The sequence below is a fragment of the Rhinopithecus bieti genome, unplaced genomic scaffold (assembly GCF_001698545.2).
Source record: "Rhinopithecus bieti isolate Rb0 unplaced genomic scaffold, ASM169854v2 scaffold_35001, whole genome shotgun sequence".
Lineage (NCBI taxonomy): Eukaryota > Metazoa > Chordata > Mammalia > Primates > Cercopithecidae > Rhinopithecus > Rhinopithecus bieti.
In genome coordinates, this window is record NW_016815023.1 from 326894 (window position 1) to 378013 (window position 51120).

The 51120-nt window shown below is 34.5% G+C and overlaps 1 long non-coding RNA gene across 1 annotated transcript; it reads right to left on the reverse strand.

Moving 5' to 3' along the window:
• Positions 1 to 9035: 9035 nt before the first annotated feature.
• Positions 9036 to 30661, reverse strand: LOC108515789 (uncharacterized). Its single transcript, XR_001881623.1, has 3 exons — positions 30601 to 30661; positions 10135 to 10265; positions 9036 to 9138 (listed from the first exon to the last, which is right to left on the reverse strand). It is a non-coding gene; the product is annotated as an uncharacterized LOC108515789 (long non-coding RNA).
• Positions 30662 to 51120: the final 20459 nt, after the last annotated feature.

The window sequence follows — 51120 nt, forward strand, 5'->3', positions numbered from 1 at the left end:
GGCCAGGTGAGGGATATATTCTTCTGGTGTGCCCGTTTGCTTAAAGCGCGGTATTGGGGTGGGAGTTACCCGATTTTCCAGGTGTTGTGTGTCTCAGTTCCCCTGGCTAGGAAAAGGGATTCCCTTCCCCCTTGCGCTTCCCAGGTGAGGTGATGCTTCGCCCTGCTTCAGCTCTCGCTGCTCAGGCTGCAGCAGCTGACCGCACCAATTGTCCGGCACTCCCTAGTGAGATGACCCCAGTACCTCAGTTGAAAATGCTGAAATCACCGGTCTTCTGTGTCGCTTGCGCTGGGAGTTGGAGACTGGAGCTGTTCCTATTTGGCCATCTTGCTCCGCCCCCCTACAATATGTATTTTAAACTGTGCTTGTGAAAATTACTCATTATTTTGTGAGTAGTTTCATTTTATTTATTCTCAATGAAGTTTAGCATTATCTGTTATGCTACTGATAAACATCTAGGTTTTTTCCAGTTTGAGACTATTACACATGTTTTCTATATAAATTTTACTATGCATATCTTTTGATTATCATATATGTATATATGCAGTTCTTTGGGGGAATATATTTAGAAATAGAATATCTGGTCATAGGGTTTCCATATGTACTGTTACAGCAGTTACTGCCAAAGTGTTTTCCAAAGAGTTGCACAATTTGCAGTCTCACTGGTGGTATGTAATGTTCCAATTTTTCCACAACCTTACCAGCAATTCACTTCATTATAGCCAAAGTAGTGTCTGTGAAGTTGTATTGCATTGCATTTTAATTTGTATATCTCTGATAACTAACAAAGTTCAGTCCTCCTCAAATGTTTATGGATGGTGTGGGCATCTTGTTTTGTGAAAATGTCTCAAGTTTTTTGTCCAATGCTCTTTTTATTTGGTAATCTACTCTTTTCTTAAATGTTTGTAAGAAGTTTGTATATATTCTTGATATGTATCTAGAATGGTTTGAGTCCTTTGAAAGTTATTGTTTTGCAGCTTTTTCTCAATTCTGTAACTTGCCTTTTCATACTTTTAATCTCTTTTGATTAAAATAAATTATTGATTTTAATGTAGTCGAATGTATTAATGATTTCCTTTATGTTTAGTAAATTTTGTTCTGTTTGGAAAAAACCTTTGCTTATCCACACAGTCATTTTTCTTTCTATGCTTTCTTTCAAATGTTTCATTGTACATATTATATTGTTTGTAAAAAAAATTAGAGATTTGCATTTTCTTTAGTTTTATTGCTTTATTGTACTATTTACTACCTGGGTGAATGTGAACTAAATGTCAGTATAGCAGATAACCTTGTTTTATTCCTGATGTGTAAGTGTTCAATAATTTATAATTGAATATTTCTATAGGTTTTCTATAATCAATATTTGTCAGATTAAGATAAAATTAAGACATTATCAAATTATCACAAACATTGTATCTTAAAACAACACAAGTTTGTTATCTTATATTAATAGTTCTAGAGATCAGAAGTCCAAAATGAGTTTTATGGGCTCAAATCAAGATGTCAGCAGAGCTGTATCCTTTCTGGAGGCTCTAGGAAAGAATCATTTGACTTTCCTATTCCAGTTTCTAGAGGCTGCCTGCATTCTTTAGCTGATGGCTCTCTTTTTATCTTCCAAGCCAGAAATTACATTTATCTTCACACCTCTGTCTCTAACTTTTTACTCTTCTGCTTTCTTCTTTCCCTTACAAGAGACCCTGTGATTACATTATGTTCACCCACAAAATCCAGGATAGTCTCTCTATCCCCAAATCTTTAATGAAGTCACATCTTTAGTATCTTTTGCCATGTAAGATAACACATTCATAGGTTTTAGAGAATAGGATATGGACATCTTGGGGAAGCCTCATTGTTCTGCTTATTACCATAACTTTTCACTGTTTTTTATATTACTTTTGCTGTATTATTTATCTTTCATCTTTTTTATCACTTCTCAACTACCATTCAGATATTCTCTATCAGCCTGCCTTCTAGTCCCCTAATGTAAATTCTGCTAAATTCTTAATAACGGGTATTGCATTTTTCATCTATATAATTTTTATTTGATTCTCTAATGCATTCATTTTTATTGAAATTCTTTAATAATTTATTTTATTCCCTTTTTTGAAAATATAAATTATACTCCTTCTAAAGTCCTGGTTGGCTAATTCCAAAATGAGGGTCAATTATGTGTCTGGTTCTATTGTCTGTTTTTTCTCTTGTTCAGTTATATAGTCATGTTTCTTATATACTTAGTATCTATTTTTTACTAAATACTGGAACTGGTATATTTAAAAACTGAAGAGGGTCCAGATAAATAATAATATTTCTTTTCATGTAGAATACATCCATTTCTCCTCTAGGCAGATGTATTAAAGTGGTATGCCATCTAACATTCTCAGTGACACTATGGTAGGTAATATTATTACTAGCCATTCATAGATGAAGGCATTGAGGTTTCCATTTGCAGTGATTGACCTACTCCCGCCCGGGCCTGTAGAGATACTTTCTTTGATTAGGTTTACTTGCATCTTATTCAATTTATAATACATTTATATTCCATTTTCTCTTGCAATGTATAGGGACATTTATAAGTACTCAGGAATGCTAAAAAACAAACAAACAAACAAACAGTTGTACATAAGTTATAAGGAATATTCATGTTTGAGTCCAGCTCATCATCTGAGTCCCTTCCAACTTTTCAGCCTGCTTCTCTGCAATAAAACAGCAGTATTAAAACCAATACTACTATTAATTTTTTAAAAAATTTCTCTTTTTTCTCTAAAGTATATTTTTCTGCCAATTTAAAATCTGTTCCTACTCAGCATTATGCTTCATCTTACCTCAGGCCACTATTCTGTAGTATCCAAAAACTAGCTCTGTAAGAAGGTGTCTAAGAAAAGAATTATTATGTCATACTTAACTTGGCAATTTTCTTTCCTCTTTGCTTCCACTTCAGTGTGGGTTGTGCTGGGTGAGAGTGGGAAAAGAAAATGATAAGAGAGATAAAAGTTGAGAAAATACTCAGATTAATCTGTCAATCTACCTTGCCACAAGAAAACAACTTGTCTAGAACAGTATTATGCAGAGAAACTAAAGTTGTACCCATCCAGTCTCTTTCTCAAACCTGTAAGGCTTTTCTTGACCACTAGGGCTTCCCTTTCAAAAAAAATAAGTGTCTTTTGATTTGCATTTCTCTGATGGCTAGTGATGATGAGCATTTTTTCATGTGTCTGTTGGCCGCAAAACCACAATGAGATACCATCTCACACCAGGTAGAATGGCAATCATTAAAAAGTCAGGAAACAACAGGTGCTGGAAAGAATGTGGAGAAATAGGAACACTTTTGCACAGTTGGTGGGACTGTAAACTAGTTCAACCATTGTGGAAGACAGTGTGGCGATTCCTCAAGGATCTACAACTAGAAATACCATTTAACCCAGCCATCCCATTACTGGGTATATACCCAAAAGATTATAAATCATGCTGCTATAAGGACACACGCACACGTATGTTTACTGTGGCACTATTCACAATAGCAAAGACTTGGAACCAACCCAAATGTCCATCAGTGACAGACTGGATTAAGAAAATGTGGCACATATACACCATGGAATACTATGCAGCCATAAAAAGGGATGAGTTCATGTCCTTTGTTGAGACATGGATGAAGCTGGAAACCATCATTCTCAGCAAACTATCACAAGAACAGAAAACCAAACACTGCGTGTTCTCACTCATAGGTGGGAATTGAACAATGAGATCACTTGGACACAGGAAGGGGAACATGACACACTGGGGCCTGTTGTGGGGTGGGGGCGGGGGGCAGTGGGGATAGCATTAGGAGATATACCTAATGTAAATGATGAGTTAATGGGTGCAGCACACCAACATGGCACATGTATACATATGGAATAAAACTGCACATTGTGCACATGTACCCTAGAACATAAAGTATAATAATAATAAAAAAAAGTATCTCTCTGTATTCTCAAAGAACCTAAGGCCGCCTTTACCCTAGCATTCACTACACTCTGAAGTCATGTCTTGGAATTCACGAGGAATTGGTTTTAAGACTCCTCAGGCACACCAAAATCTGCAGATGCTCANAGGAAGGGGAACATGACACACTGGGGCCTGTTGTGGGGTGGGGCGGGGGGCAGTGGGGATAGCATTAGGAGATATACCTAATGTAAATGATGAGTTAATGGGTGCAGCACACCAACATGGCACATGTATACATATGGAATAAAACTGCACATTGTGCACATGTACCCTAGAACATAAAGTATAATAATAATAAAAAAAAGTATCTCTCTGTATTCTCAAAGAACCTAAGGCCGCCTTTACCCTAGCATTCACTACACTCTGAAGTCATGTCTTGGAATTCACGAGGAATTGGTTTTAAGACTCCTCAGGCACACCAAAATCTGCAGATGCTCAAGTTTTTTATATAAAATAGTATATTATTTGCATATATCTACACATATCCTCTGGTATACTTTAAAACATCCCTAAATTACTTATAATACCTAATGCAATGTAAATGCTATGCAAATAGTTGTTATACTGTATTTTCTGTTTGTATTATTTCTTATTGTTTTGTTCCCCCAATATTTTCAATCCATGGTTGATTGAATTCTTAGACGCAGAACCCACAGACACAGGGGCCAACCATATTTAATATCTGAATGTTTTTGTTTCCCTCTTGTATACCGTTAGTCCTAGATGCCAAAGGCTACAGCTTAATTATCTACATACTATCATGACTCTATTCTTCCCTTCACAGTAAATTTATTAAATGAGAAGTTGGCACTTACTCTGCACTTTCTCATGGCTCATTCACTCCTTAGCTCAATGTAAACTACCCATGCTGTCTCATAACAACACTAGTCCTCTTGATAACAACACTAGTTATTATTTTATACTGTGTCAAAAATAGCCCATATTACAAGATCCCACAGGAAAACCTTAGGCCCTATTATGCAGCGTCTCTAGAATAAATAACTGCTAATCGCTCTTTTTTGAAATTCTTTTTTTCTCTGTTTCTATAACACTTACCTCTTTTGATTCAATTCCTATGCTTCTGGTCATTACTTTTCAGTATTCTCTATATACTGTAATTTCTCTACTGTGCTATTATGTGCCTCTATTCATTTACATTCCTCACTTCATTTTGCCCACTTCACTTTAAGATAGCATCTGTTAGAGCCATCTGCTCCTAAGGAGAATTAACAGGTTACAACGGTCTACTGCATGGCCAATTGATCCACTGACTTCACTGATGACGTATTTCTTTATCTCATCTCTACATAACAGGTGTGGTTATCTTGCCCAGAAAAACAAGAAACAAAAATGGAAAAAACAACCTATGGTTGATGAGGAAAATTGACTTCCTGGCAAAGTGCTATCAGGAAACCCATTTGTCTGCAAAAGGAAACAACTCTATCTGCATGGCAAAGATGTCTGCCATAACCACAGGAAAAGAGTCAAGGGAATATCCATGTATGGGTTCTGCAATGCTACAGAAGAACATTTCCTTTTGCTCTTTTATTTTTACCTATATCTAGTTTATACATTATAAAATTGGTTCCATGACTAAAATGAGTCACATCTAAATTCTACTACAAACGAGTCCATTCTTGCACATCTTCTAATACCAATTATAACATTTGGTGGAAGTCCAAATAGGCAAATGTGTTTTTTCTTTCCAGTAACCTCTTGTGCCACAATGAATTTAAAGAGCATTTATCTTCTGAAATCTCCTAAAGTTCCTCAAGGTAGGAAAAAAAAGATTTTACTTTTATTCCAGAAAGGAAACCCCAAAAGTACTGAGAGTATAAGATATGAAAAGGACCATCAGAAGAATCAGGATGAATTCCTTAATTCCTGCGAGTGCGCCATTTAGCAAATTGGCTGAAATCTGGGAATAATTATTTGCATTATGTTTGATGTGGCTAAAACTTATACTTCTTAATATTCTTGAAAAACATAAAGGATTTCTTTTTTTATTTTATTTTTATTTTTTATTATACTTTAAGTTCTAGGGTACATGTGCATAACGTGCAGGTTTGTTATTCAATCCACATACATCCTCTTGTAGTTCCCATAATTCTCACGTGTTGTGGGAAGGATCTGTTGGGGGATGACTGAATCATAGGGGCAGGTCTTTCCCATCCTGTTCTCGTGACAATGAACGGGTATCACGAGATCTGATGCTTTTAAAAACGGGAATTTCCCGCACGAGCTCTCTCTTTGCCTGCTGCCACCCACATAAGATGTGGCTTGCCTCTCCTTGCCTTCCAAAATGATTGTGAGGGCTCCCCAGCCGTGTGGAACTGTAAGTCCAATCAACAAACCTTTTTCTTTTATAAGTTGCCCCGTCTTGGGTATGTCTTTATCAGCAGTGTAAAAACGGACTAATATATATCTTCTCATTCTAAAATCATGTGAGTATTCCATTCTCTGTAAATATTCTGACCATTCAGAATTCAGTTTGTGGTTTATTTTCTTTCGTAAGAGATAGAAATATTTTAAGAGCATAGAATAGAGTCTGTCTATGTTTAATGTGGAATCTCTCCAGGACACATGGAAATAGTGATGTGAACTCTTAGGAAGGTGTTAGAAGGAAAGCAACCTTCTCAGTTGCTTCATATGGACAATTACATAGAATATGAAGGAGGGAGTCTGGTGACATAGTAGGCAGCTGGGAGGTGCTAAGAGAGCAGAGCAGGAGGAATGAATCGGAATTGACCTTCCCCAAGCCATCCTTACCGAGAACACATCCCTTCATAGTCAGCGTGGCTGTCTGCTCAAAAGGACAGATCACAACTTCCTGCAAACAGTCCTAACACAACATAGTGATGGACTAGACAGTTTGGGACTACAACTTGAAACTGAAATAAGTTGATGTGATTTTCCTTTTAAAAAATGGCAATGAGTTGCACTTCTAGATCAAAGGTGTAATACCCAGTTTTCATAGAAACAGTTATATTTTATCAACTTGAAATTCTGAACCTCTAAATATTAAACATATTAATTGCATGTAAATTACCAAAAACTGGCTGACTTAATACAACACATATTTATTCTGTCACATTTCTGGAGGCAGGAATTGTGAATCAAGGTGTCAGCAGTGCCATGCTTCCTCTGTGGGCGCTAGGGAAGAAGAGTGCTTTGGCTCTTCCTAGCTTCTGGTGCTTGCTGGTGGTTTTTGGCATTTCTTGGCTTGCCCTTGCATCTCTCTGATCTGCCTGCCTTCTTACCTCCTTCCTCCCTGTGTTACTTGGTGTCCTTTCCTCTTTGCACCAGTCACTGAATGTAGAGCTCATCCTAATCTAGTATGGCCTCTTATTAACTAATTACAGTTGCAAAGACCCTGTTTTCAAATAAGACCACATTCTAAGATTCCCAGTGAATATGAATTTAGGGTTGGGGGGGAGGAATTTTACACATGTATAAACAGGTTTTCCTTTTCAGAAGAATTCATATTTGACTAAGTTTGCATTTTATTCTGCATTGTAATACATTGGGGAGCAGAAGGTTCTTATCAAAAAGTTATTTGAAAGAGATGCAAGGTCTCATATGTGATAATAACATACTTCTCATTGTCTTCTCATCCAGTCTCAGTCATATCTCAATATTATGGATTTGATCAGTAAAAGTGAAAGCTATAGCTCCATTGACATCCACTGTGCCTATCATTTCACTCTGTGGGCGGATTGCTATGAATAGGAAGTTCTACCTTGTACTCAGTCACCAATTTTCCAAATTGCAGCCATCTTCATGGGTTATCATCTATGCCTAGACCACAGCAATCAACCTGGGATTTCCTTTTCACCACCATTGTAGAGAGTCTCTCTCATTTTCCTGTGTTTAAACATCTGTTTCCTGTTCCCATCCCATCTTTCTATTCAACCTTATTGGTTAAGTTGCTCATTTTTGTAGAACACATCCTCTTGTACCTTCTAAAGAAAGGTGAATAAGAAATTAAATTTTCTTTTTCTTGTAAGTCTGAAATATAATTCATGGTATCTGTGCAAAAAATAGATTCGTTAGTTGGAAACAATTTTCTTTCAGATATTTGAAGTCATCACACATTGTTTCTTGCTTCCAGCATGTTTGTTGACAAATCCCAAGATTTCAAGTAGTTGTCTAATTTTGTAACACTTTCTACTCTGTCTTTGTCTTTTTGCTTAAATCTCTGAGAGAGCTCCCAGACTTTATATCCTAACATCTTCACAGGACTCTTTTTCCCACTATGCATATATTTTAGTTTTTATTATGTTCTCTGATAATTTCCTTTGTGTCATTTTGTTTTAGTTTTATAAATGCAATAGCCTCTATTACCACTCTTAGGATATTAATATCAAGTTCATTTTTTCTTTCTTCATCTTTGTTTTCTCCAAGATGCTGGTTTTTTCCTATTGGTTTATTTTGGTTTCTATCTTTCTCATTAAAGATTTTTCCCCAAGATGTTTGGTAATCTATTTACTTGCTTATAATTAAGATGGAATGGAGAGCTCAAAAGCAGATAAAAGCTCTGAGCATCCAAGTGGGGACTAGCAAACTTGAACTCTACTGCAGAAAGATATGGCCAGTTTTCAGGAAAACCAGGATGTCAGTATCATCAGTATCTTTGTTTTCTTCTCTTATGGGAAGGCAAATTTTCCAGAGACAGATCTTCTAGTCTCCTGCTATAGAATAGAAGTCTGGTTTCCCATGTTCTAGAAGTCAAGCGGAAGTAAGGGACAAAAATATCAGTATTTATATGTAAGTGATCTATTCATTCTCTTTATGATACTGTTTGTTTGCCCTCAACAGTCCGGTCCAGGCACAGTTTCACCTTCACCTAGCACCCAAATCTCCAGAGCACTGACAGAGTAATTGAAGGGTGATCAAATGATATGCAAGAGATTATCCAGGAATCTTTTTTAACATCCTTAAATCTTCTTTAACAGCAAATTACTTCACTCTCGGTTCCATAACTGCTAGTTCCTGAGGTTTTTGAAAATTTTACAGTTCAATTTTGGTTCTTTCACAGTTTTTTCTATTTCTAGGTTAGTGTTTGCTAAGTGGGTAGTCCTTGCCCATCTGCTTTCTAACACCCAAAATGCTGTTGCAGTGGTTTTTCTCTTCTGTCTTTGTGGGTCTATGTCTCTGAAAAAAAATATGATAGCTTTAGTGAAGTTTGGATGGATCAATTATTAGTTGTTCATATTAATCTGTCATCTTTATACAATATTATTGTATAAAGGATTTTAAAATTATTATATATAAATGAATAAAAATAAAGTAATTGACTACCCAGAAAGGTAGGATCTCTGTCTCTTGAACAAATTAATACAAAATGTAAGCTAAAATCTACAAACAATGTGAGATCGTTAGCTGATTTTTTCATTCCCCCAGAGGAAAACAGGGATCTGAAATACTAGAGGCAAAGATACAAGTCTATTGGTAATCAGCACCACTTCCAATAAATCTACCATAATTCTACAGGTAAGAATGTTGGCTAGGCGTGGGGGCTCACGCCTGTAATCCCAGCATGTTGGGAGGCTGAGGTGGGCTCATCACCTGAGGTCAGGAGTTCGAGACCAGCCTGACTAATATGATGAAACCCTGTCTCTACTAAAAATATAAAAATTATCCAGGCATAGTGGTGGGCACCTATAATCCCAGCTACTTGGGAGGCTGAGACAGGAGAATTGCTTGAACCCAGGAAGCAGAGGTTACGGTGAGCTGCAATTGCACCATTGCACTCCAACCTGGGCAACAAGAGCAAAACTCCGTCTCAAAAAAAAAAAAAAAAAAAAAAAAAAAAAAAAAAAAAAAAAAAACCCAAAAAAAAAAAAAAAAAAATATAAAAAAAAAAAAAAAGTACAGGAACAAAGAAAAAAGAATGACTATTACAGAGAAAATCAAAATGTATCATTTTTATTAAAATGAGACAACAATCATAAGTGACTACTGACATCATAAAAAAGAAACAACCAGATATCACGTACCTTCTGATGTAGGTGGACTATGTCATAGTTTGGGCAAAATATTGAATGTAAATCGAATCAAGATCTAAATATGACTATCAATCTACAGGAAGTAGAGGGATTATATCAGATTAACTGACATGTTGGGGTAGAATCGGAAAATAAAACTTACATTGGGAAATGACAGCAGTGCACTCTAAGAACTTTCTGCAGTAATGGGATTGGTCTTTTTCTTCATTCTTCAGTAGAGTAGCCACTAGCCACATGGGGCTATGAAACACTTGGAATATGCAAATGTGCCAGCTGTAACATTGTAAATCGTACATAATTCAATTTTGTATTCTTTTTACTATTAATTGATTGAAATTTAATAGCTAACTATGGCTAGGAGCAACTACATTGGACCATATCAAACATTTACTCAATACCTAAATAGCAAACAAATAAAGAGATATAGAAGGGGATTCTATAGAAATGACTTAAAATGTATCCATCAATTGCAAAGTATAAATATTTGAATTCAAATTTAAAGAAATTATACAAAATTGTTACAAGATATTCAGGGGAATATGAGTACTCATATTTGATGATACTAAGGAATTACTGTTACTTTACATATGATAAAAATGTTATGGTTTTGTTTCAAATAGTTTCTATATGAAATATCTATGTAAACTATTCCCACAAGAAATTATTTGATGACTTTGATTTGGTTCAGCATAATCCAGAATTGGGTGGACAGATGAAACAAGGAACAGATGAAACAAGATTGGCCATAAATTTGTTGTTGAAGTTGGTTATGTGGAAATACATCATATTTCTTTACTCTTAAATATTCTTGAAATTTTCTAATACTTAATGTTTATAATACTATGTCCCAATTGCAGTCATTCTGACTCTAATGTACAACTAGGGTTGAGATAACTGGGGAAGAGCAAACAATGTAGAGTCAATATTTTAAGTGTAGTTTTAAGTTGGGAATAGAAATAGTTAAGAGACATTGCATAAATTGATAGATGAGTCTTCTTTACCCTTCAGGAAATTCTACTACAAAATTATTTCAAACTCATTTGAGGTTTTAGGATGATGATAATTTTAAATAATCAATTTTTCAACTTCAGAATTTTGGTACATGCATAAAGGGAGGCAAATGTAAGTTGTAGAAGCAATCAATAAAAATAGATACATCCTTTTAAGGTATCCTTACCATGCCCCATGTGAAGCTAACAAGGCTCTACCTCCAGAGAGATGAAAACCTCGGCACGTACTCACTGTAAGTCTTCAGAAATGAAATCAAATATGAGCAAAGACCATAAATAAAGATATTTATTAATCATTAAAGTCATTTGAGAAACCAGGAGGTTTTCAGTATGTTTTAGTTAAATAATCAGGATCAGCTAATGCAGACAGAATTAATAAAATTATTTTTTCTCTTTCCCATTGATTCAATCATTTATTTTCCTCTGAATGTGGAACATTTTTTTCTACTTGGAAGTTTAACAAGAAGCCATTCTTAAAAATAATTCTTCAACAAAGTCTCGGGGGCCATAAGTATTTGCATCTGTATCATTGCAGGCTTTGCAATGACTGCAAAAGATCCACTTTTCTGATCAATCTCTTTTAATTGTCATATCAATTAAAACCATTTTATTTATTCAAAAGTTGCAATGATTACATTCATAACGTAGTGTTCCTACTGGCATAAAGAGGAGGAATTTATTATGCACTGTGCCTGCCAATTTAAATATATTTTCTTACTTAAATCTCTTCTCAACTTCATTATTATTATTTCTATGGGATGGATCACAAAGTCAAGAGATCGAGATTATCCTGGCCAACATGGTGAAACCCCATCTCTACTAAAAATACAAAAATTAGCTGAGCATGGTGGTGGGCACCTGCAGTCCCAGCTACTCGGGAGGCTGAGGTAGAATCACTTGAACCCGGGAGGCGGAGGTTGCAGTAAGCCGAGATCACGCCACTGCACTCCAGCCTGGCAACAGAGTGAGACTCTGTCTCAAAAGAAAAGAAACAAAAAACAACAACAACAAAAATAAGTAGGTTCAGAGGGGTTAACTCAGTTGCTCAAGTTTATACAGTGAGGGAACAGACTTTAAAACTAGTTTGACTTTAATTCAAAATTATTTTCATGATACCATATTATCTTCTACTCTGCTTTTATCTAGCTTTTACATGTACACAAGAAAGGGAGAGGAACGGAAGGAAAAGGAGAGAAGTTGAGAGAGAGAGAGAGAAATTGCCAGTCACACATTCTGTTGGGAAGATGGTTTAAAGTGTTATCTAAAATAGAATGTCAATTAGAATGAAAAATTCAGGAAATATGAATGTATTTGTTTCCTGAGGCAGCCATAACAAATTACTACAATCTTGGTAACTTAAAATAACAAAAAATGTATTACCTCACAGAAGCTCTGGCAGCAGCCGGCTCCATACCCCTCTGCACCCACCCCTCCGGCCTCTGTCCGCATGCTTGGCTTTGCCCTTGGAGTCATTTTGTCTCTAGAAGGGTAGCATATATTCTCAATCAATGATCCCTATCAGCTCACTTCCTACCTATAGAATCTCAAAAGCCGAACACCCATTCTTCATTTCATTCTGTCTCTGTCCTCTTTTGTCCAAGCTGGCAGCGTTTCTGCTAAAACAGTAGTCTCAGACATCTTGTCTGTCTCCCATGTAAGCCATGGGTGTACATACTATGAGACAAGAGCATTCTCCACACATTCTTCCTAGAAAATTCCAGCCCTATTATTGGCTTTTGTTGAGAGGGTTGATTGGATCCAGGAGTCATACACACAATTCCTTCAGCAAAAGTTATCCAGACACGTACTCCAAGCTTTCTCCAGAGAATGCTTTCCTAACAGTAAACAGCCTAGTTTAGCATACTTTAAAATCTGCACAAGTTAGAAACCCATCCAAAGAATCCAGTGCCAATTCTACTTTGATTAACAGTTCTTTCCTGAGTTTATCTCTTTCTTCTCACATTTTGCTATATATGCAATAAGGAGAAACCAAGGCACATAATTAACACTAAAAAAGTTGTCAGAATCAAAATGGAGTCATTTATGCAAATCCCTAACAAAAATAGAGCTGGGAGGCCATAAAGGAAAGGCTCTCATGCACATATGCCTGTGATAAAATATTACAAGGATTCTCTGAAAAACACAGTTTTTTACAATGGCCACTACAACCTTACACGAAGAATACTTCTGCGAGGACATCTGCCCAGCAACTGTCTGTTCAGCCTTTGAACTGATGCATGTTCAGCCTTTAATCCCCATAACCAAGAACAAATATTTCAAATTAACTTATGTAACTCTATTTATTCTGTCTTTAAAAACCCTTGCCTTGCTTTGCCTCTGTGGGTACACCTGTGGCCCTTTATGGTTCTCTATGGCAATTATCTTCCCAGATTTAATCTCTTATCTATTCTTGAGTAAATTCATTTTTTAAGAGCCACTCTTTCTGTTGTTATTTTAGGTTGACAACACCTTATTTGCAAATTTGCTCAATTAAATACCCACTCCACTGCTTACAAGTTCTGTTTACCACCCAACAGTAGAAAACAATTCAACCAAGTTGTCTTCCTATTTATAACAAGAGACTTTTTTTCTCCAGTCTTCAATATTATGCTATTCATGTCCTTATGAGATCTCACCAGAAACACCTTTAATGTCTATATTTCTACCAAGAATCTCTTCAAGAAAATCTAGGCTTTTTTCTTTAATGCACCACAAAATTCTCCCAGCCCCTAACTATTATCTAATTCCAGAGCCACTTCCCAGTATAACAATTTGTATTAGTTTCCTAGGAATGCCATAAGAAAACTATTAATAACGCAAACTTAGTGGACTGGAACAACAGAAAATTACATAGAGAAAAAATATATATAAAAAATATTTTATGTATATATAAAACATTACTACAGAATCTATATTCTGACACATATACATGTATACACACACACACCACACACACACATATACGGCTCTGGCTCTTCTGGCTTCTGTTGGTTGTCAGCAATCTTTGACATGCCTTAGCTAATAAGGGCATTATTACAATCTTTACCTCTGCCTTTACATCACCTTTTTCTTTCTTTTTCTTTTTTGTCTCTAAGACTGTCCCCAACTTATGATAGTTCAACTTATTATTTTACTTTATGATCACGTGAAAGTGATACATGTTCAATAGAAACCATACTTTGAGTATTAAAGTTTGATTCAAATTTTTTATAACTTTTTAATAAAATAGGTTTGTGTTAGATGATTTTGTCCAAGTGTGGTCTAAGGTAAGGTAAGGTAAGATAAGGTGTTATCAGCACATTTAAGGTTGTCTAGGCCAAGCCATGATGTCCCATAGGTTAGGTGTATTAAATGCAATTTTTGACTTACGATTTTTCAAAGGTTTGATGGGGACGTAACCCAATCATAAGTTTAGGAGTAACTGTGTGATACACCTATGATTCACTTTTGTAAAGACACCAGTGATTGGGTTTTGGGTTCACCCAGGTAATCCAAGATGATCTTAAGACCATTAAGTTAATTGCACCTGCAAAGACCTTTTGTCCAAAAAAGGTTACATTCAGAGTTACCAAGAGTTACAATTTGAACATATATTTTTGGGAGCTATCATTCAACCTACTAGAGTAAGACTATATGTACATGTAAGTGCATGTGTGCATGTGTATATATATATACATATGAATACATATGTATTATTGCAGAAAAGTATGTAGGTACATAGATCTGATTAAAATTTTGAAAGATTGAAAAGTGTGGAACCAAATTTGTTTCATTAATGATGCTAAAATTAAGCTTATATGTAATATTACATATTCAAATCATACTTTCACAGCTGATGAAAACATTGCATTCAATCAAACAAATTTCATAGAAATAAACAAATATTCACCCAGAATTGTTGGGGAAATACAGATACAGACATGAAATACAGATATACAGAATACAGAATGAATTATAAATCTACATTTTTGTTTATTTATGGTTGAGGGTGAATACACAAGCTAGCATACATTTTTTAAGTCCATCTTGTTTTCGGTTGTCTGGGTATCTAATATTTCACACTTGGCCTCATTCTACCATGTAGTTGAAGACTTCTAGACAGCTACTCTGTAATACGGCTGCTCTTCTGCAGATAGGATTTACCCATAGTGTTGAATCTGCAAGAATTATACTCCATGTGTCTATATCAGGGTTTTTAATGCTCTCAGGACAAGTTATCAATTGTTTAAAACCCAGATCACCATTGAATCCACTTCTTTGCTAGGAATAACTATATTATAATAGCAGTATCATTTTGTATAATGTTTTGAAAGAAAATAATTATTGCTCCATATAGGAAACTTCCATTACTGAAAACAATATGGAATATACTTTATTTTCTTAGCTGCTGGTATAAAATTTCTCATTGTGCAGACCTATCTTTTTTGAGATAATAGAATATCCCTGATGAAGCCTAAGTTCCACAGTGCCTGACTGTATTTGGACTGCTGTTTTGGTTAGAAAGAGTGTAGAGGAACTTCTCATTCACACCTGAGGAAGGAACATATTTGTTCCTAAGAGGTAGTAGAGAAATAAAACATTGGAGGTAAAGCATCAAAGACAGAAATAAAGAACACTATCAAGAAAGCAAAAAGACAATCCACAGAATGGGGGAAAGTACTTGCAAACCATGTACCTCATAAGGGTCTAGTGTCTAGAATATATAAAGAGCACTTACAGCTCAACAACAAAAAGACAACTCAGTTTAAAAAGGGCCAAGGACTTGTAGAAATGTTTCTCTAAGTATAGAAATGGCCAATAAACTTAACATTATTCACTGTTTGAGAAATGCAAATCAAAAGCAAATTGAAATCTCACATCATGGATGATATCTACTAGGATAATTTTAATTAAAAATGAACAAACAAAAAGTGGAAAATAAGTGTGTTATCAAGAATGTGGAGAAATTGGAGCCCTTGTACATTGCTGATGTGAATATAAAATTGTGCAATTGTCCTTGATAAGTTAAATATAGAATTACTATATGATCTAGAAGTTCAGCTCCTGAGTATATATCCAAAAGATTTGAAATCAGGAGTACAAACAAAACTTGTTCACAAATATTCATAGCAGCACTATTCATAATTGCCAAAAGATGGAAAAAAACAAATATTTATTGCTGAATGCATAAAATGTAGTACATACATACAATGGAATATGGTTCAGCAATAAACAGAAATAAAGTACTGATACATGCTACAGCACAGATGGACTTTGAAAATAAGCAAAGTGAAAGAAGCATGATATAGAAGGTTAAATATTGTATGATGCCATTATGAAATCATGAGTAGGCAATTTCATAGAGACATAAAACAGATTATACTTGGTATTGGGTTCCTTTTTGTGGTGATGAAAATATTCCAGAATTAGATAGTAGTAATGACTGCACAGCACTGTGAATGTACTAAATGCCACTCGTGGCAAATTTTATGATGTGTATTTTATCACCATAAAAATGAAAAAAATAAACATGAAAATACTTGAGAAAAAGGAAGAACAGAAAGAAACCTAGGAAATTGTTAGGTGAGCCATGCAATACCTTCTTCTTTCCACCATGACCGTATACTTTGGTCTTTTCTAAAAACTAATTAAATAAGTGAATGGATTCCTTTGGGAAATTGGTGTCAAAACTGAGTTAACATTATGCCCCCATCATCAGCCTGTGTAGGTGGGGGCAGCAAATGTGTGATATACAGATTTAATTTAAAAATTATTGAACATCTCTTTATCGCTATTCTAAAACTTGGGAGCTGTACAGCAATGTAGCAAGATTACTGTCAGAACCTATCCCCATAAAAATAATGCTCAATGTTCTCCCTCGTCCTTCCCCCTGTGACGCTGTGGAGGAAACCTTAAATATTAAATTTGAACTCAATTGAACATGGACATAAACAATGATCACCAAGTCCCAGAACAGTTTGTGTGAGCCCCTTGAGGCGTTCATCCAGTGCTGTTTTGGAGAAATCTCTATTTCAATCTATTCCTATACGCTAGTTATTGGAAAACAATAGACAATCGCAAAAACAAGTTGACCTTTTTGTGTTCCTTGAGCCCAGTCATGAAGGGCCCTCGCGACTGGGCCTCATGCCATGCAACATTTTACAAAATAAGTTAGGGTCCCAGACTGTGGCGAACCTTCATGAGACCTCTCCTCATCTGTGCATGGATGGGTGGCCAACTCTGGAGCCCAGGCTGTTGCTTCCCAGTCTGGTGGTGAATCTTCCAGAGTCTGGTGAGTGTAAATATATACCTTTTCCCTTCTCCTTTTCCCATTGCAATTTCATTATCATTTGCTTTTTATATCATTTGCTTATTAAATCAATTTGCTTATTATATTACTTTGCTTATTATATCATTTGCTTAATGTATCCCATTGCCATTTATGTAGGATAAAGCTTGTTTACCCTTAAAGGTATTGTGTGTGTGCCTTTTCTTCTCCCCTCGCATGTTTCCTGCACAGAACAGACATATACAGGTATAGCCCTATCAAAAACTCAGGGACTTTCCCTGACCGGTTTCAGGTATTTCATGACATCAAAAAACTCACCATCTTGTCAACCCTACCAAACTTTATAAACTATGTGTTGGTTTGGTAGTGTTGCCACATTAGTGCTCTTCTCCTGTTTTTGGTTACCAGATTTGTTCCCTGTGTCTAAATTACTGTCTTCCAATTTTTCTAGGAAGCACCTCTCACCATCTTTTGTTAAAACTACTTACCCTTTCCTCTGAAACGAAGCACAGACAGCCCTGAATCTGAAACCCAGGTCTTTGGCCAAAAACTTGTTTCCTACTGCCAAATATTCCTAATACCTCCTGCCTCATTGAATTGCTAACTACTGTCTGCTTTTAATTTCTCTGCTACCTGGCTCCCCTCTTCTGTCTGCCAGGACACTGTTATTTCATGCTGGTCCACCCTCAAAACCTGTGATTGTTGGGGCCATGATTTATTACTATGATTATTTTAATAGTAACAGACATATTGATGACTAACATTTATTTTGTAGTATGTACAAGGAAGCATAGTAAACACTTTAAATATCTGATTTCCTTTTCCCATCAGACAGGCAACTAAGGCTTATTACATAGATTATAGAAATTTCCCAGGGTCACCCAGCTTGTAAATTAATGAGCTAGAACTTGAACTTGGGTTGTTCTGGCCCCAAAGATGGTGATTTTCAATTACTATAACATAGTTAGGTCTAGGGCTCATCACTGCACTACAGCCACTGTTACATTAAAGCAGTGTTCCTACAAAAGCCCAGCTGGTGGGAAGGCGTGAGTCTTATTTGGATGATGGGCTCCAGACCATGGCTGACTGGGGATAGATGTCTGAATTTTGACTTAACTAAACTGTCACAAAGACCCCAAAGGGGTTTCAAGGAGTGTGCATTATGAAGCATGGTGTGGACTATTGGAACATGATGTGAAAGAATTGTTGACACTCATAAAAAGTTCCATTGAGTACATTGTTTTTGATACAGGTGAAAATGGAAGATAACTATTTACTTGACATCCCTCTTAAGGTGTTTGTCCTACGTCTCAAGCAAGTTCTCAAAATACATAGAATTGGGATACCTACAGAGTGCCTTTGTTATAAAGGCATTTGAGATATAAGATCCATATATATTGACAATTCTTATTGGCAAGTATATTTTGAAACTATGAAGAGCTTTGCCAAACAGTATACACAAACAATTGTGCTATTTTATTTTTTTCTAATGCATGTTATCTATTTCAACTTGTTGTAAATGTTTCTAACATTTGGGAATTTTTTTTTTAAACTTCGTCTTTCATTCCATCCTATTACACTCAGGTAATCTGCCAAGTTCCTAGAGTACTGAAAATTCAAATAAAGCTACTCATAGCCTCAAAATAAAATACATTTCTCTCAAGAATTATTTGATTATAGAAGGATTTTCCTATAGGTGTCTCTGTAGAATAATTCATTATTTGGTAATACCGCAAAGGCTGCACAGATCTGGAAGAAAGTATTAGATGAATTGTGGTCACATTTGATTAGATTTGGACCTGAGGGAATAATTCCATACATCAAGGTAACAGGAGAATGAGCTCATCTGCGGTGCTTTGTCCCTGATGAATTTCACTCTCTACTAAACATGAATAGTTAATTTTTAAGGAGGATACAAGAAGCACATGCATACCACATTTAGAGGTGAAACTATTTAATCTCATACTTTGCTATAAAATGTATTTTAGGTCTAATCACTAGAAACCAGAAAATAGCTTTTGCTGTTACAGTGAGTCAGTAATTTATGTGACTCTGACAAGTTAAAATTGCCTAGCTTGCACATCTAAAGGGAAATTTAAAAATTAGTAACAGGAAATGATATATTCTTGTCAGGGAAAAATAAATAATATAACTCTAACTTACATGTGAAGTATTTATGATGATCTTGGGATTTTTTCTTGTTTATATATTTTTTTTTCTTATTTGGATTTTCAAAGGAATTTATTAGCTGTTTTGCTATTTTTCTATGCTTAAAATTTTCCAAGGATATTCATTTAAGATTCTATCTTTTACTGTAGTAGGAACAGCAAGCAATGAGTTTAAGGAAGAGACTCTGGAAAGAAATATTTATTTTATGTTAAGCATTTTGTTAAACTATAGATTAATTTTATCTCATTACACACTTACTTTTCAGGGTAGATGTAACAGGATTTCAAAGTAGAAATCCTCTTGTCTCAAATTTAACTGACACTCTGATGTCAAAGAGCAGACAATAGGTCTGAACCAAGTGGTTTGACCACACCTATGCAGAACTGGCAAAGAAGGTGCCTGTTGTTCTGATTTGCATGTCTCACCTCAACATCCACATCAATAATATTTAAGTGGTTAGAGAGGGAAAGAGAGTGAAAGTATTTGAATTTCTTTGGATAGTGGTGGTATTCATGTGAGATGAGTGATAAATATTTATTCCACATTTTAAGCCATCAAAAGGGTATTTTAAGACTCGGGGAACTTGACTTTGTACCTTATGAGATATTGAGACAGATGCCAGACTGTTATCTATGAAGGTCCAAATATATGAGTTTGTGGTTATGGTTATCAGTTGCTACAAGAGCATGGAGAGTTAAGTTGGGAAGTAGCTGCCCTTCCGCTTGTCAAATGTTAGTGTTTGGGGGGAACTAGTTGTGTATATTTTGATGGGAGCTAGCAAGAACTTAGTTTGGATGACACCAAACAGGGCTGTGTAACAGACGATGGGACCCCAATACAGAGGATCTTCTTCCAAATGCTCACTTATTCACTCATTCATTCAACAAATATTTATTGAACATCTTCTACATGCCAGGCATCATTCCAGGTACAGGAGATGTAGTAATGAATAACGGGTAATTTTTGCCTTCTAAAATCTTATATTCTATTGAAAAGGACAGAAAATAAGGAAATATGTAAAACTGTGAAAAGTACTTTGGCCAAAAATAAACCATTGAGTAGGGGAAGAAAGGTCTAGTAGAAGGTGGTTAACAAGGGCCTGAATTCAGGAGGAATCTGAAGTGACCAGCCACCTCAGAAAAGATGCGTTGGCTGCATCACAGGGAGTCTACCTGGACATTTACAGGGAGTTGGGGGTGAACTCAGAGAAACCAAAAATATCCAAGGTGAGAGTCAACTTTCAACCATCTGCCAAGCCTAGAAAAGACAAATATCATTTCACAATGGGACATTTCCTCATATCTCTCCTCTCGCCTTACCCATCCAAATACTGGAGAAGCCAGGGGTGAACTAATGGGTGGTGATATGGTTTGGCTGTGTCCCCACCCAAATCTCACCTGGAACTGCACTAACCCCAACATGTCAAGGGCACGGCCAGGTGGAGATAATTGAATCATGGGGGCAGTTTCCCCCATACTGTTCTCACGGTAGTGAATAAGTCTCATGAGAGCTGATGGTTTTACAAATGGGAGTTCCCCTGCACAAACTCTCTTGGCTGTCACCATGTAAGATATGCCTTTGCTTCTTGTTTGCCTCCCACCAGGATTGTGAGGCCTCCCCAGCCATGTAAAACTGTGAGTCCATTAAACCTCTTTCCTTTATAAATTACCCAGTCTCAAGTATGTCTTCATTAGCAGTATGAGAACAGGATAATACAGGTGGAAAGGTGGGAGACTGGGGGATCAGAAGGAGAGGAGGATTAGCAGGAAAAGGGGGAATAGGGAAGTAGACCACACTGGCCTTTCCCACTTCTGTTTCAACCCTGCAGAACACTCAAGGTGTGGGAGGGGAATGTTGGAACCTCAAATGAAAGTTGGAATTTTGATTGTTCAATTGCACTCACATTGTAATGAAATGAGAGTGAGCTTGCTTCTGACTAGAACATACGGAGGACATTTTTTAAAATCTAAGAGCAACTGGAAAAGTCATGGGACTTCTGTGAGAGTCCATGTTAGAAGTAACTAACAACTAATGCACCAAGGTCGTTTGAAAGGAAGTGGGAGGAAAATAAAATTGCTTAATGATCAATTCCTATTAAGTTCTACTCTCTCAACTTAACTGTGGCAGTCAGCGTTACTAGAGGAGTAATGAAGCTTAGAGAGTGAATTAACCTATTCAAGTCCATACAACTAAGAAATGATGGAGCCCGAAGGCAAACATAGGAAAATCGAAGCTCTAATTGACTTGTGTGGAAGAAGTACTCTGGCCCCAATGCCTTGAAGCAGAAGAGCATTCAAGAATAAGACTTTCTTTATGAAGGATTCTTTTCCCTTCAAGTCCTTTAAGGGCCATACAGATTGAGGTTCAACACACGTTCTGTATTGAAAAGGGAAACATTTCTTCACTGAATGTATAGTCTTGCATGTGGTAGCATCATTCCCCCACTTCCCTAGATAGGATTGGCCGATAGTGTCTTCCACTGCTTCTTTGTCCCATATGCCCAACCTAATCCTCACTCATTAGAAATGCAGGGTGTAAGTCTGAACTGGCATTAACATTGACATAGATTTACAATGCACTTTCATCCAACTGGTTATTTGATCTCACAATAATCCTAAGAAGAATAAGTATTGTTATGATTACTTTGTCATAATAATAAAAAATAAAACTGAAGTTAAAAGAGGATAAAAACTGAATCTAAAGAGTGAATTGCCCAGGGTCATAATACTACTAACTATTAGAAACAGACCTTGAGCATTACTCTTCTAGTTCACAGTTAAATGTTCTTAAGGGAAACTTAAGAAGATTAAAGAGAGCACTGTTACTGTAATAGATAAAATACTGTGTCTGAACCAGATATGCTAAATATTTTCAGTTTTGCTACTTTTAAATTTAATATTTGCTATACTTTAGTCTTTTTTAGCTATACAAATTCCCTCTGGCACTCTACTGAGAACAGTTGTTTGTTTGAAGGTTTTATTTCAATTTTTTTTCTGTCCTCGTGCTTCCCTAATTTCTAAGTCAGAAAAAAGCTAAACGTTTCTCTCATTAACTTGTATAGCCTACTCCCAGTGTTTCATGTGTAGTAAGAAAATTCACTTGTGTACTATTGCTTCCTAAAGAAAAACTGCTAAGGCTTTACTAAAGGTGATTCTAACAGGTGATAATATTCTAACAGGTGATAAATATTGAAAATTCTAACAGGGGATAAATATTGAAAGAACTTAGCCAGTGGATCCAAAAGATGAATTGCAAACAAACAAGTTGAAATTTTTGTTTTTATTAATGTACACACATTTGAGATGTGTTAATAGATGTAATATGCATTAATTAAATCTTCACCAAGTTATAATCAATAAAAGGAACTTTAAGATTGTAATATTGAAATATCATAAGAATCTTTACCTATAAATGTGCAATCATTTATTAAATAACTTTTTCATTTAACATATACTTAATGTCTCCACCTATTGACCTACTATTGTTTCTGTTTTGGAGTTGCTACTATATAGTATGCAAAAAACTGAAAATCTATCTTTTTATAGAATTGAAAATAGAAATAGACTACTGAAATGACCAAGTTACAATGATTACACAGTGTATATATACTCCCTTATGCATAAAAAATATTACAGTGCATATGTCCTTCAAGGGCAAATGTATTATTAGGCCATTCATCAGTTGACTAGAACTTAGGGTGTTTGATAATGACAGTGCTTACTTTTTGAAAAAAAAAATAAGTTGCATATTACTAAAGTTGAGGTTAATATTTTACAAGGAACTTCACAATTTTTTCACTATGAATTATCATCAGTGTTATAAACATAAAAGAACTCTCTCCAATGAAATGCTCAGATTAAATGAGGACTAGATGACATGCTTTTCCATTACTTATCTTTATATTCTATTTGTAGCTATATATACAGATATCCTTGAAATTAGAAATACAGCCAAAGTGTTTTCTTCCTAATAAAATCTCATTTTAAATGAATATTAATATGACCAACATTTTATTTTAAACTTTTATTACAGATATTTTAAACATCTGCCAATTCAGAGAGAATAGTATAAAGGGCATTCATATTTCCATTAAACAGATTCAACAAATGGCCAATATTGTTTTATCTATTCCTCCCACTTTGTAATTATTTTGAGACAAACACAAAACATATTAAAACTTATTCTCAGCAAACTATCACACAGGACAGAAAACCAAACACCACATGTTCTTCACCATAGGTGGGGAGTGAACAATGAGAACTTTGGGATACAGGAAGGGGAAACATCACACACTGGGCCTGTTGTGGGTGGGGGTTGGGGGAAGGGGTAAGCATTAGGGGGATATATCCTAATATAAAAGACGAGTTAAATGGGTACAGCACACCAGCACGGCGCATGTATACATATGTAACAAACCTGCACATTGTGCACATGTACCCTAGAACTTAAAGTATAATAAAAAAGAAAAAAAAAGTATTCTCTACTTTGTTATATCTTTAAGAGATACTCTTTTAAAGAACATAACCACAATAGCCCTATAATCCTAAATAATAGTAATTGCTATATACCATCGAATATTTAGTTTATATTCAAATGTCTACACTTTGGTTCCATTTATTTTACTTAATATGTCTACATATTGTTTCTTCTGTAGCTTTCTTCTCTCACTTTCATTATTCTATTTATTTATTGAAGAACCCGGACTATTTTTCTTAAAACATTTTCTAAAGATTAGATTTTGCTAATTGCATTCCTGTTTGTCTCTGTACTTCCCACAAAATGACAGAGTAACCGATTAGGATTTTGTCAAAAATGAATATAGCTGACTTTTATTTCTTTTTTTGCAGCATATCTGAAGGCATCTAACAAGTGATTGCTTTTCTTTTTGAGACTGATCAATAGGTTCAGGTGTTGCCACCTCCACTCATTCATTAAAAAGTTTCCTGGCAGGGGTGGTGGTTCATGCCTGTAATGCCAGCAATTTGGGAGGCCAAGATGGGTGAATCACCTGAGGACAGGATTTTGAGACCAGCTGGCTAACATGGTGAAACTCCGTTTCTACTAAAACAATACAAAAATTAGCTGGGCATGGTGGCACGCCCCTGTAGTCCCAGCTACTTGGGAGGCTGAGGCAGAGGTTGCAATGAGCAGAGATCGTGCCATTGCACTGCAGCCTGGGTGACAGAGTGAGACTCCATCTCCAAAAAAAAAAAGTTTCCCATCTGCTTTTCACTCACTAGTGTCAGCAGACATTGATATTACAAAGATTCAGTAATTACAGAGATCCAAAAATCTCTATTGTAAAGTGGTAGAATTCCAATTCAATTGTTCCTTGTACATTTATCAGCTGCGTGTTTTTCTATAGAGGCAAACACTTATTCATCTACTATTTGGTTAACTTGAGGTGCAGATTTTATAATAAATGGAAGATAAATGCTTGTTTGTTCATTTTATTTACTGAGTTTTAGAATTATGAAGTGTCTCCATAGATGATCCACATTTGCACAATGAAAAATGAGTTCTTTTAGTTGATTTTAATATACACAATATGTTGCATCACATTATTCTTATTATTCTTTTGTTGCTCATGAAATAGAAGGACCTTACAATTTGGTTTTAGAGTTTTTTTATACACACGTTAGTAGTCTTGAATACCTATCTCGCTTTCTTTTACAATAAGAAACCCTAGGATCTTTTAGCCTATTTTTTCCTAGACCTGGAATCAGAGATTTCTCCAAGAAACCTGGCTTGTTGTAGTGGGAAATGGAATTTAAAGGCTACAATCCATACTTTATTGAGTTAATCGTTGACTAATGTGTTTTTAAATCAGAATGCCAGATCTCCATTGGTCAGGAAAATATTTTAAGGCTCATATAGGTTTTCTGTACTTGAATTTTATATGTCTCTTATAAATATAATATATATTTTCATTGTTGTTGATTTGTTTATTGTCTCTCAGTCTGATAATATCTTAATATCCTCAGTGGAAATTACAGTCCTACTAGTTGTCTTCTACCATATTTGGATTTTATCATTTTATTGCTTTACATTTGTTTTACTTTCTTACTTTCTACAGTTGTCTGTATGATGATATAGATACATTTTGCATTCTGTTTCTATTTATAATTGCTTTTCATGAATGATGTTTAACATGTATATTTGAAGTCCAAAGTTGGTCAACATCTCTACCCTTCTACTGAACAATAAAAGGACATTAAAAAAAAAAAACAGTTCTCTCTCATTATCTATGCTATTTTCCCCCAAGCATTCCAGAATTTTAGTTCTTTTTGTATTTCTATAACAACACAATTTGAATATTACTATTATAATTCATGCATGTATATTTAGATTTACCGATGTTTACTAAATTTTGTGGACCATGCCCTCTTCCATCTCAGATCATTCTTTAAATTTTTGTTTTTTTACTTTCCTTGAATGGATTATTTAGACATTTTTTTGTTAGGTAATGACTAGGTCCCTAATCATTTTTAAAGTGGAAGACAAAATTTTACCTCCAACTTCTTGCTTGTGGTCATTTTCTCTATGACTGTGGGCAGGATCTATTAGACAGCCAAATAGAAACCTCTGAAGCTTGAGAGACTACTTGCCCAGTGGGAAATAAGGTCATTTTTCCCTACCCTTTTCCCAGTCTCCTGTTATAACCACCACCAGCCTAACCTCCAACTATGCTCTCAGGTTCTTTTTTTAGTAAAAAGTAGAAGTTTAATCGAGATGGCCATATTATCCAATTCTATGTTACTGAAGACTTAATAAGGTATATCAAAGTATATATGCATGGCATTTAAGAAGTCAGTTTAGAGATATTTCCCAGCAAAACATCATTTGAAGACAAAAAAGGACTTATAACATAAATTGGAATATATATATTCTATTTAAAAGTAGATATTTGATTAAAGCTAATGTGAGGCTTATTTTTGTCTTTGAACTCAGCAAACTGGTTTATTTCATTCTATTAATGTTTACTTTGACCTCTGGCTAAATAGACTTTGTGTCTTTTTTTTTTTTAAGTGCTTTCCTCCTAATATGGCTATTCACTGGTTTTATATTTATATCTTATTTTTCCTTGGAGAGTAATGGTTAGTAGTCATAAAATATCTTAAGTCCAGTTTAGTCCGGAGGCATCCCAGAATCTTTCTAACATAAACTCATACCTCCTTTTTAACATCTCTGCTATCCTCTGATCACATCTCCCCACACAAAATATTTTTCTCCCTAAACAGACACTTACACACACAGCTACCATGTATAACATTCTAGAATAACCATACTCTTCTCTAGTTATGACAGTTGGAATATATCACATAAATGAATTTCTTCAGTAATGTTAAAATGTATTTATTCCCAGAACTTTCCAATATATTAATTTCTAATGGTAGGAATTTAAAAAATAGAAGTACATATACAAAGGTAAATATACAAAAACTGTAAATTCCTAAGAATATGTTGGATCAATGTAGCAATAAGGATGTATAAACTAATAATTAGAAAATAGCATGTATTCTGTTCTAAGACCCAACTGAGTGAAAAAATAGTTAGATGCGAAAATACCAACTTTAATGGCTATTTATCTGCACCTGATGTATAAGCATTATTATATTTACATTCACTCAACAAACATATTGGCTCCTAAGTGTTATATTCTCTGTGCTACAATCACTTGCAAATCATAAGGTACCTTACAGTTAGCAAAATATTTTGATATGGTTTGGCTCTGTGTCCCCACACAAATCTCACCTTAAATTGTAGTTCCCACAATCCCCATGTGTCATGGAAGGGACCTGGTGGGAGGTAATTGAATTGGGAGGGCAGTTACCCTCATGCTGTTCTCACAATAGTGAGTGAGTTCTCATGAGATCTGATGGTTTTACAAGGGGCTTTTCCCTCTTTTGCTTGGCGCTTCTTTCTGCCATCATGTGAACAAGGATGTGTTTGCTTCCCCATCCACAACAATTGTAAGTTTCCTGAGGCCTCAGCAACCATGTGGAACTGTGAGTCAATTAAACTTCTCTCCTTTGTAAATTGCCCAGTCTCAGGCAGTTCTTCATAGCAGCATGAGAATGGACTAATACATACTTCATACAAAAATAAACTATTTTAGAAGAAAAATTATCCATGTGAAAGACAATATGATATAAATTACTAGTGAATTAATACAGTAAGGGATACAATAGCATTATAATTTCTAAGGGTGAAGGTCTATGACAATAGCCGTGGTTTTCCACAGTACCAAGGCTTGGGGCATGTGCACAAGTTAAAGATGATGTGTTTCTCCACGTGGCAGTTGGCCTTTCTGCTAAGAAAAATTCCCCTTATGAAATTAACTATTAAACATTGGTGTCATTGACACTGTAACTCGGTATATTAAAATATCCCAAATGATTAACAAGATTAAAAACTCCAGAGATAATATCTACTGAAATGACATTAACAAAATATGTGTTGTCCACATGCAAAGTGCATTTAAATTTTTTCAGTTCTATAGATTGACTCTTATAACTCAAATATTAAAACCTTCTATAATTCAAAGAGATTTTAATATAGTACAAATACATCGAATACAATAGTATAAAAATATGCTTTTTTATAATCACTGTGAAAGACTTGGTAATGCAGTGGCAAGAGAAGGTGCATACACTGATTTTATAATCAAATGACTATTTTCCTAAGACAATTGAGATTTTGAAATAATTATAAACTGTCAGCAATGGCAGAAACCCTAATTTCTTCTATGAAAAATTAAATTCAAATTCAATATATTATAAAACACTTCTCTTGGTATGTTCTTCATCATTCATTAAAATACAGAGAACTATCACTATGATTTTAAAGTGTCTGATAAATCAGAACCATTAATCTAAATAAATAATTTATCATTAATTACAAAGGTAAAATTTGACAACTCACAGAAATGCTATTATACTCTAGGTGGCATCTTAAATAAGGGACCATATCTTTGATAGTGTTGAAAATCAAATCTAAAAATGCAGTGGGATGGGATAAGAATGCTACACAAAGATAAAAAATAAACTGCTGGATATTGTGGTAGTATAGTATTTACTACTTATGCTTTCCTGAAATTTCTTGGTTTATAACTAATGACAAGGAGAAGAGAACATAGATTCATATTCATTATTGGGAAAGAAACAAGTATCCCTATTATATGGAAACATGACTATATGGCTCCAAAAAATTGGTTATTTGGCCAATTTAGTTAACAACTAAATATTTCAATGAAAAAGGAATCATTATTTGTGAGAATATGGTATTAAATAGGCGAAGAAATGTAGTTGGGTGACGATTATGGTCTTTGTATTTGTACTTGGATGGCTGTAGCACTAGGTCACTGGAGCTTCAGTGCCTGGTCTTTCTTCTTTAGCTCTTTTTGCCATACTGTAGCTTGGTACCAAGGGTTTCCTTTTTTTCTTTTGATCCTGGCAGACTTTTAGAATATTTTGAGTTATGTTTTATTTGAGTTATACATTTTGTTTATCCGCTTGTAGCAGGAAAGAGATCTCTATTAGTATATTCTTCTATGGTGAAGAAACAGTAGATCTTAACTCACTTTGTCAGTGAGTTAAGTTAATTGTCAGCTTGTCTTAGCCTAGGTTCTGCCAAGAAAATAAAGGCGATCTATTTGAGGAAGTGATTCCAAGAAAAAGGAAGTGATCACAAGAAAAGGGAAGAGATCACAAGAAAGGTGAAGAGTGAAACGAGGAGAGAAGAAAGTCCAAGGGTGAGTAACCAAGTCACCCAGCCTTATGGGCAGTTAGGACCTGACCCTGCTAGGAATCTTGTGAAGAGCCCTGTGAAGAGCTAGTTCCCCCTCAAAATTATCCACCCAAAAGGAGAAAGAGGAGAGACTTTGGATATCCACCTGTTTCTATACCATATTTGGCAAGGGTGGCTTCATGGGGTGTTCATTCCCTTGCACTTCTAGGCTTATGCCTGGGTCAGATTGAGCAGCTCCTTGCAGGCAAACCACACAGTGGTAGCAGGGAAGCCCTGAGTAGAAAGCAAGGATATCTGATGCAGCTGTGGTGATGTAGTGGCAAGTCGCATCTGCTTGCAACAGCTGGTCTCAAGAATTGTGGTAACAAAGGGAGGCTAAGAGGATGGGAGGCATGGTGCAAGAGAGGTTTATGTATTACTTCTCGAAGGAAAAATATCTTACTGCAGTTTAATTTTCTTTGAAATGAGTGAAATCCTTTTTTTGTTAAACTACATTTTGTTAAAGAACAGAAAATCACAAAACAGTGAATGCAGACATATTATCCTCCAACTTCTCTTACCTGATCAACTTTTCAAAGCAAAAACATAGATATTTCCTTCACCAGTGAGACCCTTTGAATGCTTTTACTTCTCTGGAGCTCTTCCCTAACCATTATCTGCTCCAACGATTTTGCTTATCCAGTTATGCTTTTAATTGTAGACTGTATATTTTTTAAAACTATGCCTTTTCTCCAAGAATCCTAATTAAATACTATATTGACACTGTCAAATAATCTACCCTTATCCTTTATTATCAGTTTATATTTAACTGTGTAGAAAATTATATATGTGATGCATGTGAATGTGTGTGTATGTGTGTGTTTTAGACTTCCTGTTAGCCATTTAATTGGCTACTTGAGGAAAAGATTAGCAGGTAAGTAAACTATTGCTTAAAAAATTCATGAATATAAAAATGCCCAGGTAAATTTTGAGGATCTGCAATTAAATTGGAGAAGACAGAGCTGCTCTGCTAGGTCTTACAAATTATATGGAATGAAGTCCATAGTGTTGATCACTCATGGATTTATCAAAACGAATTCAATTTAATTCTCAAATATCATTGCTGCAATGTTAAATTTACAACTAATGTATGAAGTAAGAACATCATGCATGCATCATGTCTAAGAGCTATTTATTCCTGAGTTAAATAACAAATACAAATGGATGTTATCATTTTCAAAAGAAAAGCCATTAGTCTTTGCTAAACACCATTGTATGTACTTTTGCAAACAGCATTCTTTATAGTAAAAGCTAAAATTATGTTACTCTCTTTGAATCATTTAGTACAAAAAAATTAAGCCAAGCAAAGTCTTTATTACATAGACATTTAAATCTCACAGAGATATGAAAAGTAATTTAATGAATTACTCACTTTCATTGTAGTGTGTTCTGATCACCTCCTATTCACTCCATTGTTAATGAGGGAATCCCCTGCAATAAACAGTACAAGATGGCCAAATGGATGACACCTATCATTGGCTCAATGAAACTGACAACAGTTTATTAGTCATATATACTCACAAACTAGGACATCCCATGCCATGCAAGGCTACATGGGGTTTTTACTTGGTAATAAAGTGAACAGGGATATTGGAGACAGGCTTTATAGTAATAGGAGGGTGAGGTGTCTGCCTTCTGGTTCCTGCAGAAGAATGTGATTGGTTTGTTACAGTAATTCCCCAGAATGGCAGTTAGGTTGAGAGCCAGGTGGAGTGCAACTGATCTGGCATAATAGAGGAACGAGCCAGGTAGGCGTGCTTTCTTTAAGAGAGTCAGGACGTGTATCTGGCAAGAGCAGGGAAGCTTGTAAGATTTACAGGTCTTGTGAGTCCCAAAAACGTCAAAGCAGCACTTGAAATTTTAGACCTTACCATGCAATGTGTTTAACATCATTTTATTTTGTTTTTTGTTTGTTTGTTTTTTATTATTATACTTTAAGTTCTAGGGTACATGTGCATAACGTGCAGGTTTGTTACATATGTATACTTGTGCCATGTTGGTGTGCTGCACCCATCAACTCGTCAGCACCCATCAATTCATCATTTATATCATGTATAACTCCCCAATGCAATCCCTCCCCCCTCCCCCCTCCCCATGATAGGCCCCAGTGTGTGATGTTCCCCTTCCCGAGTCCAAGTGATCTCATTGTTCAGTTCCCACCTATGAGTGAGAACATGCGGTGTTTGGTTTTCTGTTCTTGTGATAGTTTGCTGAGAATGATGGTTTCCAGCTGCATCCATGTCCCTACAAAGGACGCAAACTCATCCTTTTTTATGGCTGCATAGTATTCCATGGTGTATATGTGCCACATTTTCTTAATCCAGTCTGTCACTGATGGACATTTGGGTTGATTCCAAGTCTTTGCTATTGTGAATAGTGCCGCAATAAACATACGTGTGCATGTGTCTTTATAGCAGCATGATTTATAATTCTTTGGATATATACCCAGTAATGGGATGGCTGAGTCATATGGTACTTCTAGTTCTAGATCCTTGAGGAATCGCCATACTGTTTTCCATAATGGTTGAACATTTTAAAGGGATTGGCCTTTCAATATGGGGTCACTGAAACCAGATGTTTAAAAGATAGACTTACAATAGCCATATTTTTATTGACTACAATGATTCTTAATGGGAAATATTTAAGCTTAATATAATAGGTAGTTATAAAATGAAATTCAAATGTTAGCTGCTGTGGTACCAAGATACTAAAATATAGATTTATATTTGGATTTACAAACACAAAGGCTACTATGGGGAACTTCAGCTGTTGATACAATAGTAAATCCTCTAATCACACTATACAGTATTTTCCTCAATTTTTGTTCACTCTAATAAAGCTATCTTGCTTTCTACCTGCCTACCTCCAGGAATCATGATATTAAAAAAAAAGAGAAAGCAAAACGTAATGAAAAAGAGGTAATACGTATAGTAGATGCAATTATTTATCTTTGCTAATTGTAATCACAAAAGTCACTTGGAAAATGAATTCAAAATTATATATAAGAAGAACCTTATTAAAATTATGCGAAATCTTAGTATCCAGAGAGAATGACATGAGTATATTTAGCAGAACATTACATTTGTTCTAGTTTTTGCTGTAATAAAAATATGAACACTTTAATATCCTTGTTGATATGTCCACATAAGTTAAAATATATATTACTGTTTTAAAATAAATAGATATGTTTAGCTGTGTATAGATATATTAAAATGAGGAATTTTACTTAAATATAATAAAATAACATATCCCAACTTCTGTGATGTGTTCATATAAAAGTGGCCAAAGATAACATGGAACTAAGGTTAAACTCAAGTAACAGAATTAGTTCCACTAACTTTTGCTTTATTTTTCTGCTGAGATGATCTTTTAGAAAGATTCATGAAGCTTTACTAAAGCTCAGACTAGAAGCAGTGTGGAAGAGGTAAAGTTAAGTGAAACAGATTTATATGATGAAATCTGATTTATAGAGCTCAAACCTGCCATCCAAGCAGAAAATGTAAATGCTCTATGTTGGAAATGGGAGAATATTTTAATTCCGAATTCCCTGAAGGCATTAATTTTTCACTTTTATTATTCTTTGGATTAACATTCAGATTTGAGTTGTTCCCATTTGCTTTGATATACTCAAAACATTGTCAAATAAATAAATGTATTACATATGGTGACATATTGTTGGTGATATATTATATATTTATTATACTTGTTTTCTAATCATCTTTCACAAGCTTTAAATTTTATCATATTCTCTATGTAGCAATAAAGCCATTTCCATTGCAAACTTATAACAGTTACGGATAGCAACCTTCAGGGGATACATTTCTGAGAAATTTATTTCCCCTCATATTGCTTAGCCACCCAAGGAATGGATTTGTTTCCGTGACAGATAAGGACTACACCGATCATTTTTAAAATGGTCTTGGGGCACCACAAATCAATAACAGAAAAAGAAAATGCAAGATAATATTTCTTTTCATTAGGTTGATAGATGGCATTCCAGAATTATGCATCGAAATTGTCTCTTTAAGAGTTATTAAATAACCCTAAGCATACATCTTGGCTATGTGGGTTCTGTTTTACATTGAATAATCAAGGCCCAATTCTATTTGGTGACAATGTGGTTAATTTACAGAAACATAATAAGATTATATCAAATCTAAAATACAGAAGGCATAATACTACAAGGCATAATATTCTACAATGAAATCTAAAACGGTCACATGATGATATAACTTTAAATTAATTTTTAGTAGAAGATACTTCTGCAACATCAGTGCATTCCATAGGAATGTTTGTTGTTGTTTTGTTTTGTTTTTTAAACTCTCACTTGAACAATATGTACTAATAACGGTGTTCTACAAAATTGTCATAGAAAAGGACATACATTCCATAGCCTATATTAAATTCAGATATGTTGAATTTCTTACAAAGATATTCCTTTAAAAGTAATTTGAGACAAACTGAAATGGTAACATTCTAAAAAGGTATTTTCCTATGATTGCTGTCGTTTTTCTCTGAGTGTTATAAATGCCTAAATCACATATTATAAATGGAAAAAATGTTTCCTTTAGATAAATTCCCTAAACATTTCTTTAGAAAACTGATTTTAAGGTTTTACTTATATGAAAGTTGTTTGTATCCTTTTAGCATTCAGATATCAAACTGAAATATATTTTGAAGTGCTAGTTTTGCAAAAATTACCAATTGCTTTGTTGAAAAGTGCAAAATTTATGTAATTAAGAAAAAATTTCCCATTTGATGTAAAGCTCCATTTGATTGTCTGAATTCTTCATCCTTCATTAAGTACACATCATCTATATACCAGAGAATTGAAAATGTTTATTAATTCGAGTTCTATGGATAATTAATGGACATATTCCAGGATCCTCAATAAGTCAAGGGAAAAATAAATGAAGTGGATAGGTGAAAGTAAATATCAGCAGTTCCTTCCCTAACTGATCTTACCTTAGAATTTAAGGGGCCAGATGATTCTTTTAACAGATGGGGGACAATCTTCTGAGATAACCCATGTCTCTTTAAATATTTACTTTTCTTCATCATCAGGTGTGACAAATCTAAGTGAATGACTTAAAAATTTCATTTAAGAATAAGTATATTATGCCTCACAAATTGTAGTTTAATCAAATATAAAGTATTGTATTTAGCCATTACACATCAATGAGAATGACTAAAATAAAAAGGTTGAAAACATCAAAAATCACTCATGGCTTTGTTGAGAAGTGCAATTTAAGTAATTAAGTGAAGAAAAAAATTCCTATTTGATGTAAAACTCCATTTGATTGCCTGAATTTTTCACCCTTCATTAGGTACACATCATATATATATACCAGAGTCTTGAAAATGTCTATTAATTTGAGTTCTATGGATAATTAATGGACTGAAAAATGTACAGATTCAATCCATTCCTTATCAAAATCCAACTTTTAGTTTTGCAAAGATGAAAAATATTATCTTAATATCCTTAAGGAATTGCAAAGGAACTCAGATACCCAAAAGAATCTTTAAAAACAAGAACAAAATTCGAGGACTTACACTTCCTGATTTTAAAACGTATCATAAAGCTACAGTAACAAAAACAATAAGATACTAAGTCATATAGGTTAGAGAATAAAATTGAGAGTCCAATAACATACCCATCATAATCTATGGTCAATTGATTTTTGACATGACACCAAAACTATTCAATGGGGAAAAATAGCCTTTTCAACAAATTCTGGGAATACTGGATACCCACATATAAAATTATTAAGTTGGACACCTATGTTATGTCATTCACAAAAATTGACACAAAATGGATAAAAGCCCTAAATACGAGTCAAAACTATACAACATTTTAGTAAAAATAAATACTGATCAATTTTCATAGCCTTGAATATTGCAATACACACTGAGATACGGCACCAAATACACAACCACCAAAATAAAAATAAATTGAACTTCATTCAAGTTAAAAATTTTTGTATCTCAAAAGACACTATAAAGAAACCAAGTGAAAAAAACCTCACAAAATAGGAGAATATTTTTGCAAATGTTATATCTGATAAGGATGTAGTATTTAGGATATACAGAGAATACTTACAGTTCAACAACACAAAGACAAAGAAGCCAATTTAAAAGCCAACAAATTACTTCAGTCCTCGTTTCTTCAAAGAAGATAGACAAATAGCCATGGACAACAAAATGCTTAATATCAGTAGTTACTAGGGAAATGAAAATTTTAAAAAATGAGATATCACTTCACACACAGTGTAACTTTTCAAAAAGTGTTGGTGAGAATGTGGAGAAATTGGAGTTCTCATACATTGCTGATGGGAATGTAAAATAAGTAGAACTGCTTTGGAAAATAGTCTGGCATTTCCTCCAAAACTTAAATATAAAATTACCATATGACCTAGACATTTTACTGTTAACCACTACCCAGGAGAATTGAAAATATGTGTTCCAAAAAAAATTAAATATAAGTGTTCGTAGAAGCATTATTCGCAGTAGCCCTAAAGTGGAAACAGTCCAAATGTCCCTCAACTGATAAGTGGATAAAAAATGTGGTATATCGATACAATGGAATATTATTTAATCATAAAAAGGAATGAAGTACTGATACAGCCATGATGTGGACAAATCTGGAAAACATTATGCTAAGTGAAAGAAACCAGATACAAAGGTCACATATTTTATTATGCCTATTATATAAAAATCCATAATAAGCAAATTCATAGAGANCCATTTGATGTAAAGCTCCATTTGATTGTCTGAATTCTTCATCCTTCATTAAGTACACATCATCTATATACCAGAGAATTGAAAATGTTTATTAATTCGAGTTCTATGGATAATTAATGGACATATTCCAGGATCCTCAATAAGTCAAGGGAAAATAAATGAAGTGGATAGGTGAAAGTAAATATCAGCAGTTCCTTCCCTAACTGATCTTACCTTAGAATTTAAGGGGCCAGATGATTCTTTTAACAGATGGGGACAATCTTCTGAGATAACCCATGTCTCTTTAAATATTTACTTTTCTTCATCATCAGGTGTGACAAATCTAAGTGAATGACTTAAAATTTCATTTAAGAATAAGTATATTATGCCTCACAAATTGTAGTTTAATCAAATATAAAGTATTGTATTTAGCCATTACACATCAATGAGAATGACTAAAATAAAAGGTTGAAAACATCAAAATCACTCATGGCTTTGTTGAGAAGTGCAATTTAAGTAATTAAGTGAAGAAAAAAATTCCTATTTGATGTAAAACTCCATTTGATTGCCTGAATTTTCACCCTTCATTAGGTACACATCATATATATATACCAGAGTCTTGAAAATGTCTATTAATTTGAGTTCTATGGATAATTAATGGACTGAAAATGTACAGATTCAATCCATTCCTTATCAAAATCCAACTTTTAGTTTTGCAAAGATGAAAATATTATCTTAATATCCTTAAGGAATTGCAAAGGAACTCAGATACCCAAAAGAATCTTTAAAACAAGAACAAAATTCGAGGACTTACACTTCCTGATTTTAAAACGTATCATAAAGCTACAGTAACAAAACAATAAGATACTAAGTCATATAGGTTAGAGAATAAAATTGAGAGTCCAATAACATACCCATCATAATCTATGGTCAATTGATTTTGACATGACACCAAAACTATTCAATGGGGAAAATAGCCTTTTCAACAAATTCTGGGAATACTGGATACCCACATATAAAATTATTAAGTTGGACACCTATGTTATGTCATTCACAAAATTGACACAAAATGGATAAAAGCCCTAAATACGAGTCAAAACTATACAACATTTTAGTAAAATAAATACTGATCAATTTTCATAGCCTTGAATATTGCAATACACACTGAGATACGGCACCAAATACACAACCACCAAAATAAAATAAATTGAACTTCATTCAAGTTAAAATTTTGTATCTCAAAAGACACTATAAAGAAACCAAGTGAAAAAAACCTCACAAAATAGGAGAATATTTTGCAAATGTTATATCTGATAAGGATGTAGTATTTAGGATATACAGAGAATACTTACAGTTCAACAACACAAAGACAAAGAAGCCAATTTAAAAGCCAACAAATTACTTCAGTCCTCGTTTCTTCAAAGAAGATAGACAAATAGCCATGGACAACAAAATGCTTAATATCAGTAGTTACTAGGGAAATGAAAATTTTTAAAATGAGATATCACTTCACACACAGTGTAACTTTTCAAAAGTGTTGGTGAGAATGTGGAGAAATTGGAGTTCTCATACATTGCTGATGGGAATGTAAAATAAGTAGAACTGCTTTGGAAAATAGTCTGGCATTTCCTCCAAAACTTAAATATAAAATTACCATATGACCTAGACATTTTACTGTTAACCACTACCCAGGAGAATTGAAAATATGTGTTCCAAAAAAAATTAAATATAAGTGTTCGTAGAAGCATTATTCGCAGTAGCCCTAAAGTGGAAACAGTCCAAATGTCCCTCAACTGATAAGTGGATAAAAAATGTGGTATATCGATACAATGGAATATTATTTAATCATAAAAGGAATGAAGTACTGATACAGCCATGATGTGGACAAATCTGGAAAACATTATGCTAAGTGAAAGAAACCAGATACAAAGGTCACATATTTTATTATGCCTATTATATAAAAATCCATAATAAGCAAATTCATAGAGATAGAAAGTAGATTAGTGGTTTCCAGAGGCTGTGATTAGGCGGGAATGGGAAATGACTGCTTAACTGGTGTAAGGTTTCTTTTTGAGGAGATGGAAATATTCTGGGATGAGAGAGTGGTGATGGTTGCACAACACTGTGAATGTACTAAGCCACTGAAATCTATTTTTAAATGGTTAAAATGGTAAATTTTATGTTATAAAAATTTTACTTCAGTAAAAGAATATAAAGAGGGAAAGAGTGATATAACAGCATGGGTGGACCAAAACACATGATATTGTATAAAGGAGGCTTGGCCTTTATGCAATAAAGAGTACACATTACATAATCCATTCATATGAAGTTCTAGAGTAGGTAAAACAAACCTATAGTGAAGAACAACTTATATGAAGCAATAGAGAATTTTCTAGGCTGCTGAATTTTTTCTTTATCTTGAGGAAGGTGTGGATTACACAGTTTATGCATTTGTCAACATCTGAACAGTGTGATTAAAAATTATACATTCTATTGACAATCAGTTCTGTTATAACACTTATTTTGAAAACATAAATTTGTTCCAATTAATCAGAATGGAATTTTGTGTTTGCTTGTGCAGGATTTGGCCTGTGGAAAAAAAAATAGCTGCATGCCAAAAATTTCACCAAGCTTAAATGAGATAAATAATGCACAAACATACATTTCAAACATCTAGCAACTATTTTAGTTCACTGTGTGTGTTGTAAGACATTCCAATGCTCATTTAGTGTTACAACTTTCTGTCCAGTTTTAAATAACCCACTGTACTGGATTGAATAGTGTCCCTTCAAAATTGATGCCCACTCAGAACCTATAAATATGAACGTATTTGGAAATAGGGTCTTTGCCAATGCAATCAAGTTAAAGTGAGGTCATACTAGATTAGGGTGAGTCTTAAAATCAATGTCACTGTTGTCCTCATAAAAGGGAGATTTGGACCCAAAGACACAGAGTCACAAGGGAGAAGACCATGTGAAGAAAGAGGCAGACATTATAGTGATGCGTCTACAAGTCAAGAAACACCAAGGATTACCAGCAAGCATCAGAAGCTAGACAAAACAGGGAAGAACTCTTCCCAAGAAATTTCAGAAGAAGCAACAACTGTCAACACCTTGAATTCAGACTTCTAACCTCCCAAAGTATGACAGAATAAATTTCTGTTGTTTTAAACCTCCCAGTTGGTATTAATTTGTCATAGCAACCCTAGGAAACTAATATACCCACCTTCCACCACTTCACAATAACTTGTAAGCTAAACCCTTCAGAAGTACACTTCCACAAGCAAATGCCTGGTCTTTTAAAAACTTAAAGCATCATATATATTATAGCATTTATTTTTATCATGTCCATTTAATACATGTAAAACTTTGCTACCATTTATCTAAGTTCATGTCATTTTTTATGTCACTGATATATTCCCCTCAACCCACTTTTCCCATAAGCACTGTGTTTTGTTGGGCAATTTTCCATAGCACAGTAATTTGGGGAGCACATATATAACATTATAGCAGAACTGACAGTGTATAAATGTTACCTCAATAAAAAATAAGTATACAATTCTTTAGGTATCATTTAGAGCTCTAAATTTATGTAATAAAAATGCCTGAAATCCATAATCTATGTTTCAAAAGTTAAAAAAAGATTATTTTAACACCTGTATTGATTTATCATTTCTACACCATGAAATTCACCCATTGTAACTGTTCAATTCAGTGAATTTTTTTAAATGTATAGTTTAGCAACTATCACTATACTCCAATTCTCAAACATCATAATCACTCTGAAAGCTTGCTTATGTATCTTTGCTTTTTCTTGACATTTCATATAAACAGAATCATAAAATATATAGTATTTTGTGCCTGGCTTCTTTATCCTAATGTTTTTGAGGTTCATCCCTATATCGCACGTATCAGTAAATCTGTTCCTTTTTATCCCTTGTATGGAAATACAAAGTTTGCTCATCCATTTGCTGGTTAGTCAACATTTGCACTCTTTCCAGTGTTGGAATACATTATGAATAATGTTTCATGCTTCAAACATTAATTGGCAAGTCTTTGTGTGAGCATATGATTCAATTTCCTTTCTGTAAACATAGAAATGGAATTATTGGGTCACATGTAGGTATATGTTTCACTTTTAGGAAATTGCCAAATTGTTTCCCAAAATGACTCTGACATTTTACATTCCCATAAACAATGTATAATCTTTTTAGTCTTTCTATATCCTTGTAAACGCTTAGTAGTTTCTTCTTTTGATTAAAGCCATTATAACGAGTGTCTCATGGTATCTGATTGTGGTTTCAATTTTCATAATTATAATTTCCCTAATGACTAATCAAAATGAGCATATTTAGTAACATAGCTATTAACCATTTGTATATCTTCATGGGTTATTTGCCTCTTAATATCTTTAGTCCCTTTTTAAAAAATCGTTTGTTTATTTTCTTATCGTTTCATTGTAAGTATTCTTTATATATGCTGGATATTCTGGATACAAGCCCTTCGTCAGATATATATTGAAAATATTTTCTCCTAGTCTTGAATAGCAAAAGATTTTAAGTTTTAATGTTGATGAAGTTCAAGTTATCAATATTTCTTTTTGTGGATATTTTGGCTACATATGTGTAGGAACTCCTTGCCGAACCAAAGTTTTCAGAAGTTCTGTGGTACTAGATTGTATATGTAAGTCTATGCTCTATTGATCTATTTTGAGTTAGTTTGTGTTATGGTGTGAGGTAAGGGTCTAAATATTCGCAAGTCCTGTGTGTGTGTATATATATGTATATATATGTGTATATGTATATATATACACATATGTATATGTGTATATATGTGTATATATATATACACACACACACAGAAATGCAATTGTTCCAGAACTATTTGTTGAAAATGTATTGTTTTCCAAATTTTAAATTTTGAGACACTTTTTAAACTACCACACACATTGGAGTGCAGTGGCACCAGCACAGCTCGTTGCAGTCTCCGTCTCCTAGGCTCAAATGATCTTTCCTCCTTAGCCTCCTGAGTAGCTTGGTCTACAGGTCCATGCCACCACACGTGACTAATTTTTTAATTTTTTTGTAAAGACAGTCTTGCTATGTTGCCCAGGTTGGTCTTGACCTCCTGGGCTCAACCAATCCTCCAGTCTCAGTCTTAAAGGCTTGAGCCACTATAATCACCATGATCTGTCTTGACTCATTTCTTAAAAATCAGTTGACATAAATATAAGGATTTCTGAACATTTAATTCTATTCTATTTATCAATATCAGAGGAAAGTAAACTGGCCAGATAGGTAACATTTTAGGCTTTTGTGGGCCATGTGATCTCAATTACAACTACTCAAATCTGTCATTGCAGTGTAAAGCAGCCATAGATAAAATGTAAATAAACGGGCATAACTGGGTTCCAATATGATTTTCATTATTTAAAAAAAAAAAGAAGAAGTCAGACATATTTGGCCCACAGGTATTAGTTTGTTGACCCACAGTCTATCTGATTCTTCTTATACCAATATCCCACTGTCTTGAATGCTTTAGCTTAGGTTTAAAATTGGGTAATGTAAGCCTCAAATTTTGTTCTTCTTTTTGAAAGCTGCTTTGGCTATTCCAGCTCTTTGAATATCTATATAAATTTTCTAATCATCTCAATTTCTGCTGAAAAGCTTACCAAGACTTTGATAGGAATTGCTTAGAATCCATTGGTAACTGGGACGTATTGTCATTAAAACATACCAATGAATATGCATAACAATCAATGAAAATGCTTTGCCTTTCCTTTTAGTTAGATCTTCTTTTATTACTCTCAAGCGATTTATAGTTTTCAGTATGAAAGTCTGGAACCTCTTCTGTTGCATTTATTTTTTTTATTTTTTATTTTTTTTTATTATACTTTAAGTTCTAGGGTACATGTGCATAACGTGCAGGTTTGTTACATATGTATACTTATGCCATGTTGGTGTGCTGCACCCATCAACTCGTCAGCACCCATCAATTCATCATTTATATCATGTATAACTCCCCAATGCAATCCCTCCCTCCTCCCCCCTCCCCATGATAGGCCCCAGTGTGTGATGTTCCCCTTCCCGAGTCCAAGTGATCTCATTGTTCAGTTCCCACCTATGAGTGAGAACATGCGGTGTTTGGTTTTCTCTTCTTGTGATAGTTTGCTAAGAATGATGGTTTCCAGCTGCATCCATGTCCCTACAAAGGACGCAAACTCATCCTTTTTTATGGCTGCATAGTATTCCATGGTGTATATGTGCCACATTTTCTTAATCCAGTCTGTCACAGATGGACATTTGGGTTGATTCCAAGTCTTTGCTATTGTGAATAGTGCCGCAATAAACATACGTGTGCATGTGTCTTTGTAGTAGAATAATTTATAATCCTTTGGGTATATACCCAGTAGTGGGATGGCTGGGTCATATGGTACATCTATTTATTAATCAGCATATTATTCTTTTTGGTGCTATCGTAAATGGGATGGCTTAATTTCATTTTCTGAAAATACATTGCTGGTATATAGAAACACAATGATTTTATAAATTGATCTTGTGCCCTACAAATATGCTAAACTTGTTTATTAATTTTAATGTTGGATTTCTTCTGAAATCCAAATGTACATGCAAAAATATGCCATCGATGAATCAAGATAGTTTTATCTCTTCATTTGTCCACTTGGATGCATTTATGCCTTCTTCTGCCCTTGTGTCCCATATAATGTTAAATAAAAATGGTATAAATGTACATTCTTGCCTTGGTCCTCATCTTATAGAAAAAAAAATCAGTCTTTAACATAGCATATGCAACATTAGGTGCTAGATTTTGCCAGAAACCTTTCCACACCTTTTGAATGACCGTGTAGTACTCATCCTTCACTCTATTAACATGGAATATTTTGTTAATTGTTTTATGTTAAACTCACTTTGCATTCTTGAGATCAGTTCTACTTGGTCATAATGTATAATTATTTATATATTTTGCAGGACTAGGCTCGCAAACAGTACTTTGTTAGGAAATAATTTCCTCAATTTTCTTGGTCATTCTAGTTAAAGGTTTACCAATATTAATATTTCAAAGAACCAAGTTTTAGCTTCATTGATATTGCTCTTTTCATTTTCTATTTCATTGATTTCTACTCTGATCTTTTATTTTTAATATTCTGAAATACTTTTTAAATTTTGAGACACGTTTTAAACTATCGCACATGTTGGAATGCAGTGGCACGAGCACGGCTCATTGCAGTCTCCATCTCCCAGGCTCAAGTGATCTTTCCTCTTTATCCTCCTGAGTAGCTTGGTCTACAGGTATATGCCACCACACGTGACTAATTTTTTAATTTTTTTGTAAAGACAATCTTGCTATCTTGCTCTGGTTGGTCTTGACCTCCTGGCCTCAACCAATCCTCCAGTCTCAGTCTTAAAGACTTGAGCCACCATAATCAGCCTCTGCTCTGATCTTTATTACCGTTTTTTCTGGGGGCTTTTCTTAAATTTCATATGGTAGAAACAGAGAATTGATTTCAGATATGTCCTTGTTGCTTATATTTCCATTAAAGCTATAAATTTCTGTAAGCACTGTCAGCTATCTCCCTCATATGTTTAGATGTGTTATTTTTATTCCATTCAAAATATTTTCAAATTTTTCTTGTGACTTCTTCTTTGACCCATGAGTTATTTATAAGTCTGCAGTTTAATTTTCAAGTTTGTGTGCATTTGATTAATTAAAATCTGAGTCAGCTCTACTCTCTACACCTTCTTTCTTACTTCCTAAAAACTCTGGCAATCTAGATTCCGTCTCTTCAATTCAACTAAAATTCCTCTCAACAAGATGAACAAAGATCTCCTGTTTTCCAATCTCATATACATTAGTTCATCTTCATGTTGCTGGATAATTTGGAAACTTTTTAGGGCATTGGCTTTCTTCTTTTCATGAGTCTTCCAATATCAAAACAGCCAGTTTAATAACACTGCCATCTCATAGATTTCCTCATCTCTTCAGTTGCTTCTCATGATTATCACTTGTGGCACATTTTTCTTTGCCTATCATTTAAATGAGGATGTTCTTCATGCTGCTAATTTGCTAATTGTTAGTGCAAATTAGTGGCTTTCTGCCTAGGAAGGTAAATTAGAGAAGCTAACTTGAGCATAGTCCTAACATAGGCTTTTACTGTGGTTCAAGAGAAGTGCTGTGAAAAGCATTTGTATAAGTATTCTTCACCCTAATTCCAATTTATTCAGTGACATTGAACATACTACTTGTTTTTAGTTATGCAGACAGACACACACACACACACACACACACACACACACACACACATATATATATATGCTTTTTACTTCACTGAAATGCTAGAACATTTCCAAGCTGTTTGCAAATCATTTTTTAAAGCTTCTGAGGATGTTATATAAACTCCAATAAATGAAAATGTTATTGAAGCCACAGCTCAAGAAATTTTTAAATCTGTAATGTTATAATATTACTAGTAATTTGGCAATGTTCACAGTGATAAAGTCAACACCTAGTTGCAAATTTACAGGCATTTACTCTAAAGTACTTAATTTTATACATATTTTGATTCATATCAGATATCAACAAACATACAAATACTTTCTTAGTATAGGTTGTCCTGGAGTGTGAATAATGAATCATCCTTACCTTGGGTTATTGAAAACTAACAAATCCTAACTAAAGTAATGTACTAAAATAAGTTGCAATGTCATCTCTTTTCATTTTCAAACCCTCATTATTGGCTAGATATGTTTCCAGACCTACATTAAAGACATATTCCCAATGTCATATCCTTTTATTATTGAGAGATACTTCTTCATTGAGTTATCAAAGGAGAAGGCATGTATTGTGGTTTTATAATTTTAGAAATAGAAAGAGCCTAGAGCTCACCAAAATAGTCAAAGTAGCATCCTGGTTAGCAACAATGGCTCTGCAGCCAGATAGAATGGGTTTCAGTTCTATCTCTGCTACTTAGTACCTATGTGAAATTGGGCAAGGTATTTAATCTAGCTGTGCTCAGTTTTCTCATCTCTAAAGTGGGGTTAGTAATCATACCTATACCATAAGGTTAACATTAAACAAGTGTGTGTGTACATATGTAAGTTTTATAACAGTACTCATCACATATTAAACAACCACCAAATATTAACTATGATTATTATCTACTTCAACTCTTAGCTCATACATAAGCCCATGCCACTCAGTTCAAATGAAGTCATTTCATTAGGCAGATCTCTCCAGATCATGCAGAACTGTAGATGGACAGTTACATTGAGGAGAATTATCTTTAGAGAATTCCTTTGGCATAGTTGTCATCACTGCACTCATGATTCGTATGTGGTGGTTCCATATCTGTTTCAGGCTCATCAAATATTTTACACCAGGTACATGAGCAGAGAATAAATGGAGTTAGGGTAACAAGAGTTTATAAGAAGAACAGAAGAAACTGTCATTCATTGGTACTCCTCCACGAAGTATAGTACAGCAGCTAAAAAAGCGAAAAGGAAAGATTGCATTGACTGACAGGAAGCAAATTTTTATTCTCACTGAAATTTGTCTTTTCTTTGTTGAAATAATAGGGATAGTGTACATATATGTTTTTCTTTCTTTTGCAATCCATTCCAGTTAGCAATTATTCAAGAGTCAATCAGTAGGGACCATATTCAATGAAATATTCAACAGAGTGCATTGGTTGTTGTGTTTCAAAAAAGGCTAAATATTTGAATGCCATAATTTTTAAAAATGTAAATTTCTTTCTAGAAAAAAATAAGAATACACTAGATTCTTTAAATCTTACTATGAAATATAAATAACAAAGAAAATGGTACATATTTTATTTTCCTTAGAGTTACATCATCTCTCCAAATCTATTTATTTGCTTTATGTTTCTTTTAATAAGTACACCTGCTACTCCTAAAAGAGGAGGTATTATTTTATTTTGGTTTTGGTAAAACCAAAATACATTACATAAAATGAAAATAAGCTACCTATATTATATCTACTTGCCCTTGCTTGCCATTGTTGCTCTATGCATTTAACATTCTCCTAAAGAAATATATTATTTTATAAAGTCATGAATCATATGAGTTATTTTTTGTTAACCAGTGTAGTCTTTTCAGTTGAATTCCACATAGTAAAACCAATAAACACCTTCTGGTTTAGAATAGCAACATTTTGAATGTGTTTTATGCAATAGCAATTAACACTTCCAATTCCCAAACATTAAAATAATATTAGTATGTGTTTTTGTTTCACCAGTATATAATTTATCTAAATTGCCCCAATACACAGTTTTACATTGGTTGCTTTTAAAGACTAGAATAAAACTTGATTACATGTGCTGTATTCAAATAAAAAAAAAAAAACTATGGAAGACTTAAAAAGTAAAAGATATCCATTCTGATATGGAGTAAGCTGACCATTTGTCACCCATTCCCTTTTATAGACTACAACAAGAAACTATCCTGAAAAGAATGTAATTTATACCAGGCTAAACATAAAAAAGTACTGCCAAACATAGTCAGCAAAACACAGACAATTGAAAACATGTACTTTTTTGCATTTTGCATCTATGCTTAAATAATTATGCCACAAGGTAAAAAGTGTTTGTGATTCTCTTTAACAGTGTAATTACATGGACTGTCTATTTTTTCTTTCTTTTTTCTTTTTCTTTCTTTTTTTTTTTTCTAGACAGAGTCTTGCTGTGTTGCCAGGCTGGAGTGCAGTGGCGTGATCTTGGCTCACTGCAACCTCTGCCTCCCAGGTTAAAGCAATTCTGCAATTCTCCTGCCTCAGCCTCTCAAGTAGCTGGGACTACAGGCGTGCCCAGCTAATGTTTTCTACTTAGTAGAGACAGGGTTTCACCATGTTGGCCAGGATAGTCTCGATCTCCTGACCTCGTGATCCGTCCACCTCGGCCTCCCAAAGTGCTGGGATTACAGGCATGAACCACCGTGCCCAGCTGACTGTCTATTTCTTTTAGGTAACTTAGAATCCAAACAATTAATAACAGAAGGAAAGCAAAGATAAGCCATTACTTTCAGTACCCATACCTTCTAACATAGAAATGCAATGGTCAGTGTTTCCTTCCTTTTGCCTTACCTTGACATTCTTCAGCTTGCAGCAGCCTGTTGTTGTTCTGTGCACTTACTTTGCTACTAATCAAGGAAGAGAAGGTTAACAGGATGCTTCTATCACCCTGTCTAGAAGTCTGGGTATAGGCTTGGTATATTTTTCAGTTTTAAAGGGCTTCCTAAATGCACTAGGTACTCAAACTTTCCCTCCAGGAATGTCTGTAGGATCCACCATATTGCTTTTCCTATTGCTTACACTGTAGAGGCCAACAGTTTTATTAATTTTGATGGTTCATTTGTCATGCTTCTTTATCATCCATCTCTGGGAAAACAACTTCAATCCTTTGGAATCCAGTTAAAGCACTACAGTTTTTAGGAAAGCATGTCTGACCCTCTTTAAATCACCCCTGACTCCCCTGAACTCTTCTGAACCCTTTTAGCAACGTTTGTCACCCATTTTACAAAATCATATGTAACATCTTTTGCAATTTTATATGTCTATATGTAGTCTCCCTAAGGCCTTATATTCGCCAGGGTACCTTAAATGCCTGCCCTTAATGGATGCTTAGTGATACCAGAATCCTTGCCTTTGACTGATGTTTGCATCTCTCATTGTGGAATTTGTTCTTGCAAGCTGTGCTTCATAAAATGACACTTTGCTTAATATATGGCAGGTTGGCCAATATTATATGCTGAGATTCAAAGGGATTCAACTTAAACCAATCTCCCAAAACATCATTGTCTTTGATTGCCCTTCAGAAAAAGAAATTAGTGTTTCATCATGTGTAAATTTGAACATCCAAAAGTAGACTTCTTGAAAAAGCCATGTGTGTTCATCACATGGCAGAATTGGACTGTTACACTAAGGTGAGAGTGCAGCAATATTTGTCAACAAATATAACAAATATTTTCTCAGTAACCAAGATGTAATGCGATAATGGAGAGGATGCAGAAAAATCTAATACAAGTGGTGTCTGCAAAGCAATGAATCAAGAACATGCAATGCTACATTCTTAGATGTGTTCCTCTGTGTATTTCTTGCCCTTCTAAACAAGCTGCTTTTGTTCTGGTGAAGATCTTCCATGGTATGCAAGAAATGCTTGACTATTGAATTTACTCTAATGTTTTAATATAACATTTCTCAGAAAATTATTTGCATTTCAAAAGGGAGGATTTAGTCCAAGCAACAAACAACTAAAGGTAGGTGTTGTTTTATCCATTGTAATCTGTAAGAGAAAGAGGAATACTCATTGACCATAACTATGAGCATTAAAACTAAATTTTGTAGGTAACTACCTACTCTGCTTTCAGGTGATGGAAATCCATGCAAGGGCTCCCTACTTGATTTAATTTTATCTCCTATGATGCAAACTTCCATTGCCCTTCCCCTGAATTACTCAGTCACTTCCAGTATATCTCCTTGCTTCTATTCTTGCCTTTCTCTACCCAATCTTTTTTAAAAAATTAGATCATTAAAAAAAAATTAGATCACAGTTTTAATTAAGCTAAGCACTACCTCCCCACAGCAAGAAAGTGTGATGTTTCCACTGTGCTTACAATAAAATCTAAATTTTTTTATGCCCTATGAGTAATTTCATGATCTGACCCCTGCCTTTCTGACATTGTCTTACTAACCCCTTTATTTAACTCCATTGACTTTTTCCTTGTCTTTTGTCAAACCCAAGTCATTCCACCTTTGGTCCTTTACACTTGCTCTTTTGGGTGCCTGGAAAAGTCAACCCAAATGTTACTTCTTTAGAGAAATCTTAGTCTCTCAATCTAGACTTCCCACCCCCGATCCAGTCACTTCCCCACATCACTCCCTTTTGCTGTCTCCATTGCAGATAGAAATATCTAAAATGTGCTTAGTGTTTACTTTTGGCTTCCCCTCTTTAGATAGAATCTCCTTGATCTGTTCTCTCATGAGAACCTAGAGCAGCACCTAGGCACTGAGTGTATATTGGCTGAATGAAACATAACTAAGAGCAAAAGCAACACATCTTCTCAGTGTTCAGTGACATAATTCACAAAGAGAAGAACAAGGGTCTGAATTTAAAACAAGGACAAAGAGAGAAAAAATTAATTTATCCTGGGGAGGTAAAGAGACTGCTGACATTCTTCCAAAATTCAGGAACTTCTGTTAGTGCTTGTCCCCTACTCATTGAAGCAGAAAATGCCAATGAAAAAATCTGAGACAATAGGATAATTAAGTAAACAAAGTAGAACAAATTGAATATTAAATGTTAAGATAACTTCAGTTTTTATTATTCAATGTAAAAGAAATAACACCTGAGTATAATAGGTGATTCCTTTTAATTTAAAAAATTTAAATGTGTTATGAATAAGCATGTACCTATTATTTTAATTAAATACAAATTAGCTATAATGTGCATCAGTGTATCATAAAATTTAACCTCCATCTAGGAATAACCCACCTTCAAATATGCACAGTTGATGGAGACTTGACAAGTGAATTGGTAACTTTTAGTATTAAATTGTCACTTGCCCTGTATTTCCCTGCCTTTAATGAATTTATATTTCTTGTGCCCCAATAAGACAGCTGAGTCTCTGACTGCATTTCTTCCTCTTTGTCCTAGAGAAGCCGCTATTGTTTTTCCTTCACAGATATGTCACCCCTGTCTATTTGCCTGTGACTAAACCCGTGTAACCTGATTGGCCTCCTAAAACCCTTTCATCTAATCTACTCATCGAGATTCTTCTTCTCCTTCAAGTGAATCCCCAGTTTAATCTTCAGGTGGGCTGAGTAATCAATGGTTCAGGTAAAGACTATTTCCTTTTCATCTTGATCTTATGTATGAGGATTTTTCAGCTGCTGAATTCAAGATGGCCAGAAAAGTACTTTATTTTGGTGCCACATTTTCCTCCTTTGCTTAATTTAGAAATAATTTCACTCCTGCAAACAGATCTTGCATATTTGTGAGCGTGAGCAGGTTAAGTGGTCACCTATTATCTCTATGAAGTCCACTGAACTTTCGAGAAAATAGAATTCTTTCATGAAGCATGGAACACATAACTTTCAACATCCTAAAAAATGTGTAGTGTAAGTGAATGTATTTCCATTGCATATTTTACCTTTGCTTTAAAAGGAGTTTATGTGTTTGTCAGCTGGGAAAGATTCTAAATTTAATGAATGCAAAAGCATTGTTCAAGTTTGTCATAAAAATGACAACTCCATTGACCTTTCCATATTCTGTCACAAGTGGGAGTGATAGATTGACAGATGGTCCTGCACTGAATACTGCGAAAAACAATACCAGGACTCTGTGCGTGTATTTACGATACAGAGAATTGAGTTGCTTAAGAAACATTCAAAACGGTCCTAGAAAATAAAGGCTTTAAACTTTTCATCTGAAACTATTTTTAAAGGGAAAAAAATGAGTCACTGATATGATCTGAACACAGTATTATTCTAGAATCAACTCATATGGATTATTTTCACAATACAAAAAGAGTAAACAATCACACATCACTGTTTGTCTCAAGTATTGCTTTACTCTAATGCTAATCAAAATGGTAGGAATGACTTCTGTGTTTTACAATGCTTCATCAAAAGAGCACTTTATAAAATAATGAGTTGTAGAATGCACATCATCCCTTCAAGAAGGTAAAATAAAACTAACATTCACTATTGTTTTATTGTTGTTACCAATCATTAGTATTGTTATTCTTAACAATGATTGTTATGGTTGCTTTTATTTTACCTTTCAGAAAGAAATATTCAAAAGGAGCCATACAACAGAAAGTGGTGTACATCAGAATTTTTAAGAGCTCTTTATTAGGATGCTCTCATGGATGATGGTGGGAGAGGGAGTAGAAAAGAAAGAGGAAAGGCAGAGAGGTGTAGAAGGAGAGAGGGAAAAACAGAGGCTACCAGTTAGAGAAACATATCACATATTTTGAAAAAGAAGAGAGATCATTTTAAGTTTATGGGTAAAAGGCACAGGTAAGATACAATTTTAACATCTTTTCCTTCTACAACCATTGTCTAGTCTAGAACAAAGCCTGAAAGTCTAAAGTTTGTCATGTCCAGCAAAAAAAAAAAAAAAAAAAAAAAAAAAAAAAAAA